Below are 72089 nucleotides of genomic sequence, written 5' to 3' on the forward strand. Positions count from 1 at the left end.
GGGTTGGGCAGAAATATTCTCGAAACTATTTGTAAACACAAATACTGGGAAACATGGCAAAAACACATGCAATACTGATACTGAAAATACATTTATAAAAATGTATCGAGATGCGTGTCAGAAATACATTTGAAAAATTGAACAATATTTGCAAATACAAATACAGGAATACAATTGGGTGGGGCTGGAATACAGAAACAGAAATACATTGTTATAAAAACATTATTTTGGATGTTTTGGTGCACTCTTCAATCAACACAAGGAACAAAAAAGAAGCACAATTTAGATTACGTGATATTGTCTTTAAACCAGCAAGCGATCGAGTACTTACTGCCACAGGGACATATAAATGAGTTTTCTGTCCTCCCGAATAACCTCGAGAAGTCACTACGATTTTATCCAGTCCGAACGCCTCTTTCAGCGGTGACCTTATGACGTCACCGCTGAATAAAGTTCAAGAAACCCGTATACTTTTATCTGCTAGTTGGGCGCGTCGACTGTGCCTTCAACTTTTGGAATCTGCTGGAATAGTCCACCGTCCCAAGTGTGGGAAAACGTGTGTTAACTTTTGCACAATAAAGAAGGGAGTCATGTGCGCTCAGAGGCACACACAACACGTCTCATACGAAACCTGGTCTCGAAATTTGTGGGAGGTCAAAAATCATTTTAAAATTGTAACAAAATGCATCGGACCCGATATGATAACTAACAATAGTGTAACGAAAAAAAGCTCATAAGCAAAGAATACTACATGTACACGGGGCGAGACAAACAGTGGGAGGATTTCTGGAGCACAAACGAGCACGTACCACGTGACACTAAGCGTCGTACCGCGTTCCACGCGGCGGCGTGTGTTTCCAGAACACCTCCGATTGGACACATTTCGTTTCTTGTGCATTAATAAGACAGGTAGGAAACGCCAGAAAGCTAAGGTGGAGTGTGTAGTGGTTAGCACACCCGACCGGACATTGCGTTCAAATCCTGGCTCCGCCAATTTTTGGCTTTCGGCGGGTTCCTGAAAACTTGGATTCTTTAATTCATTGGATTAAGTACGGTTCATTCATCTGCACATATTCGTTTATACGTATATATATATATAGTTGGACAGGTTTATCACAATACAGACATGTAAATACATCATGTATTTCTGGAATACTATCGCGACACATTTGTATCGCGATGCTGCCTCACCCTGCCGTCACGGGACCTACAGATGAACTCAGGTTCCCCGATAAATTTGGCAGATTTGGTGACGATATGACAATCGTCATCGTCTTATCGTCGAATCAGCAGCACAGCTACCGCCGTCCAAATGACCCCATGATCGTGCCCCAATTTTTCGCCAAGTGTCCAGACTAGAGTCCCAGACGTCACGGAGGGAGGCGGAGGGCAGTGCCAACATTTGTTACACTTCGTTTCAGCTCAAGTCCAGACGCAGCCAACGCTACAAGCGAATGGAACCAATCAGACACCGTCAAAAGGGCATCATCATGGTGGTCGTCATGTATCTTTCGGTATTATATAATTTCTGAACCAATCATAAAGGCTGTGTTCCATGTCTTACCCAAATGGATCCGAGTTACTCCGGCGGATCGTGTCACGTTACAGCACAAATTGAAAAACGCTGGACGCGGGTAGGTTTTAGAACGCCAAGGGTACAAAACCCTTACCCTGGAGTAAGATGGAGTAAATTTTGAAACACGGCCAAAGAAAAAGGCCCAGTGACTTGCACTTTAAAAACTGCTCGATTGATCCCATTAGCTCATAGCGTCGCCTGTGTCTGCACTAACGCTGAAACGTAGTTCAAAAACACTGTAGCCTCGCCTATATGCGATTTAGTGTGCTTCTTCCTTTTGGGTTGTTTCCAAGAAAACTGGTGTGGAGTATGATACAGGCATCTGACTTCTGCATAAAATTTGTGGACCATTTCATAAACGATATTTTCGAATGTTCTACTTGGTGTTCCTTGAAACGTGGGTAAAATCGTTCCCCCGAAAATTACGCGTCATACCCAAAAAAAAAAAATGTCGTATGGTGTCTTCCAAAGGACCTATTTGAGAGAATTAGTAACGTTCGGTGTAAGTTTATTATTAACTAGTTTAGCATAAATAGCTTCTTAATTATGAGACTTAAGGGTATGGTTTAAATTTCAAACTTTCAAGGCATGGTCAAAAATTATTAAATCATCTTAGAAAGATATAACGTGTGTAAAGCAATTTAAAATGTTCAAGGAAATACATAATCACGAAGCGTTTCTATACTGCATTGGCTCTTGAAGGGACACTAAAGCACTTTTCAAGAAATCTAAGTTAGGAGTGGATTTTTATAGCATTTTGTCCCGTGGATTCAGTTATCGCGCTCATCTTAGCCAGAGGTAAATGCGACCCGCATTTATTTTTTTGCAAGCTACGCGCAGGGATTGCCGTCGGGCATGCGACGATCCGATCTGCCCCCTGCTATCTTTCCAGGGTGTCGTGACGTCATTGACAGCCTACCCGATCCAGCTTAGTGGCGAGCAAGGGTCACCTGACCCTTGTGATGACGTCATTTTTGCTTGTTTTCTTCTCTTTCACCTCTCGAGCTTTCCTACTGCCGGCGCGCCGTAGCGAGTGGGTCTACGTCGAAATTTTAATTGACTTTGCGACGCTCCTACTAATAAGACCGAAAGAAAACTTAAGACACATAATCTTTAAGTTGTCTACATTGCAACTTTTACTGTTTGTTCGACTTCAAGAAACTCTTCAGCTTCCCTTTAAGCTGACAGTTCGGTGGAAGCAGCGTGCTTGTTAACCCAGTCGTCTAGCACATCTTCAGACATGCGATCCCGCTTCCGCCCATACCCACACACAGAGAGAGGGTTCGGGTGGTGAAACGGACGGGGTGGCTTGGTCCGGCAAGCGTGTAGCTACGATAGCACTGTCAGCGTAGGGACTCACGGAGTATAAGGGGTATTCACTGGACGCCATATTGAGTACACTGTACACTTGGCATTTTCGAAACGGGCGCACACTTATAGGTTGTTATGACCGTCAATCTTGGTGGTATGGAATGCACGTCGCAAAAGCGCAGTGGAAACCCGCCGTCAGCACGCGTTGAATGGCTATGCACTCAGCTACGCCTGACAGTGAATAACCCCTATAGGTTTCGGTTTGCTATCAGGACGCATCTTTGCGCCAGCGATCTTGTAAATGCAACACGCATTTACAAGGGCACGCAGCTACCGCTTCGTAAAAACAAAAAACTTCCCCGGTGAAAAAAAAAAAAAAACGATGTCTCGTTTGAATAACATTCCATGATTGAAGGGTAACTTCGAACGAAAGTTAAACCAAGACAAATTACTCGTATCGCATTAGTGACAAAAAATATCACAGCCCAAATATTACCTCGAAGTGAAGCCTCGCACCCCGCTAAACGCTACATGTGCATGAGTGGTATTTATCCAATCATTTAATGATCGATCCTAATAAAACCAACGTATTATCAATGTATAGAACACGGCAACCGATTTCTAACGACTAAGTTCTCGGTACCATTCCTATTTTACGCGTCACCACAGTTCGTGACCTTGGTTTATATTTCGATAGCCATCTTTCTTTTTCTTTTCATATATCCCAGATTGTTAACTCTATTTTTAAACTTTTGGGTATGACTTACCGTTTGACGAAGGATATTTACTAATCCCTCGTGTATTATTCGTCTTTATTGTAGCCTCATTTGTTCAAGGCACTGATCTCTATTGTAGTAGGCTGGATCGCGGACCGCAGCCTCGGCAGCTGGGGCCCAGTGTCGCCACCGGCGGCCATTGATTGACACCAGCCAATGCATGGGACTCTATGGGAAGAACGAGAAAAAGTGCCATTTCCCCCATTTCTAAGCTGTTGTCGGCACTGAAACTCTGTGGATGCTTATCAATAAGCCCGTCAAATAAATTTCGTACAAACATCAAAACTGACAGCCCTCACAGTTTTTATAAATAAATATTTTGTGGTCGAGAGTGACTCCGCTGTAGCGCAGCTCAATGAGGCGAGAGTTACCTAGAGCTACCGCGGAGTCGGTGGAGGTTTCGTGGAGTTGGGTTTAGCAGACGACAAGCTCGAAGGCCTTGCTACGCGGAATTCGCTCACTCCTGGAAAGCCGCTGTCGATATGGAACTTCTTTGTCATTCATCAACTTCTGGGCTTCCCCGAGGACGGTCTCATTGACAGCAAGTTCCTTTGTTTACTCCACTACGAAAGCAAGCTTGCCAGCTCAGCGGTAGGTGCTCGGTGTGTTTGGTTTTTTTAATCGGTGTTCCAACGTTTGACAAATACCGATTCGATCTCCAAACACCCGACGTAAGGATCGCAGTACATAAAATACTCGCCTTCGAGCACAGCGTACATGCTTCAATATTCTTACTTTTGTTCGTTTCTCCCATAGACTTTCGTGTGTTGCCTGGTGTCAAGCAATGGCCGCCGGTGGCGACACCGAAGGGCTCCTGATCCGCGATCCAGCGTACTACAATAGAGATCAGTGGTTCAAGCACTGATCTCTATTTTAGTAGGCTGGATCGCGGATCGGGAGCCCGTCGGTGTCGCCACCGGCGGCCATTGCTTGACACCAGGCAATACACGCGAGTCTATGGGAGAAACGCACAAAAGTAAGCATATTGAAGCATGTACGCTGTGCTCGGAGTCGAGTATTTTATTGTGCGCTGCGATCCTTATGTCGGGTGTTTGGAGATCGAATCGGTATTTGTCAAACGTCCGGTCGCCGAATAAAAAAATCAAACGTACCGGAGCACCTACGGCTGAGCAGGCAAGCTTGCTCTCTTAGTGGAGTAAACAAAGGAACTTGCCGTCAATAAGACCGTCCTCGGGAAAGCCCAGAAGTTGATGAATGACAAAGAAGTTCCATCTCGACAGCGGCTTTCCGGGAGTGAGCAAATTCCGCGTTGCAAAGCCTTGGAGCTTGTCGTCTGCTAAACCCAACTCAACGAAACCGCCACCGACTCCGCGGTAACTCTAGGTAACTCGCATCATTGAGCTGCACTACTGCGGAATCACTCTCAACCACAAAATATTTATTTATTAGAATTGAGAGGGCTGTCAAATTTAATGTTTGTAAGTAATCTATTTAACGGGCTTATCGAAAAGCATCCAAAAAGTTTCAGTGCCGAGAACAGCTTAGAAACAGGGGAAAACGGCACTTTTTCTCGTTCTTCCCATAGAGTCCCATGCATTGGCTGGTGTCAATCAATGGCCGCCGGTGGCGACACTCGGCCCCAGCTGCCGAGGCCGCGATCCGCGATCCAGCCTACTACAATAGAGATCAGTGGGTTCAAGGATTGAGCTCGCCAGTGTTGTTTGGAACCATCCTACGTTTTCCGAATCAGAACTAATCGAACATCTTCAGAAGAGGCTCATTCGTATGATTTATGATCAGAATTTCTATAGAAAGTATTTTTATGACTATGTGTACAATTTTAACAACTTCAACTTACAAACTTTATCAAGCGAAAGAGTCGTGCAAGACGTATTGCTCTTTAATAGAGTGATTCACGGTCAACTTGATTGTGCCACGTTATATTCTGTGAATTCCCACGGACCTATTCCTGGTAGTAGACGTGCCTTTCCATTTTATAATTCACATCGGAACAAGCAATGTCCCATTACTCGTAAGCAACTTATATTGAATGACATATTCACTGACTCCGCGTATATTTTTTTGTTAATTGGAAACATTTTAAACGTGAAGTTGAGTCACTCTTGCACATATAGCAACCATACTGTTTTGAAACCTTTTCTATGAGATTGAATGAGGGAATGTATGCATGTTAAGAATGTATAGCTGTTTCTGAGCATGTTGTATTTTGTACCTAAGTGTCTCATACAAAGACTTTGCTCGATTTGAGACACGAACAACCAAATAAATAAAGTCAATAAATAAATAAATTTGCGAGGAATTTATCATTAGCAGGGGGTTAGCGGGTTAGCTGCAGACTTGTACACGTTACTGAAAAAAGTAACCGATTACAATTACAATTACAGCCTCAAAAATTAATCGAAAAATTACTCTCAAATAATCGATTACTTCCCAACGCTACTTGTCATTCAACTTTTTTTTTATTACGGTAGCATAATCCTTGGTGTCTCGTGCTCAGTTGTTCCGGGAAAAAAAAAGCCTTGACTGTTATTGCTTAGAGCTGAGTGAGTGACGCCAACATACCCAAACCCTCTCATGAAAAAATAAAATGAAAAATGGGCGCCGTTTTTCAGCGCTTGATAACGTCATTTTTCAGCTGGATAACGTCATTTTTCAGCTGGATAACGTCATTTTTCAGCTGGATAACGTCATTTTTCAGCTGGATAACGTCATTTTTCATACCCGTACGTAGTCTCCGGTGTACAAAACAAAAAATGTACCCAGGAAACGAAGCATCGTGAAGTGCCATACTAATATTTGAGGTACCGTGCTTAGTGGTTTCGAAAAAGAAGAAATTGACTGCTGTCCAGAGCTGAGTGACTCAAGCATATCTACCCCCCCCCCCCCAAAAAAAAAAAAAGAGAAAAATTGTAACGCGTAATGTTATAATCGATTACAGCAATAAAGTAATTCAATTACAAGGATCGTTACTCCTTAAAGGAAGAAATTGAAGCGTTACGAAAGTACAGTAAAATGTAATCTTTACAAGTAATTCATTACTTGTAACGCGTTACTTACAAGTCGGCCTCTCACTGACTATAAATTTCTACCATAGATTTCAATTAACTTGCGAATATATATTTAAAAAATTGCCGTCCCTTCTGCCGTTTTTTTTTCGAAAACCTAATGCGTTCTTGTTCCAGTTCCACTGATGCAAGATAGAACGGCGGCGTTCATTTTTTCCTTCTAAAAGAAACGCGTTCCATGAAGGTTGTTCTTTGGAACGCCGTTTCGTCAACACGTTTGCAAAACAGAAGGGCTTGCAGGAGAAGACAGGACAATAAAGCATTCCTTTCTGGAGTGAATAAACAAAATGGAAAGTTTTTGGCGATTCATGCTCAACAAATATCAAAATCTCATTAAATTTGCCATTTCGTAAGCCACCAATATTTTCTTGTGTGCCGTGATCGTACCGAAAGCCAGCCGTAACAACGAGCTGACGAAACAGATCACAAGCACGGAGCAGACGTACTCGGCTTTGTGCCTCACGTAGCCGATCGAGCCGACCGAGCGGCGAGCAGACGGTGGGAACAGCGCCGGTGCGCAAGGCGGCCTGGGATTGCGTTATTTTTTAGGCGTCACTGCTTTACATAATGTTATGCCGGGTCCTAGGGTATTAAACATCCTTGCAAGCGGGGGGTTCCTTGCTGACAAAATGAAGAACAGACACACCTACCTAATCCGACAAAAAACAAAAGTTGGGAGAGTGTGACTTTTGTAACTGCACGCAAGTGAGTGCTTCTTTTCGCAACGTAAGAACAAAAATAAATTTCGATTTTTCAAAGAATGACGTAATCTATGGAACGCTATAAAGCGAACACGTCTGCCCATATTGCAACTACGTTTGAGAGGTCGTCAACGATGCTGGCCCTGAAACATTTGGTGCTCTGTCTAAGCGTTTCTGTGGTATACGCCGACGTAGAGTTTAGACGTTGGAAGAAACCGCCGGACAACAATCCTGACCTAAACAGGAAAGACCTTGGCGCGATGCAGGATGCATTGAAGGTATGATTTATTTTCACCGGGGATACAATTATTTTAGCAATATTGGTCATCTTGCCTGTCATGAAGCGATCGCTGTTTCAGTCCAGATCCTGTTTATATAAGTGGGGAGATGGCAGCCGAATGACCATACGAATACATGTACGCGAATAATGCCCCTGCTAAAAACAAACCCCATTGCTAACAGATTGCTGTTAATTTCCGTACAATTTTATATCCCGAGACCGTTAGTTAAAATTTTTTTCACTAACGTTTTGCGCTACGTTTGGGCGAAGTCTGAGCCTTCGGAAATGTGTAGTTCTTAAGTGTTAGAAAAAGTGGAAAGCGGTTTTGTTTTATTGTCAGCGGCTTGATGTATTGATTTCCCAGGTGGCACGAATTTCAAAGGGCGATAGAAGAAAATGTGATGACTATAATCATAAATAAAAACCGAGCTGAATGAAGGATTCTAAATAAAGGTAAAACAACGCTGCCGTTCTTCTTACTTAAGATCAATATTGATTGTTCGTTCGTTTTTTTTTCAACAATATTGTCCTCTAATGTCACTTTTACAAGCGGGCACATTCCTTTTTAAGCCTTTTCAGTATGCTCTTTAGTTCATGCACTTGTCACTTTTTTTTTCTGGAGAATTAATGTAGTGTTTTCACTCGTAGACGACATGGACGAAACTGGAACGTGTGTTTCGACGATGTTCATCACAATTTATGATCAACGCAAAGAAATTGTGTTTGATAGTCTTCTTACGTTTAGCTAAGCTTTCAGTAGAACCGTCTTCACACCACGGCCTCGTCAAAGCATTCAAAGTTAAACCAGAGGACAGCATTTAATATACGTACAAAGAATTTAAAAATATACATTGTTATATTTTCAGATAATCAAGTGTACGGCGAACCAGAGCTATTATCTCATTTATAGTAGCGGACTGGGGACCCAAGAACATAACAAAAATGTGAGATGCCTCCAAGTGCATTCAAGTGACCTTAATCGCATATTGAAGAGTGCCAATTACACATCAAAATGGTACGATACAAAATCTAAAAAAAGTGTAAGTATTTTTATTGTTTTATAATGTTCTCAACATAAACAGGTTTGATAAAATATTCAACAATTTATACATAATATTTTGGTGTTCACTGAAGTGGTTAGTTGTCATTTAGAAAACCGATAATTATTCACCTAGGAGTACTACTAAAGCACGGTCGGCGTGCTTGAGCAAGTTCATTTGTTAGTCAATAATTTGGTATATATATATATATAGTACTTCAAACTGTATACTGAGGCTTAAATATAGGACGCATACAAAAGTACAAAAAGGCTTTGATATCTAAGATAGGATTAATATTATGGCAGAATAGAGACATCGTCTGAGTCCCGCACACGAACTTGCGTGCAGCATATATAGGTGTGCCGTTGTAAATATACTCGGCGAAAATTCATTTCGACGATAATGTACAGGCTCCAAGAACGAGCAAATCTTTATTATACGTGGCCGGATTAAAAAAAAAATATATTAACAGACGACGATAAGAATTCCTGGAAAAAGGGAACAAAGGACAAACACAAATCTTCAAAACAGAAAACAACTGGTAAAACCCGCTCTCAGTCTCGCCCCAGCGTTCGATCCTGCTGCTACGCTGCCATCGACGCCCGCCACGCTCTATTGTTATCTTCTTTTCATTTTTTTTTTTTTTATTTTGGGCACAAGTTCGCCCCATTAAACGTTTATTTTGTTTCAGCTTTCTTTTTTTTCAGTTATATATATATATATATAGTCTGGCCTTCCTGAAGAAAGCCGGACTCCGGCCGAAACGTCGAAGAATAAACCGCCCGTTGCTGTTTTCACCTAGGGTTTTCTTTTCTTCTCAGTTAGTTAGTTAGTTATATATACTATATATATATATATATATATATATATATACGGGTCTGGCAGTTATAGGAGTGACGGTGCCCCGTCATTGGGAGCAAAGTCAACAAAACCAGTCCCCCTCCGATGCCACAATCCGCGCAAGCCCCTTGGTGAACCGCCTCTTGTCTCGATCACACGCCGCAACATTTGGCGACGCTAATCTGTAGAAATATAACAGCTCTGGGTTCTTAAACCAATGGGAGACAATGTAGTACTACTACAAGTGGCGTCACTCAAAAGTCGGATTGAAAGTTGAGGGGTACTGCGACATCCAGTTCTTTTTAATTCTTTTAAAATAAAAACTAGCGCGGAAGCAAAGATGGTTTTGTGTTCTCTAATGTACAGGTGACACGGACCAATGTTCGCAGTTAATTGTCCAAAACCAGAAAATTGTCGCAGCACCCCTTTAAAGTGTATAATCTCAACTCACTGAACGCACAAACGTGACCCATTGATCAAACCACGAAAGTAAACAAACATTAATTCCATTAGGGCAAGAAAATAAAAAAAAACACCATAACGACACACACCGCTTTGCGTGAAGAAACCAAAAAGGGCCGTTTACGGAAAACAGAAATAAATCGCCGGCTCCCACTGGGAGCTGGCTAGAATTGACAAAAGTGGGATATTAATGCACAAAACGACGAAGAAGGAAATAGCGCTCTTTCCTGTCTCCCTCGTATCACGTTACTGCCGTTTTGCGTTTCAATATCTCAATATGTACAAGCAACTAGCCCGCCAGATGATCTTAATGACAAAAAATGGTCTCACGAAATAAACTTCCAAATGGGAAACGGTCTCATTTATGCCTTCTTAAATATAACATGTTCGCAAACGTGGCACTTTCATTGAAGCAGACATATGCGGAGTTTCTAGGGCTAAGAATCTCATGGTTGTAACATAGTTTCCAAAAATTAGTCTAGTCGGTAACTTTCAGGTGCTTGCATCTATTATATTTTGGATGGTATTGCTCTTTCAAAGAAAACGTCCATTTTTGTTTATAACGAAGACCAAGAACTGGTAACTTTTTTTTTTAATTCTTGGAACGCGTTTTTTCACAGAAGCATTAAGTCTATAACATATGGTTGAAATAAGTTTAATTATTCTGAACGTAGGCAAACTGCTAAATGATAGCTTGGCGGCGACTTTTTGTTGCCCTTCATATTTTTGTATTTTAACTTTGAAAGAATATAAATACACGATGTCTTAAAATTATATCACTATGGATTTAAGAAAATGCGTGCAAGATTATGAATAGAAAAAATTCACCGACCTTATTATTTTCCCGTAAATTTACACCAACCGTCTTGTGTGTAAGCATGATTTCTACAAATAGCCATTTATCCCATTTTGTGCGACAGGAAATGGAGAACACAATATGTTCAAGCTCTAAAACAAAAGGGTTACAGCATTGAAAATATTATGCATCTGGGTACGTATCTTATATATTTTGTAGTAATAATTAACGCTAACATCGTCACCGCACAAATTCTGGCTAGCATTGAGCGCGAACGAGCTGTCACCGGGATACTCACAATAAGTGCAGCTGCAATTTATAAATTTATGAACCGCAGTTTTATTGAAAGCTGCTAACGGGCCATCCGCTGACTAACAATACTGTTCTTGCATGTTTCGTGTTCTCTTTATTTATATGGTTAACCCCTCACATGTGTTTGAGGCTGCGGCAGCGTGCAAGTAGTTTTTTTCTTTATTTGCCCGCAAAGTGGGTTTTGGTGTGGGGTCATGTTTGAATAACTTTTCTAGATGCATAGGAGTTAATATTAGTTTGAATAGACACCACTGAGCTATTTGGTATCCAGCTTTTGGCGGTACACATAAACTGGTATAACCTTGCTAGGAATACGAGGTCGCTGACAATATCCAAGTGCCTCACACCACTAAGATGTTGCCAATCAAACTATCACTCTTATTTGATACGCAACATTTTGTTCCTCGTGTGTAAGAGTAAACTGAAAAGATTCAACATATTTTTACTATATGTGTTGCTGTTTTCATTTTCAAAATGTACGCGTGTTCAGTTATAGACACTCGTGAAATAGTTACGCTCTTTCTCTATGATATTTTACTTCCACATGTTATTAAACTACTATTCTAGGCTTGAATATAGATGCATAGACAGGCAATGTCTAATGCATCTTTGACACTTTTCTCGCATTAACCTGAAGCCACTAAATGTTCTCAGATTACCTACACTTACAAGCTTCTTTTTTTTATAATAACGTCACAACGTAGCATTTGAGAGCAATAAAATGGCGGCTGTCTGTGTGAAGACTCTGGTTAGGAGCTGCACACACACCGTCGTCGGGGCCCGACGTTGAGGAGAGACAGTACCCAGCGCTTGCTTCGGCACATATAACTTTATCTAAATTCGGCTTGAGTTCGCGACACAGACAACTGCTACAACGTTCTCTGTCCGAAGGCTTGCGATGGCTAACCGTCCTTTTTTGCTGTCTTTCCTCTTTGTCCTCTTCCCTTCCCCTAGCCGCGAGGCGAGGATTCTTTGTAATCTGGCGCGAACGCCACGGTGGGACACACACTCACACACACGTGCCCGCACGCACAGCACCGAATGAGTCGGTAGTACACTCCGTCACACTCGCCCACACAAAAAAGGAATTTTCTCTTACACAAAATTCATCTGACAAAACTTAAAGGGATGTTCATGTTCAGGTTTATAAAGACACTTAATTATCGGACCGTAATGAACTCACTATAGGATACCTATAGAAACACTGGGTAAAGTGCACAGAATACACCATCACGTGGTCGCTAAGAACAGTGAACAGAATGGGACAACACATTGAACCCAGAACAATGACGAGCTCACTAAGGATGTTCCCGCAGATTACAGACCACCCGGTGGGCCCCGCAGGTTTCTCGTACGTGTGTCCCTTAAGGTCAATCAACTGGTCCGTATTTTCTCAAAGCATAGCGGTGTTCCTGCGCGGGTTCGCTTGCTCTAGGAGGAGCAGCAGCCGAGCTGTGAGACAACTCCTCCAAGAGTGCCAGCATGATGAAATCGTTTGACCTCTTCTCGTCAGAATCCACTCTGTTCTCATCTGCTGGACACGGGCCGTGGGGCTTTGGAACGGCGGGCATGGCAGTAGGAGTCCCAACATCATTCGGCATGCCCGGCCCCCGAAGAGGCCCAATGTCACCCCGGTCACCGCTTCCGGCACCATATCGCTTAAGGCGATTAGCATGAACTATTTTTTGCTCCCCTGTTCGAGTGTCTTTTACTCGGAAGGTGACCTCCGACAGTTTTTCGACCCGAAGCGCACCGCGCCATTTAGGCTGCAACTTTCTGGCGAGCCCACGGACGCCGGCCAAGTCGTTGATACACACGACGTCACCCACGGCGAAGTTCGAAGTTGCGGCCTCCCTATCGAATAGGTGTTTCCTTGTTTCGGCAGAGTCAGCCAGCATCAGGCGTGCAGACTCGTGGGCGGATGAGAGTCGCTGAAGCAGTTCATCTCTGTAGTTATCTAGAGTGCCGTAACTTCCCGTCGGTGACTGGTAAAGGGCTGATGGCATCTCAGGATGGCAGCCATGAAGAAGGAAAAAGGGGCTCTGTTTAGTACTCTCGTGGGTTGCCGAGTTGTACGCGAAGGTGATGTAAGGCACCCATACGTCCCAATCCCGTTGGTCACGGGCCACATAGTGACCCAGCATTCCGCTTATAGTCTGATTGAGGCGCTCCACCGCTCCATTACACTGGGGGTGATAAGGCGTTGTAAGAATCTTCTGGATTCCCAGGAGATTACATACCTCTCGCTGGAGCTTTGACGTGAAGTTTGCACCACGATCTCTTAAAAGTTGCTGAGGCGTCCCGTGGCGCATTACAACGCGCTCGACGAAGAGGCGGGCCACGGTCTCCGCCCGTTGGTCGGGCATGGGAATCATCTCGGCATACCGGGTGAGGTGTTCAACGAAAACGAGCAGATAGCGATTTCCCTGGGTTGATAGGGGCAGGGGTCCCATGATGTCCATCGACGTCCGTTGGAAGGGCTTTGAGATTTCCTCGAATATTTGTAGAGGTGCAGGCTTGCGGCCCTTAGGAGTTTTCCGCAGAGAGCAGGAGCCGCAGCGATCGCAATGAGCTTTGACGTCCTGCTTCATGTGCGGCCAGTAGTAGTCGCGGGAGAGCCTCTCCGCCGTCTTCCGTGCTCCCAGATGTCCGGCGTAAGGAGCATCGTGCGTTGTTCTCAGCAGCTCATCGCGAAGTGAAACCGGAACGACGACGTGGCCGCGCGATGTCTCCGGTGTCGTCCGCCTGTCTCCCTCTCGTCGGCAAAGTAGACCTTTGTTGTCTGAATAGTACTCGCTGTGCCGACCCGGAGCGTTCTCACAGTGTTTAATCAAGCTCACCAGCTCATCGTCGTTCCTCTGTTCTTGTCGAAAACGCTCTAGGTCCAGCATTGGTCTGAAGTCCGCCACGCCGCGAACGACCACCCGACTCAGCGCGTCTGCGTTCTGGTTCAACTTCCCCGCACGATGCACGATTTCGAAGCTATGTTCTTGAAGCAGCAAGTTCCACCTCGCAAGGCGCGAGTTTGGGTCACGGACGGACATCAGCCATTTGAGGGCGTTGCAATTCGTAATAACACGAAAATGCCGTCCGAATAGATAGCATCGAAAGTGGCGCACAGCCCACACTACGCCCAGACACTCTTGTTGAGTGGCACCATAGAGCTTCTCAGCTTCGTTCAGCTGGGGGCTCGCAAATGCGATCGGATGCTCCTGTCCATCAAAAACCTGGGCCAGCACTGCGCCCAAGCCTTGGCCGGATGCGTCAGTCATAACGATGAAATCCCTCAAAACGTCCGGGAATCTCAAAAGGGGGGCACTGGTTAGAGCATCCTTCATTAGCTCAAAAGCCGTCTGTGCTTCCTCGTCCCACACAAAGTCTACCTTTGGCGAGGTGAGCCGCGTCATGGGCCTGGCGTTTTCCGCGAAGTTTTTCACATGCCTGCGGTAATATCCAAGCAATCCCAAAAACTGTCGTACTTCCTTCGCATTCCGAGGGGTTGGGAAATTACGGACACAGCTCAGCTTGTCAGGATCAGGCCTAACACCCTGCCTCGAAAGGATATGTCCCAAGTACTTCACCTCCTCCCATAAGAACTGACAATTGGAGGGTCCCAACTTCAGACCCGCTGCCCGGAACCGCATCAGGACGGACACCACATCCGCTAGGTGCTGGTCAAAGTCATGGCTGTATATAATCACATCATCTAAGTACACATGGCACGACTTCCCCAAAATACCTGCAAGGATTACGTCGGCTGTGCGCTGCCATACCGCCGAGCTGTTAACCAGCCCCATGGGCATCCGTCGCCACTGATAGTGTCCAGACGGCGCATTGAAGGCCGTCTTTTCTCGGTCACTCTCGTCCATTTCTATTTGCCAGAACCCTGAGGCCATGTCGACCACGGTGAAGTACTTAGCAGTGCCCAGCTGAGCAATGGTCTCCTGAATATTTGGGAGAGGGTATGGGTCGATTCTTGTCACCTTGTTTAGTTCGCGATAATCGACCACAAACCTGAACGACCCGTCGGGCTTCTGAACCAGGAGAACGGGTGCACCCCAGGGAGAAACGAAGTGTTCTATAATACCCTTGTCTAACAAGGCCTGGACCTGTTGCTCCATCTCGTCTCTCTTAGCGAATGGTATCCGATACGCTCGGCGGTATACGGGTGCAGCGTCCGACGTGTTGATTCTGTGTTTGATTGTACATGCAGTGACCGAGGTCCAGCTTCGTTAAAGCAAATGCCGCCCGGTACTTCCACAGGAGCTGAGCGATCCTTCCTCTCTCCCCGGGGTGGACGTGGGACAGCTCGAACATTCCCAAGAAAGCCGCCTCCGACATGCCGTCGACCGTGTCGCAACTCAGTATCATCTCCTCAAGTTGTGGGTCAGATTCTACGTCAACGAAGACTCCGACCCGCTTGTTCTTGGGCAGGCGCATTTCAGACAACGTAAGATTTGCTATCCAGACCGGCACACGTCCCCTCTGATCTACACGTGCCAGAGCATCAACCCCCAGAAGCCCATGAGGCTCAATCTCTACCATCTCCACCACACCAAGTGCGCCGCGGGGTGGGTTCCCCCGGAGCTTACCAGCCACGATAATCTCTGTCCTTGGTGGAATGATGCACTCCGACACCAACATGTCAGGTGTCTCAGCAGAGCATACACCCCGCACAGGTTGCGATGGTGACCAGTTCAAGATCGGAACCTCTTTTCCGTCGAGCACAACCACCCCCTTCGTGGTCAGCAGGTCCAAGCCGTGAGCGCGCACAACATCCTGCCCCAGGATTCCGGACACGGGGATCATCGCACTGTCGTTACAGATAAAAAACGGATGGCAGAACGAGGTCTTCGCGATCCTAAGTGGTATGATATAGCAACCACGGGTTTCCAGCTCTTCTCCTGTTATGCCTGTCAACCGCGTGCGCGTGCCCCCGAGGTGCTCGCTGCACGTCCGACCACTCTGACTCAGTTCTCTGAAGACGGACTCTTTAAGGAGACTGACCTTCGACCCGGTGTCCACCAGAAAACGTAGCTCCATTTTTCCAATATTTGCCGCCACCACCGGACTGCTCTCCCCGCACAACCTAATGGCCACGTTTATTTCTCCCCCTCCGCCGGTGTCGCTCGGAAGGGGACCTGTTAGTTTCCCTGCCCGTGGGACCCTCCCGAAGCGGCCTTTCCTCTTTCTTCGCTCCTGTAGGGCTGCTGTACCCCTTGTTGTACGGAGTTCGAGAGTGAACCCCTTTCATTCTCGATTCTACTTCTGCACTCTCTTATTCTATGGCCGACCAGGTTACAGTACCAGCAACGCATTGGGAGACGCACTGACGTATTCCGAGGGAGACCCCTCTCCATCGGCGCCCGCTGAAGAGCGATGCTGTCAGCAAACATCTTCTCAAGCCTGTCGAGGCGCTGAGAGAGTAAGTCCGTCTCATTATTTTCCTCGCGCGCATCGACCGCACGTAATGCAGCCCCGGGTGCAACTAACTTCTCGTTGCGCTCTTCTGCAGCGGCAGCCTCCACGGCGTCGGCAAAGCTAGTTGGACCCTTTGATAACACGTAGCGTCTGACAGGATCTCGCAGTCCATTTACGTACAAGGAGAGAAGCTGTCGCTGCAGCACACTATCTGCAGCTGCTCGTGATTCAGCCGCGCCGGCCCCTTCGAACTTCGGGATAGTCTTCGCACCCAGCGCCCGCAGTCGACTTGCGAATTCTCGGACGTCCTCTTTAGTCTCTTGCTTGGCAGCCATGAACTTCTCAAGCCTCAGACTTTCCGGTTCATTGTCAAATCTCCTGAGCATTAGATCCCTGAACTCGGGATATTTCTTCACCGCTCTCATTTCTTCATCGTGCCAGGCAAAGTTGTAGGCCCTTCCGATCATCTTGCATTTAGCGATGCCAATCTGTTGTTCATCACTCCAACCTCCCATCTGAGCAACTTGGCTTAGCACCTGAAGAAAGTCTGGCGCAGTGGGGCCGCTGCCCTCACCCGAAAACGAGGGCACCATTGAGCCCAACGCGAGCACTCCGGCGCCGATCGAGTTTGCCATGATTTCGGCTACGGTGTTGATGGCCGCCGTACTTGCTTCTTCAGACGATATGGGCACTGTCTCGATTGCGGGGGTTTACTTTCCCGCGAAACCTTCAACGTAGAATCCCACCGCTGCCACCGATTGTGAAGACTCTGGTTAGAAGCTGCACACACACCGTCGTCGGGGCCCGACGTTGAGGAGAGACAGTACCCAGCGCTTGCTCCGGCACATAGAACTTTATCTAAACTCGGCTTGAGTTCGCGACACAGACAACTGCTACAACGTTCTCTGTCCGAAGGCTTGCGATGGCTAACCGTCCTTTTTTGCTGTCTTTCCTCTTTGTCCTCTTCCCTTCCCCTAGCCGCGAGGCGAGGATTCTTTGTAATCTGGCGCGAACGCCACGGTGGGACACACACTCACACACACGTGCCCGCACGCACAGCACCGAATGGTCGGTAGTACACTCCGTCACATCTGCATTTAAAGCGATCCGTGTTAGTGTCTAAACGTTTTTGTTCGCGCGCGCTTCATGTGCGCGCTGCGCTGCTGTTTTCTTTATTTTTTTTAATTACAGTTCCTTTTAATATTTCCAAGTTGTCGCAGGACCTACGTATTGTACTCGGTCTCTCTTTCGTGCTTTAAGACCCCTCGATTCAAAGCCAAGGCCTAGCGCATGAGGAGTAACTTTTGACAAACACGGGCAAGCTGGCGCTCAACCCTTAATTTGAGACATACATTCCTGCTGGAGTGCTTGTTCAGCGAGAGCATGTTCCGAAACCGCGATCTCGTGTTACACTGTAAGTTGAAGCGTAAGTGGGTGTGAGATTACTGTTTATTTCCTGAATTGTTCTTGTCTTCACTTAAATTCCTACGTAGTCTGTGTGTTGGGTATGGGGGACAAAACGTATAGAATATTAAAACGTGGAGTAAGCTATCAGAAATATACGGGAGGCAGGAGAAAAATGAGTGATAGTTGCTTAAAATGGCAACAACTTCCAATTCCGGGGTGTAAGCGAAATGCCCCTACAAGAAGTAGACGGGCCAACAGTTGCGTAGGAATGCGGTATGGAAAACCTTTTTCTTTCGTTTTTATTCGGGGCGTGAACATTGAAGATTTTCGCCACCAACATTATCGAACCAAAAGATTAATGGAATCTTCAACTCGGTACTTTGTGAGCATTCAATAAACAGTCTAAATGTTCTGTTAAACTCCGACATTGAGCGCAGCAAACGCAGCGTAGAGCAGAACGCGGGCTTTTCATTGGCCATCAAGCAGGAGATCGACATCTAAGACCAATCAGTGTCTGTGTGCGCTGCGCTACGCCGCGCTTGCTACGCTCGACGTCGGAGTATAACAGGGCCTTAAATAATCAACGCAATACACTATTTTCGAAAAGTTCATCACAGCAGCACTGGCCGTCCCCATTTTTTGGGCACGAAGCGTTGGATTTATTCCGAGACCTCGCCGAACGCTGACGCTGCACTTGTCTTTAATATTAGCTCACAGCACGTGCTCAAACGACGACGTACTCGGATAGTTGACCCAGCAGCTACTAGGTGTGCACATGTTTAGAAAGGTTGTATGAGCCGTTGGGACATACCCTTTTTTCTATGCTTGTTTTCGTCTAATTGCTGACGCCGTTCATTGTTGGCTGCAATTATAGCTGTTCGTGCCATTTTTTTTTTTACTTCTTTTGCACTGTATTACTTTGGGCGTTAATTCCACACGCCAGGTCCCGCCTAAAACACGATCAGTGCGTATGGTGTCGAGATCACAATCTACCCCTTAATTCAACAACAACAAAAAACGTTTCTCCCATCTTTTCCTTCCAAGGCCAGCCTCAGCGTAAGGCCACATCACCAAATGGAACCTGCTACAATCTCGATTTCAACTTCATCGGTGAATTAGGCGGCTGCCTTATATATCATCAAGAATGTTGGTAAAAACCGTTCACTCAACATTCCGAAAAATACGTGTTGTTTGAGAATTCTTTTTGTTATATATTGAGATCACTACAAGATGCTGAGGACTATGAATGTGAGTATAATGAAATGATTTCACAAACTGCGGCAACTTATAATGAACATTTTCTAGTCGCAAAAAGAAATTGATTGAATTTAAAATAATGCAAGATACTTAACATATTGGTTTAACACAGCGCAACAAAACAAGGACAAAGACGAGACAGACGACAGCACCGTCGTTTCTCTCGTCTCTACTGTACCTTAATTTGCCGCTCTGTTTTAAACCAAGATGCTCCATCAATCTACTAGCCCAAACATACCTTTCAGCAAGATATTCAAAGTCGTTTCATTCTTTCTACCAACTCAAACATTTTTTCCAGCGTTGTGCCAAATACCCAACAAGTTTTACTATCTTGAGTAGAGCACAACTACTTTGAAGGAGTAATTGAATTACATTCTAGGATACTTGGCAAGCTTTGCAATCTGGTAATTCAGGAATAAAAAGTCAGGAAGGGGTGCTCTACTTGGGATAACTTCTCTGAAAATCACATTTTTCTGTAATCTTTGTGACCTTCAAGCTGCTGATATGGATGTCTACTCTGAAATAATTCGGAATATGCCACATAATGCGTGCCGAAATATTTTAGAGACATACAGGACTCGGGTATTCTAGGTATGACACTTGCCATACTTTAGATTGGCGGCAGGCTCGGCTAATGAGGCATTCCGCAATAAGTTTGTAATATGCCCTGCCGTGATTCGGCGTACTTGACAGGTGGTACGGAATCGCATATCCATAGCCACCGAACTAGAAGTTGATCAGGCAGCCCGTCTTGTTGATGAGTAGGCGATTGAACGACACGCGTGTACGCTCAGGAGAGAGCGCTTTTGTCCCTCCGGTGAAAAGCGAGAACCTTCCAACAGTTCAGATTCCAGTATCAGGCCAAGCAGCACGTTGTGACTAGGCCATCGCTGGCAAGTGTACTACGGCCAACCAGATTTTTGACGGCCCAAGCTTGGCCAAAGTGCCCGGCAATAGCAGTGTTTTCGTCCTCGTCTGGTGACTTGCCATTCACTTTAAGCCAGTCGCTGGCCATTCACTTTAGGCAAGTGACTGGCCGATCACGTTTGGCCAGTGACTGGCCATTCACCTTTGGCCAGTGACTGGCCATTTACCTTTGGCCAGTAACTGGCCATTCTCTTTTGGCCAGTCACTGGCCATTCACCTCTGGCCAGTCACTTTTGACCAGCCACTGGCCATTCGATTTTGGCCAGCCATTGGCCAGTCACTTTTGGCCAGCCAGTGGCCGTTCACGTTTGACCAGCCCCTGGCCATTCCCGTTTGGCCAGCCACTGACCATTGACTTTCGGCCAGTCACTGGCAGAAAGTGGCTGTAGTTTTACACTTTATATATTATTTATCACAGACAGCCAGAAAATGTCGGTGTTCCTCAGACGATTGTCAACAATTTCGGCCGCTCAAGTTTGAGGACTCAACCCCAAAAACTTTTACATATTAATGACAACCGAAGCTGCTGGAAGGTTGCTCAATATTTATTGGACGTTTTGAGCACTACGTCTTACGACACCGGTTGCGACCACCATTTCAGTCGTCCGTGGTCCCACCATTAAGATCCCCCGGTAATGCAGCAGTAAAAAAAGAAAGAAAAAAGTAACTTTAGGTGAAGGGACAGTGCAAAGATATTCAGTTACAATATTTTTCACTTTACACAAGCTTACTGGCACTAATGGGAAAGCGAAGACTTCAGTACACAGTAAAAGTTTTGACACACTTAAGGGTGTAAATCAGCCTGTACCAGGGCCAACACCCTCATAATGTTCAGGCAAGCACCCTTCATAATGGGTGCTTGATAACACCCTTGGGAAAGGGTGCTTGGCATGGATGGGCGCCCGCTGGGGTGACCCAGTGGATGCTGGGTCACCCCAGCCAATCCGGCGCCGAGAGAGTATCACGCGAAGTTTTGGTTATGTGCAGTCCAAGGTCATATGACGCTCTCTCGACGCTGGATTGGCTGGTAGTGTCCGCCACGCTCGGACGAAGGGTGAAATGAAGTATAGGCCTCAGTGAAAATAGTATAGGAATGTGTCCAATACACGTATCAGAATGTGTAAATTGTACAAAAATCATATATGGTATTGCATATTCTTATATTATTATTATGATATGATTTGCAACTTATCATGTTTACTGAACACATTTACACTTTTTTCACTTAGGGGGATAGCCACACCACCACATACGAGGCACGTAATAAAGAAATAATGTGTCACACTGAACGCAACTTGTGAAGTAATACAAAACAGCTCCTTAGCCAGATCATAACCCCGAGGGCAATTGGGAAGTGCTACGGCGCCCCCCTTTCTCGAACTCTAAGCGAGCAAGCAGTGGCCCCAAGCATCGCACTGCATGGCTGAACCATTGTAAGCATCATGGGTTGCCACAAACGAGGCAAAGAGAGCTTTCCTGTTAGAAGATCCGGTGACATGTTTTGTTCGTTTCAGAGGATTGCAGGCAACACGCTTCACTTATCACTTGTCTCTTTATGCGCATCTGATTACTAATTGGAAACAGGGTAGAGGGGGGTGGTCTAGCCCTTGACGTAACCACAGCAGTTATTCAGTAAGGGAAGCTCATTACGACATCAATTAGAATGTGTTAAATTGAACATTTATTGAACCCTAAGAGACAAATGAAAAATACAATGTATGCCATTCCATGACTAAGAATGCTATCTCCAAACATGCAATGAAAAATATCACATAATGAACTTGCCCTCTATGGCAAAAAAGCGAATGTTTCGGTAGAAGACGCTATCCTCTTGCTCACGTACAAAGAAAATTATAAAGTTCTGGAAGACGACTATGTATGAGGAACTCGTACAGCTAAATTCTAAGCATGCCTCGCCTTCAGGAGGTTAGCATAAGTTATCACAGAAAGTGCTCAACATTTAAAGAAAGAAAAATAAAACATGCCTCCATAAAACTTTCTATCATTCGTTCTGAATGCAAACTAAAAATGAACCTGATAATACTGGCGAGAAAAGTGCATTATAAACTTTTAAAACGGCTCAAAAAACATCTCTTCTTGACTTAAACAGCGCAAAAAAGTTACGTAAGGAACTGTTTAAGTCAAGATGTCTATCCAACTCGCCCAGCAACTCATTTTGAAACATCTCTTCGACCCCATACCTATAAGCAAACTTTGTTTAAAATTTTGATTACGATTGTCCTTGGAGTTATGTCGCTCAAGCCAAGGAAAAGCCTCCCCAGAGCAACCAGCGTGTTGGAGGCCTTGCATTCGTACTGGATGATGAGCAGCCAATATGCTGCCAACAACATGCACAGCCCCTCTTCTGCATTAAAAACGGGGAACAAGCGCTCACAATCCTCAACAAGGTGAAGAAAGTCTGCATCGTCCAGCTCCTGCTTGGTGTAGAGGACACATGGTGTCGGTGGGATGTTCTCGCCCTGCGTTAGGTAAAAGGATAAAGCACAATATATTTTAATTTAAAAGGCCATAGACATGTTTGCTCTTGTCAGCTGCTATTATTCGCTGCCATTAAGGCCATCAGCATCAGCCTCCACACAGACATACAGTGCTTATGTTCAAACAAGTAACCGGCGTCTGCAGCAATGTAAAACGAATAAGGAATTAAAATCGGGGCAACATCACGACATGAAAGTATTGCTATATAATCTTAGCGACACTTTTGAGTATCTATATTTCTCTATCAAGATACATTTGCGAAATCTACTTGTGTTTCAGTAGTGAAATACTTTCGCGATGCATTATGATACGCTGCTAGACATATGTATCTTGTTACATTAATTGTTGGAAATGAACTGACAGGTTTGGAGATAAAAACAAAATAGAAGCCACGCCAAAAATCCGACGCATCACTGGTTCGTTTTCGCAATGAGAGTGGTTTTTTGCTTTGCTCTCACATTTCGCTTTTACAGCGGCCCGGTTTTCTTTCTCAGACAGCAGCCTTTCTGTGTACATTTGAGGTTACTGTTTGGGTAAGAGGATGCACAGCTGAGAAACAATATGTCCAAAAGAGTCAGAAGACAAAAAGCAGGGACGTTTGGGTAGACACACTTTGCCAGGCGGTGTCATCGGTCGCCGGCGTTGATTGGGTGCGATAATGGGTTCTTAACGGTATCAGCGAACATAGCCAAGGGAAGGCAAGTTTTAAAAAAAGGGACAAACAGACAGAAGGTGGGGAGCTCAGGTGCTACAATCTATGTCTGCCACGGACGCACCCTTCTCACCACGCCACTCTGCATTATGAACCGTATAGGGCCGCCGACTGACCATAACGGTACATGCTAATATTTGTCCCTTGGCCAATGTTAATTTTTTGCCTCCTCTTCTACACTGAAAAACCCAAAGATGAAGGTTACCGAAAACAGCAAACATAATGTCTCTCATATAGCTGTGGAAATTAACTTTCACGAGCTACATTTTATGTCTAGTCGTTGGCCATATGAGCTCCCCCGTCGAACACCAACCGGAGCAGCGGAAATTTAGCACGCAGCGCGTCGAGCCTGGCGAGGTTGACGGTAGTGGCTATCAACGGTAGAGGGGGGGGGGGGGGGGGTGCACATAAAAAGGTGCTCGTGATATATTTCTACAGCTATCTATGAGACATTGTTGAGTTTGAACCTCGCTGCACCCTTAGAATTCGTGACAGACAAAAAGTGTTCTGACAAAATATAAAACGAGCTGTCTAGGTCAAGAGAAGAGCAATCTCGGAGGCCCTAAAGGTAACCTGCGGCGGCTGGATGACTTGCTGTAAACGGACCCAGAATTCTCGAGCCTAGAGAGAGGTGCAGAAGCTATGTGATATTCAACTGAAAAGTTAATAAGCTCAAATCATTACTCAATTTAAGCCCAAGATCTATGATTCGTAAATTCCTATTATTTCAAGTATGAAGCCAAAGGCAAACAAAGTAGTAGTCTGTTGATTTATTGCCGAATAGAATACATTTTGAGTACCAGACTGGATAGTTTGCTTATTTCTTAAAGGTTGCGATAAAAAATGCAATACTTAATTGGTTGAAAAGCAAACCATTGTAACAATTATGTGCATGATTATATTCTACAAGTCGTTTTACATGCATACACAGCACTCTATTTGAAAGCTAATAGAATTTTTAAAAAAGGCCGTGAGAGTTACGCTGATGCCTTTTTCACTGCGTGTTCGTGGGACTCGGCGGACAATAAAAAGGGGAATGATTGTCACAGTATGTTGACTAATTGACCATAATCTGTTAGCTTTGTAATTAATGGATTTATGGACCATGTTGCAACTGCAGTGTTAAAAGCCAGTCAATTTGAAAGGCTATACCGATTTAAACCAATCACGAAAAGCCAAGCGGCCTCAAGGTATTCATTGTCAAACTTTTGCACTTTTAATGTCGGGTGCAAAAACCGCGCTCAGCTTGAGCTCAAGAGTTCGTGCCGTTAATGGTGGTTAGAAGAGTGACATAGTCGTACCGGGTACGTCGTCACTATCTCGAGAGTGTGTCCTTAGTGGAAGCATCGGCGTGATACTTCCAGGATAGTGAAGGTGCGTCCGAAGCAACCACGTCCGCACGACATCCTGAGGCCTTCTGAGCGCAAGATTTTGTTATTGGGCGACAAAAATGCAGATGTTTAAGATTGAATATCTCAAAATTGTTGCCATTCGCAAATTTTGTCAATCGGGTTAGTCTTTAATATTCACTGCCTTTGAAACTAGAGTTGAAAAATATCCCACAAAAACAATTATTAAAGATATTATTAAAATTTTGGTTAAATAGTTTTGAATAACATACTGCGAGGGTTTTCCCCTTATGTAATGTCCTCAGAGCCCCACAAACATACGGTGAAGGCGGCATCCAAATAACACTAACGCCGTTTTTTTTTTTTTTTTGTTCTTTTTTTAATTTTGTTTGAATTGAAGTAGAAAGCTTTGCGTATATGTATATAAAAATATATATAGTTCCGGGTGCATGTGCATGAAGCCGTGCACCATCCAACTATAGAGGTCCACTTTTTCGTTAAGAAACACTGGATCAAAGTGGACAAGGCCAGTTTTACATAAACCCCCAGCAAAGCATGTGCCATAGACCGCTAGAAATGATTGCTCACCTCATAGAACACTCTGCATGGCTTGAAGAGAGCGGCTTGCAGTGTTGGACGGTGGGTCTACCCGCTTGGTGCAGCTGGGACCTACAAGAAAGTTAATGCAGCTTGCCATATACCAGAAAGTAACAAAGACAAGGCCAGTATTACATAAACCCCCAGCACGGCATGTACCAAGGACCGCCAGGAATGACTGCTCACCTCTTAGAACACTCTGTGCGGCTTGAAGAGAGCGGCTAGCGGTCTTGGACGATGAGTCTACCCGCTTCGTGCAGCTGGGACCTGCAATAGATTTAATACAGCTTGCCATTTACCACAAAGTAACAAAGAAAATCCAGTAATGCATAAGCCACAGCATGACATGTCCCAAGGACCGGCAGAAAGTCTCGCTCGACTCATAGAACATTTCATGCGACGAAATCCCGCATTGAGGACTGATAATTGTGTGGCCTTATAGAACACTTCTGAAAACATTTTGACTAACGAGAGTGACCACAAGTGTATACTGAAACAATCAAAAACAATGATGAAACCCAGAAATTAGTTGAATGCCTTCCCTGTGTTTTGCCATCGAGTGGAAGAAGTTTCTTGGCCTATATTTTTCATTAGAAACAGGTGTGATGTCCGTCTGTGTTTTGAAATCTTGATGTTGTGCATATTTTTTATTTCCTGTTGAAAGCTCAAGAGCATTCCCTGTTGTTTGTTTAATCAGATTTACCCAGATGTTAGTAGGTTGCTTCTTTACGTTTACTCTTTTTGGGTATATTAGGAGTTGGGAACAGTATTACGCTGTAAGATCCAGGAAGGAATTCCCCCCGTAAAGTGGTGGTAAGCAGACGAGAAATTGTAAAGAGTGACTTCATGTCTTCCCCTATGTTTCCTCTTTTTGGTCACCTATTCATTTTTTGTCCATTAAAGCTCAGCTGTGATGGACACTTCTCTGCGTTTGTATTATCTTCCTGAGAACCCGTCTTGAATAAGTTATTCGTGTTTAGCTTGTATAGCTAGCTTGTACCCTCGTTTTTATTTTTGTTTATTAATGAATGACTAGGATTTAACTACAAGCACAGTGTTAATGCATACTAATAAATAGCAGCATACTTGTATTGAAGATAGTCAATAAAAGCATGCTGCTATTGGCTACCAACAAAATCAAGCATCAGCACTATAGTGCTGATGATTGAACCAGTTGGTAGCCAATCATTAAAAATAAATCATGAAGAATATGGGAACAGAGGATACCAACACAACACAGCGCTGTGTTGATCTCCTCCTTCTTGTCCGTGCCCTTCACACTTCATGTTCTTAATAATACATTTTTCAACAACTTTCTGCTTGGCATCATCTGTATAGGGGTTCACTGGAACGACCCACCTGCCATTGCATTCACTTTAGGGCAGCTCCCCCTTCCTCGTGGTGCCATCGTTGGGAATGTGCAAGGCGGGTGTCACTCTCACTCTTGCGGTTCAGTTCCCCAGGTTCCCATAGGTTGCAAGCTGCTACCCAAATTGAGTCAGGCCTTCCAGCCCTGCAGGAAAAGTCAATTCCACTCGTTTAGACCTATATAGGCACCCACATTTTGTGTATACCTGAAAGAAGCTCTAACAAAAAAGAAACAAAATGATTGGCGCTTTTTGAATGCATCCTTTTCTTTTGCCGAGAACATACATACAAGTCACATGCTATTGTACATTCAGTGGTGCAGCTTAATTTATGAAGAACACTTTTTTTTATATAACTTCGAGCTCTTAGAGAAAAGATTCAATATAATGGGTCGGACATAAATGGTTGCTATGAACTGTCCTATACATTTGCACCTTATCTGATATCATAAAAAGAGTAGAGCAGGGTAGGGCTGTACTGCATCATTTACGATTTTTGTAACCAATTAACAGTTGGCATTTATTTATTTCTTACTATTGGCTATTATTCTTTCACAGAAAGATTAACCGGGCGAGTTGGTACGGTGGTAGTCTTCCAACTCCATGCAGTAATCAGATCGGACATTAGGCGTTTAAGTTCATTTTTTTCTATCTTATCTCAAAGCTATATGCACTCCGGAGTGCACTTCAGACGGAAATGGCTATACGCACTCCGCTAATCTCGTATAAAATAAATGGTCACAACGAGTTTTCTGAGCGATGGCATAGCATAGGGGTTAAGGTGTCCGCTTTATACGCAAGTAGACGCAGGTCGATCCGCGGTGGGCCTACTTTGGTTTTTCTCGAACATTTTGTTTTTTCGAGGCATTTGGCGATATTTATGACATTTTATTTTTATAATAAACACTAAAAAAACAAAACAAATGTTGTCGACAAAGCTTTGCAGAACTAAATGGAATGAGACTCCCCTTTCGGAGGTGCGATCGGGGACAGCGGGGCTAGGGTTGCCGGCTGGACGCCGCGAAGCGGCGTGTACTGGTTAAGTTTTGTAATTAGCAGCCGCATACTGTCGCCGCGAAGCGTCGTGAACGCAGGCGGGGGGCTGTGTTAACGAGCTCCCCAGTGATACACGCGCCGTTCGAAAAGGGTGGCCCGAGCGGCATGAGCTCTCCGCAGAGTGCGTATAGCCATTTCCGTCCGAAGTGCACTCCGTAGTGCGTATAGCTTTACTCTTTTGCTTTTTCTAGCTGCTCTATTTTTTTTAGGGATTTCGCCACCACTAAAAAACGTGACATCTAAACTCTTCTTTTTTTTACATCACACAATCGCAAACTTGGAAAGTGTGCCGGTTCGGCAAACGCGAAGAGACCGCGCGTCTCTACGGCACAGGCATTAATTAGCTTGGGCAAAAAATCATGCTGTTCGCTCTTGTAACGTATTTCTCGCTCCCGCTTTATGAAACAAATCGGTGGCGAGCTGCTGTTGGGACAAGACGTCAGAACTAGCATGACCTGTGATTAACACTTGGGACGGCGACTGAATGCTTGAACTGCCGTCAGACGGTACTTGAACGCTCCACAAAAGCGTCGTTGGAGGAGCGTCGGAGGACGGCGCCCAGAACATGCCCACAGTTCCGCCGCACGACAATCTTTCTCGCACTGCGGAGAGAGCCACAGGTTTTGAAGAAGATACGCTCTTTTCAAATAACGAAATAACACAGGGAAGAAGCATAGTTAGAATCAAGCATAGCTTAGCAAGCACACGGTACACGACAAAGTTTGAAACAGCACCCCACTTCGCAGAAACAAAAGAGTGTTGCTTACCGGCGTTTGTGCGAGTAGTCCATGCTGTCCTAAACTTACGGGCGTTGGCACGACGCAGCGTCTCAGAACTCTCAGTCATCGCTTGCTATTCTTGAACACGGTCCTCGTAAGGAAGATAACTAAAATATCCGCTAAAATGGCTAAAACTTAAAAAGAAAGGAGATTTCTGAACCCACTGCACCTACAACGGCCATTCAACGTCAGCCGCAACCGAAACTGGTTGCAATAGCGATGGACTTGCGCAGTTTTCAAGATACTTTTTTTTTTCTTTTTTAGAACGAAAGGAAGCAAACCATTATTATATTAGTAACAATAAGAATTTCACTACAAAATAATGTTTAATGTAATACTTAACAAAAATTTACTAAATCTTAGGTTTTATTTAAACTTTAGGTTTCGTTTTTTGTGCAAAACCGAAACTAACTCAAGCAACGTTTACTTCGTCGTATTTGTTTGCGTGCATGTGCGTGCGCGCGCTCGTGGATGCGTCCGCGTGCATGCGTGTGTACGTCTGTGCTTGTGCATGCGTGTGCGTCTGCACGCGGGCGTACGTTTGCGCGCGTGTATGCCTGTGTACGTGCCTGCGCGCGTGCGTGTGTGTGCCTGCGCGCGCGCAGGCGTCTGTTTGCGCGTTCTATTGAACTGCGCCAGCAAGACGACCAATTGAATATCCCTGGCCACTGTTAAAAACGCACTTATTTATTAGTATTATTATTATGATTATGATTATTGTCGTTGTGATTGAAGCATGGCCCTGAGTTTTTAGACTCAGGACCATAGAATTGTCTATAGGCGGGTAAAGAAAATGTATTGGTTTCCTGGCTTTAGGGAGAGGGCTCTAGACTTTTCTATAACTGGCTGTGGCTGTATTTATAGATTTCTAAGGCCCGACCATACAAGGTTATAGGAGGTGACAGCCTGCCATATAATTTTCCATAGACGACCATAGACCATTTTTATGGGATGTCTCGGACTGGCTTATTATGGGTTCTGCCTCTTTATGTCTGTGAGTTATTGTGCATGTAATCATATTCTCAAATGAATATTTTACCTAGGTTCACATGGTCATGTGACAGGTTCTAGCAGCACGTCATGAATATTTCTCGAACATATTTACTTTATTTTTATTTCATGTTGTGTTGTCAGATATAAACTCGAGACTAACTGAATATCTTACTGTAATCTTCCATCAATAAATATTTGTAAAAAAAGCAAGTATTGAGCATTTCTCCATGGTTTCAAATTTCTGAGTGCGGAGTAATTTGTACGAAAATTAAATATGAACTCATATATAAAATTTTGTTGGCAAACATAAAAATTGTATGCATACGAGGCACTTCATTATCAGCTATTTGCAAGAATTACAACTGACATAATAAAAAAGAACACTGCTAACAAGCGTTGGTGTTCAAGCAGAAATCTAACCTGTACATTATGAAGAGAGCCATATATCAGCTTCCCAAAACCTTTTCGTGTTATTTATTTATCACCCTCTTCTACACCCTTCACTAAATGGAAAGTGTAACAGGAAACAGCGCGCCTTTTGGTAAAATTATGAGGGTGTATTACTAGATTTAAAGGTGATAAAAAAGTGTAGCCCAGGGTGCAAGTTGCTACAACACCCCTTTTATATCCTTAAAGGTGTGAAAACTTGTACTGTGTACCTCCGGTACGGAGTCTGATACTCCCGGAATGTAGTGGAAGCGTGTGCGTTAAAATAAAACCAAATAGAAGAATCGCGACAAATTTTCAACCTCAATATTTTCATTCGATGCTTGTCAATCTGAGCAGCTTGCAAGCACTGCATGTGCTCCCTTTAAATAATGAAACGAATACATGTGCATTGACTTCTTTGTACTAATCAAAAATAAAACAAGAAAAAAACTTCGATCAAGGAAGGGTTCACGTCATTCTTAACGAAGTCAAAGGAGCTTGATTTTTTTAACTGATACTGTTGATATTTTTTATGATTGTAACTCAAGTGGTACAGCTTGCAGCAAGAGGAACTGGTACAGGGCAATACATGCAATTACAGTAAAAATGGCATTATTGGAGCCCCTAGCGCATTAATAAGTTAAAAGTAATGTTGGAATGAACGGCAGGTTTCCCTTTATTGAATAAAGTTGAAGCAAAACAAAAATGAACGCAATTGCTCAAATAATTATCAGTATTTCAAAATCACTTACCCAAGGTCTCGTTTACCTATTAAAAGTATCCGCGTGCGGGTTGTCATCGAAAAGATATGCCCGCATACACACACACATACCGCTCTTTCTCGAGCATTGTTTGTGATCCAACTCTATCGACGGCTCCAGTTTTCTTCCGCATAAGTTGACGATGCCTAAGGCTCTACATAAGTTCACTCGTTTGTCTATCATCGAGATGTTCTCAAGATCTTGGCTCACAATAGGCTAGAAGGTTTTCCGTAACGTCAACCAAGTCGTCGTGACGTCAAGGATGACTGGCCACCATCAGCTCTTTCTGAACTATGCAGCTGAATATATGACGCACAAGCAAATGAACAGACGCGAACAAGCCACGAAAGGCAGGGTTGGCTCACTTGCTCTAGCAGAAGCATAGCCGCGGCATTCCCTTCGCTGACCAATGCTTGTTGAAATAAATTGCTCTCAAGCTAGAATTTGGCACCCAGGCTAATTATTCGTTAGCCCTAAATGGGCACCATCTGGAAGGTTGGATATCTCAAACTTATTAAAGATGTCCCGAACTAAATTAACCTACTTAAAACATGAAGGAAACCCGTAAAAAAAATTACTCGCGCAGGTGTTTGTAGACGGGCAGGAAGACAGACACAAAAGTTTGTTTTCAAATCTCCTTGAAGTTTATTACGCACAGCATGTCCCGTAGATAAGTACAAACGTGGAAGCGCTCTGCGAAATGTAAAAAGGTGCTTCTAAGCTTTTATACAGCTGAGAAGATTGCAAAGCATACAGGAACAGGGGTAATTCTAAGGTATACATTGCCTATTCTTCCGGCAGCTGGGAAAATAATTTCCCCGAAATTCTACCTGCAAACGCCTCTCATTGGCGGTAACAATCAGTTCGTCGAAGGATGTCTCATCGACAGATTGTTTTATAAACAACTACTATGAGTAGCTTTTTTTTTTTTGTAAGTCACCCCAGATTGTCGCCGCAAATTTCTTGTACGGTGGGCCACGTGGGATAACGTTTCTGTAATGAGCCGTTGCAGAATGTCGGCGGCGAAGCTGCGTGGACGGGACTGCCGGCCAATGATCGACACACGCGCGAAAAAATGTCCCCGCAGTGTGAAATTCGCGTAACGAGTGTATGTGATATGTTAGTGTCGACAAAACGTGTCCATCAAACGTGCATTCACGAAAAGTCTCCTATGGCATGTTTTCACGAAATGCCGAGAGAACAAGAAAATAAGTATTGTCCGGGATAATTGTCGCATGATTTCAGCCAGCTATTTGGAGGCGACTGCGGGCAGACTTTCGGGGAAATTATTGTCCCGTCTGCCGGGAGAATAGACAGTGCCTGATTCTATAAATAATCTTGAAGAGTACCCGTAGAACAGCGGTCACTCGTTTCCAACAAGTCGGGTTCAGTGCACTTACCATAAACTTAGCGGACTTGAAAGATGTATTGCGAGATATACGTCGATACGGGCACTGCAGAACAACCTCACAAAAACGGGAAGAAAGGGGTCCGTTAAGATTCATTTAGCACAATGTGGCAGAAGCAGTCATTTGCCGAACGCGCTCTAAACGCGTCACAAGTATTTCTTAGGCTTCCTTGAAGAAATCGCTTGTTGCCGTTATACGCAAAGGACTTTTCAAACACTGATTGCCTTGGATACGTTGTCACGGACGAAATCTACAGCAGCCCCGCAGGTCGCAGCATAGCACAAAAAAAAAAAAACAGACAAGGAAGCAGGCATTCCGGGATTGAAAAAAGCTACTGCGTCATCCGGGATACCTTTACAACGTGATCACGCTCCTGAAGTTACCCGCGCCCAGAGAGGGGAGTCAGGTGATAAAAAAGTCTCCTACTGATTGGTTCGGCGAGTTCGCACATTTTTCTACCCTTTCAGCTTTGAAAGATGAAGAGAGAGGAAAAAAGAAAAGGGGTAGGAAAGTAACAGCTCCTTCAAGGTCAAAAGGGGGTTGCGCTCACAAAGGCTTATCTTCAGGGGTATCTCAACAATGAACACAACGAGAGGGTTTGTGACTTATGTCTTCTTAAAAGTTCGACCCAAAGTTGATAGTGCAGTGGATGTTATCCGTGGCCTTTGCCTTCGGGAGGTGCCGTGCTCTTTCTTATCTCTTTCCCTTGGAGACAGTAGTCACGTGATCCTACCCGAAGACACGATTGGCCTTAAACAAGCATAGCATCTACCCTGCTGTCAATACCAAAGGAACTCCGCAGCCCGAAAATGGCCCCCAAAACGGGAAGCTTGAAGATCCTAATATAAAATGAAGAATCAACTGCGACCACGTTTACCGCGACTACGTTGACTGACCGCGTTCGCTCTGCGAAAATTTGAGCGTGGGACTCTCGAGCAGCGTTAGCTTGCTGTTGATGCAGTACGCTGCTTTATCGTTGAAAATCCTTTGCCGTGCGAACGTGAAAACGTTCTCGTGCCGGGCGTACCCTACGCAGCAGTGCCTGTCAGCAACGGCCCGCACAGCATTGCTACCTTTTTGTATACTCAATATATGAGAGACGTCATGTTTAGGCTCAACCAAAACACGAAGCCCGAAAGATCGAATCTTATCCGATCCAAACACAAGTTCATCGGGGCGCGTGGCTAGCCTGGCGGTGTACTAAGCTGAATGCATTGATACACCTATAGAATTTTAAGGTGGAGGAGGGGGCTCATGGTCGGTGTACAAGCACACTGGTTGGGTAACGGAGGCTGCAACTTCCTGCAAAGGGGTGCATGTGCGCCCGATGCACCCGACTACAACTTCTTTTTCTTAGAGTGCAGTTGGGAAGTAAATATGTCGAGCACTAACCAAAAAAACGCGGATGTGGTATTCGCGTTAAGAGTGCCGCGCAGCGAAAGAGAAATATTGTTAGCGCGAAGACGACATCGGCGCTGTTTTCGTATTTTATTTTCAAAGAACGACGGGCAAAATATTTTTTCACTTCTGGTAATGTTACAACGAACATATCACACGACAGTGCTAGTTAAGACAATAGCCTTTCAAGTTTAACGGAAAAAAACTGAGTAAAACGGTGATCGTTTGCTTGCGCTAACAGTGTTCGCGCGATGCACACACTACAATCCTGCCAACCACTCGCTTATGATGCTTCTGTCGCTGCCCGTCGTCATGCCAAAGTTTCGTCAGCGTGATCAAAGTTAAGAATATGAGTGTCCCTTCGGCGAAACTGAAAATCAACACTTCTGGCCAAGCACTTGCCAACCGCATTTATGTCTCCCGCGGCCAAGCTGAAAATCAGCACTTCTGACCAAACACTTGCCGGCCGTGTTTATATCTACGGCGGCCAAGCTGAAATCAGCGCTTCTGGCCAAACACTTGCCGGGCGTGTTTATGTCCCCGGCAGCCAAGCTGAAAATCAGCACTGCTGGCCAAACACTTGCCGGCCGTGTTTATATCCACGGCGGCCAAGCTGAAATCAGCGCTTCTGGCCAAACACTTGCCGGCCGTGTTTATGTCCCCGGCGGCCAAGCTGAAATCAGCGCTTCTGGCCAAACACTTGCCGGCCGTGTTTATGTCCCCGGCAGCCAAGCTGAAAATCAGCACTGCTGGCCAAACACTTGCCGGCCGTGTTTATGTCCCCGGCGGCCAAGCTGAAATCAGCGCTTCTGGCCAAACACTTGCCGGCCGTGTTTATGTCCCCGGCAGCCAAGCTGAAAATCAGCACTTCTGACCAAACACTTGCCGGCCGTGTTTATTCAATTCAAGCTTTATTTTCCAGATATACACTGGAGGGACCTCCAGACAAAAAGCTGCTATGTGAGCAGCTTGACGGGGTCTGGGGTCCTGTAACAAATGACAGCAGCAACTTCGGGAAAATATCCTATGTACATTCTGTAAAGTATATAATATCACAAATTAATACATTTCTCACGCCACAACGTCAGACCAGCATGTAAAAAAAAAAGAAAAAAAAAGAAACATTTCTTATGATTTTAAGCAAAGTATGTGCGAAGTTTATTTTTAGGAAGAGTAAAAGCATTGCTACTATGAAGATGCCATTTATTTAAGAATGTTGGAATGTTGTAGTGAAGAGACTGAAGATTGTAGTTTGTGCGATTTCGAGGAACCAACCATTTCTCTGGAAAACGTGTATTCATTGTGCTTTCATGTAAAGTTAGTTCGGAAGTGCAATATAAAAAATTCATGAACGTAGAAGATGAGAAGCGGATTGAATGAAGTAGGCGGTACTCATAGAAATGTTCTACACGAATTACTTTGTATTTATGAAATAAGGATTCAGTATGATAGTTATACGGAACATCCGCAATAAAACGCAATATCTTTTTTTGAAGTAATAGAATGCTATTTAAGTTTGTCTTCGTAGTTGTTCCCCATACCAAGTGACAGTAATTCAAAAGAGAACTGAATAAGGCGCAGTATATTTTTAGCTTAATGTTTACCGGCAAAAAACTACAGCACCTAGCGACTGCCCCAACTACTTGAGAAAGTTTTTTCGTTAAATATTCAATGTGGTAATTCCACATCATATGTTCAGAGAAGTACACGCCAAGAGTTTTGTGTTGATGTACTATTTCGATTGACGCGTTTCCAATCACTAGCGGATTTGTAATATTTACTAATTTATTAACGGGTCTAAATAGAATTGCTTTTGACTTTAATGTGTTAATTTTTAAACCATTGACATCTGACCAAAAGAAAAAAATTTCTAATACGCAATTTGCCCTTCTTATAAGCTCATCAACATCATTACCGGAAAAAAGAAGACTCGTATCATCTGCATAAATTATAAATTGAGCTTGATCAGTAATGTTTACAACATCGTTTATATAAGCATTAAATAATAAAGGTCAAAGGATACTGCCTTGTGGAACACCACAAACAATGTTCGAGAACGGTGAGCGTTGACCGTCAATAGATACACTTTGCTGGCGATGCTCAAGGTATGATTTAAGCAATTCGAAGGATATGCCGCGAACCCCATATTTATAAAGCTTAGAAAGTAGCGTTGTGTGATTGAGGCAATCAAAAGCTTTACTATAATCGATGAAAAGAGCAAGTGTGAGCAGTCGTTTTTCAATATTTTCAAGTATAATTTCTTTCTGTAGTAACAATGCCGATTCAGTAGATTTACCTTTTTGAAAGCCAAATTGAAACTCTGTTTGTATAGAATGTTTTACGAAAAAATGTTCAATACGTTTAAATATAATTTTTTCTAGTCCCTTAGAGAAAATAGGAAGAATAGAAATCGGTCTATAATTACTCAACATGTTTTTATCCCCTCCTTTAAAAATAACTGAGATTTTAGCTAGTTTCATATTTTCAGGAAACTTGCCAGAAGTTAAAGACAAATTGAATATATATGTTAAGCATGGCGAGATTATATCTATAATAAATTTTATAGCTTTTATCTGTAAATCATCGATATCACAGCTCTTACTATTTCTTAACCCAATAAAAGTATTAAATATTTCTGTTTCATCTGTAGATTTTAGGAACAAACTGTCATTGATTTCGTGAACAAACGATACAGCATTGTCACTATGCGGTCTGGGTGTTATATTTACGAAATAGTCGTTAAAAAGTTTTGCCAAAGAGTCTCCAGACACAGTTTGGCCATCTACAATTAAGTCACCTATTTGTTTTGAGATTGTCCCGCGGTTCAGAGCTTCATTAACTTTTTTCCACATAATATCAGGTCGCTGTTTGTCAACGTCATTAAACATTTCTTTATAGTACATATATTTTGCTTTTCGCAATTCAGCGGTTAACTTGTTTCGAAATTTCTTAAAGATGACTAGTTTGTTTAAATCCCGTGACCTTAAAAACGCTTTATACAGACGGTCTTTTTTTTGCATCATTTTGATATGGACTGGAGTAACCCAAGGTTTCCTAATTTTCTTTGATACAGTAACTGTTACTTTCGGAAAGTGCAAATCGTAAAGCATCTTTAATGTTTGAATAAATTTATTGTATGCATTGTTTACATCTAGGAGAGAATAAACAAAGTCCCAATCTTGGCTTATTACGGCATTACGAAATGCGAGAATATTAGAATTTTAAATGTTCTGAAAGGTTATTGTATTTTTATTTACCTGTTTCTTGAAATCGTGATTATAAAATGACAGAAATATTGGATTGTGGTCACTGATGTCAGAACTTACTGTGCCAGCAACTTTAACGTCTGTATTAGCATTAGTGATAAAAAGGTCGATGGAATTAGAAGTAGATAGAGTTACTCTAGTCGGAGATGTGATGACATTTGTAAATCCGGCGGAGTTTAGTGTAGTCGTTAGTCGTAAAGATTGAACCGAATTTTCAAGTATATTGACGTTAAAGTCACCCCCCAGAATTAAATTATACTTATTTACTGACACAAATTCTAAGAATTGCTGTCCCCGGCGGCCAAGCTGAAATCAGCGCTTCTGGCCAAACACTTGCCGGCCGTGTTTATGTCCCCGGCAGCCAAGCTGAAAATCAGCACTGCTGGCCAAACACTTGCCGGCCGTGTTTATATCCACGGCGGCCAAGCTGAAATCAGCGCTTCTGGCCAAACACTTGCCGGCCGTGTTTATATCCACGGCGGCCAAGCTGAAAATCAGCACTTCTGACCAAACACTTGCCGGCCGTGTTTATATCCACGGCGGCCAAGCTGAAATCAGCGCTTCTGGCCAAACACTTGCCGGCCGTGTTTATATCCACGGCGGCCAAGCTAAAAATCAGCACTTCTGACCAAACACTTGCCGGCCGTGTTTATATCCACGGCGGCCAAGCTGAAAATCAGCACTTCTGACCAAACACTTGCCGGCCGTGTTTATGTCCCCGGCGGCCAAGCTGAAATCAGCGCTTCTGGCCAAACACTTGCCGGCCGTGTTTATGTCCCCGGCAGCCAAGCTGAAAATCAGCACTGCTGGCCAAACACTTGCCGGCCGTGTTTATATCCACGGCGGCCAAGCTGAAATCAGCGCTTCTGGCCAAACACTTGCCGGCCGTGTTTATATCTACGGCGGCCAAGCTGAAAATCAGCACTTCTGACCAAACACTTGCCGGCCGTGTTTATATCCACGGCGGCCAAGCTGAAAATCAGCACTTCTGACCAAACACTTGCCGGCCGTGTTTATATCCACGGCGGCCAAGCTGAAATCAGCGCTTCTGGCCAAACACTTGCCGGCCGTGTTTATGTCCCCGGCGGCCAAGCTGAAATCAGCACTGCTGGCCAAACACTTGCCGGCCGTGTTTATGTCCCCGGCAGCCAAGCTGAAAATCAGCACTGCTGGCCAAACACTTGCCGGCCGTGTTTATATCCACGGCGGCCAAGCTGAAATCAGCGCTTCTGGCCAAACACTTGCCGGCCGTGTTTATATCCATGGCGGCCAAGCTGAAATCAGCGCTTCTGGCCAAACACTTGCCGGCCGTGTTTATGTCCCCGGCAGCCAAGCTGAAAATCAGCACTGCTGGCCAAACATTTGCCGGCCGTGTTTATGTCCCCGGCAGCCAAGTTGAAAATCAGCGGAAAATTGGTTTTGGGGGTTTTGAGGAAGAAACGAGGCCCGGATTTGAAAGAAGATGAAAGAAACGCTTTTGAACGAGCTTCGGAGCAAAACAATTAAGCCACAATAGGCACACAAGAGGCTTTGGGGAAGCTAAATCTCGGTCACTGCAGCGCAATAAAACCAGCAGGGTCTGACGAGGGAGTCCCTGTGCCCGCATGAAAGCGTCTTCGCTTATTTTCACACTGAAACGCCCAGAACCGGTGATTTCCGAAAATGGTCCACTGCGATTTTTCCGAGTGTTGGCATCACAATCCTCCGCTGACGGAACAACTCCAGTTCCAGACAAGAGGTGGGGTCTGAGTGTGAATTCCGGATGACGTCACCAGCACTTTGCTAGCTCCAAGCATGACGTTCCGTTGAAGAACCGCTCTTGTTGGCATTTGGAGATTATGTTTTGCTCGTGCATTGTTTCCTGGTGTGTGTTTGGTCACTTGGCTCAAAGTTTGAAATGGATCAGCTTTGCCGTGGAGTCTGACGATCCTTAGTTCCATAGATTGCTCTGGCGAAAATCGTTTCCTAGAGTTGCGATATGTATTTGAGATACTAAGTACAAGAGTAGTGACAAATGTAATTAAGATAGAGTAACAAATGCTCTATACTAAATGTATCTTCAAGATACCCAAATACTACCAAAAGTATTTTAAATACAGCATCTTGAGTAGAGTACTTAAGATAGGTAAAAGTCTGCATATTTCAAGTCACGTGGCGTCCGGGATCACACAACTAAGCGTTCATTGAGGACAAAAATGTCCCAAAGGCCGGGATAATTCTTCAGAGCAAAGGACGATAAGTGTAAAGAGTTTACTCCGACTTAACACAACAAAGCTATAACTGAACGATAAACGTTTCGCTATCAATGCAGGTGGCATCTTCAGAATAACAGACACAAATGCGACGAGAGCCCTCTTCCGTACAAGCAAAAGGCAATAGACCTTTCCAGCGCTTATCGCCCAGGCTAAAATGCCCACTCATTGGGATGTAGGTGCATGTGCGCCGTCTGATACTCCGCAGAAGTAAGCAACTGCGCATGCTCAAAACGCGTTCCGCAGCCCAGTAGACAAAGAAGGCAGCGTTTAGAAGGGGATTATTGGAAGGATCTATAGGACGGGTTGTTGTCGGGGGTCGCAGGCAGGATTGCACACTACCGCGAAGCTTACCTATGCGGAAACTTATAGGCAACCTGCAATGCTGTTTCGTTTGGCGCTATCTGGCGACTGAAGCAAGAAACAATGGGTATGCCTGGGAGTGTAGGCCGCATCGTTCAAACGTGACCTATTACCCTCTTGGCGCCTCTTAACCTGGTGTCTGAAACAAAAAATACCGGGTAGGCCGGGAAGCCGTGGTCGCATATCATGCCAGTACGGCGGAAGCTAAGGCGCTGGCATACCAGTAGGAACGGGACTACGTGACACCGGAGTACGCTTCTCCTACGAAATATCTGACTTTTCGCTCCCATACAAAAAATAGTCTATGGCCGTCCATGGAAAATTATATGGCAGGCTATCGCCCCCTATGGCCCTCTATGGTCGGCCATAGAAATCTGCAAAAACAGCTACAGCCAGCTATAGAAAAATCTATGGCCCTATGTCTAAAGACTAGGAACCAATACATTTTTTTTACCCGCCAATAGAAAATTCTATGGCGGCCGGTCTAAAGTCTGGGAACCTAAAAATTGCCCAAGGATCATGTGACGGGCTAGTTGGTTATACATTACGAAATCAAAATTGTCTATAACCGTCTATAGAAAATTGTATGGCCCTGAGTCTAAAGGCTGGGAATTAATAAAATTCCTTTAGACGCCTATAAAAAATTATATGGCCCTATGTCTAAAAACAGTGAACCAATAAATGTTCTTGACCCGCCCGTACAAAATTCTTTGGCCCCGTGTTTAAAGACATAACACCAATAAATTGTCTTTACCCATCTATAGAAAAATGTATGGCCCCGGGTCTAAAGACTAAGAACCAATAAATTTTCTTTCCACGCCTATTCGCGTCTCCAGCTCGACGCTCGCCCTCCCGCGGCGGAAACGGGAAGCGCTCTAGTGAGGGTCCCCCGACTCTCCTGGTCAGCGGGCATGGCGGAACTGCTCGCGATCATGGCTCGCGAAATGTCGTTTCCGAATGTAAACAAGACTCTTCACTGTCCCAACGTAGTGCTGCAGCCGGTATGGGATTGTACCTTACTGGAGAGATTTAGTATTGCGCATAGAAGCAAATGCAAGCGGTATGCGTTTGCGTTAGAGTTCCGTGCCCCACGTTGTGCGTGCGCTCCATCGCCATGCGCCATCCAAGACCGCAGTTTCGGGCTCCGCGCACGCGCAGTGTAGAACACGTAAAGCTAACGCAAACACACAGGGCTTGAGTTCGCTCGTATACGCAATATTAAAACTCACAACTGTTTCACCGGCTTCCAACGCCAACGAAACGCGCTGCAGTGACCAGACGTGCAAGCAGGTAGGCGTTCCTTCGAACTGGAAAGGTTGAGATTGGCAAAACAACGGCGAGCAAATACAAAAGTAAATAAATGTTATGAAAAAACTAATAATTAAAAAAAAAAGCTTTTTTATTTTTTTATTTTTTATTTTTGGGCATTTGGTTTGGAAGGTTATTGGCGGCGACTTTGGGCGTTGCGCGGGTTGTCAAAAGTCGCGACTTTGAGCAGAATATACTTTATTCACAATTAATGTAATTTTACATGGATTTCTCACATTCGCTAAAATGTTTTGATTGATTTTAGACTATTTTTTTTATTGGTAATTAAAATGCAGCAACTGAAACCAGTGATGATAATTAGCACAGTTTTTATTGTCATATCTCTTCGCGCGTTTAAAATTAGATCATAAGCAACAAATTATATTAGAACTTGAAGAATTACTTATTCAAATATGTGACTTTTAATACTATTATTATTAATACAAATCGCGGCAAAGTATGCCTCTAATTAACGCCAAGATCGCGAGAATACGCTATTTAACAATAATAGTCTTTCGAGAAAGGTATAATTCTGTTTTCTTTTTAGCATATGAAAAACTCGGACATAGTTATCAAGATAGACAAACAGTCAAACAATGGATGTAATATTAAGTCCTACACGTCACGTGGTGCTATAAACACACACACACACACTTCAGCTCTCTGACTCGGATTCCGTCTTTGGGTTGTTGCAGTGAGAGCAGCGTTTATTAGTTTATACGTTTCGTGGACATATTATAAAAATTAAAATTATTTTCTTATTCTTGTGCTGGAATAATTGTCCTTATTTCCCATGACAATTATCTGAGCGAGAGAAAGGCTGCGAGAACGCACAGATATCAGCACTGATTTTTTCAGCATCTACAAATATCACCCTGGATCGAACAATATGTCACAAAATAAAGTTTCCGCGAACAACTTTTCTAAGTAAATAATTACGATGTGAGACACATCTTGAGTCGTGAAATAATTCAAAATTAAGGCCTATATCAAGAAATTAAATCCAAAATAGAGGTAAGTTTCGGTTTCACTCCAGAATTAAAACGCGCATCCTTCCGTAAAAAATACGCTAAACACCGTTCTTGTTTTCAGGTTAAAGGGGTAACCTGCGCTCATAAAACATTCGCTTCCTTGTATTACCAGAAATAATTTATGTCGCTCAGTGAAGCCAGCACACTACACGGGCTCAACAGCGGCACGCATCTCTGACCCTCACTAAACCCGCCATCTTGGAAAATCAGTGGCGCCACCTATAGTTAGTTGGAGTCGCGGATAGAAAATAACTACCGACGCTTACTTGTTTAGTAAAAAAACACTCCAAGTTAGAAAATTAAACCAATACTCAATTTCTGTAATGCCGGTGACAAACCCTGTTCTTTGCTGTTGCAACGAGTCGTGAAAACCAGTGATATTGTTTGTTTGAAAAATCCATTAAAATACTTGTGCAACAATTAAAATTAATTATTACCCCCAAAAGTGAAAATAAATTACACTGGCGCTGAACACTGCAATCAAGCCATAGCTTGATTGCAATCTTCAGCACTAGTGTACTGCATGTCATCACTGCATTGTCAACGTGATTCATCAACCTATTAAAAAGATAATTAAGACATTTTAGTTAATTAGCCTAATGATCTACATTTGCTTTTTTCTGGGTGTTGAATTAAGAGATGGGGGCTATTCCACGAGACAATCCAAATAATGTAATAAGTATGAGTAATATTTGCTCCGCCTCTCCGTGTGTTTGCAACAAATGATGGGTCACCGGAAAAATCGGATTCAAAAATTAGACTGCCATATATACAGCTAGTGCGAACATAGTGCATGTTCGCACCGGTGGCGGTGCTCTGTTGCCTGTTAAAAAGAAGAAAAAAAAAGCGCTGCGTTGTTGCTGTCGTGTGGGGAAGTGTTCTGCTTGTGTTCTGTATATTCAGAGATGTATTAATATCTACCATATAGCGTTCACAAGTCAGGGGAACTTGAAGTAAAATTTTTTTAGAGTTCGCTGGCTAAAGAGAGCCATAGGGTAAGCCATAGAAAAGTCTTTAGCCAACCATTACACAAGCTAAAGAGCGATATGGCTGGATAGCGATAGGGCCATAGACAAAGCTAAAGAGGCCCATAAGGGCGACCATAAAAAATGCTAAGGACAGCCATACGAGAATCTATAGCTAATTGGGCCAAATAGCTAAAGCCGACCATACAAAGAATTTTCTATAGCCGACCATAGGACATTTTTGTATGGGCTGCGTCATGCTCTAATATCTGTGCGTGTCTAGCGACTGAAGCAAGAACCAATGAGTATGCCTGAGTATGTAGGTTGCATCGTTCAAACATGAGCTATTTCTCTCTTGGCGCCTCTTAGCCTGGAGTCTGAAGCAAAAAATACTGAGTAGGCCGGGAAGCCGTGGTCGCATAACATGCCAGTACGGCGGAAGCTACGGCGCTCAGCAGACGAGTAGGAACGCGACTACGTATCACCGGAGTACGCTTCTACTACGAAGTATCTGACTTTTCGCTGCGTCATGCCCTAATATCTGTGTGTGTCGCTCGAATAAAAGTAGCGCATATCCCAGCCGTCGGGCACGCAATCTGAAACTTATCGTTCACCTTTTGCCAAGTTAAACGAGACACGGTATTACCGTGGGCTCTCACTCTGCTGGCGCAACCTAACTGTTGCCGGATGGGTATATTACTCATTATATACTCACATCAAAGCCTAGAGCGGTCCTTGTGAGATCTACGGTTCGTGAATACACTAAATTATTCCACCGGGTGAAGTAAAGTGTAAAAAAGTGCTTGTGTAGCTACCATGTTCGTCCAATGCTAATATTAAGATATATTCCCATTCTTGTTTTTTTATCACTAAAGCAGAAAAAATAAAGATATAAATGAAGTAGGCAATCAAGGTAGCAATGGGCCAGAAAACACAATAGTTTATGAAATATCCAAATATAAATCTCCAGGTCTGAATTTTATGGGGTATGATGCTTGGAGATCTGAATTTTGTGCCACCCGGCTGCAGCGGATATTCGAAGCTTCTGTTAAAAAAACAATGTAAAAATAAAACAGTCGATTGGCATAATGTAGTGCAACGTCCCTAATACAAAGGTAGAAACAGTCTTACTAGCGGCGACCAGCGGTCAAGTCGTGTGTAATATTGTGTATTCTTATTTTAGTATTTTATATTTTCTTAGACAAAAAGCGTCGGATAAACCATTAGGTTTTCGTTTTTCTGACATGATGTCCAGCTCATTATCTTCACTCTACTTGTAGAAAACCTCACGACGTTGAAGCCCCTTCCCCAGCAGCACACTTCCCCGGCTAATACTGGGACCGTTTGGCGAAACTTGGGCCAGGCTTGAGCCAAGCTGGCTCTTTGTCGCGCCAATCTGGCTTTAGCCTGGGCCGAAGAAGTGTGCTATTTTTGTTATTTCATGCAGATCGGGGAAACAGTCGGCAGCCATCGTGCTAAATTTTTGTTTTAATTTCAATAAACAGCCCAATATTGAAAGTGCTCCTGAATATACTCGATAGGATTATATTAACCACGACACCGGTGATATAGTGCTGCATTACATGTCGCAAAAGCTCACAGGGGAAGCTAAACTGACTGACATAAAGGTTAAACTCGCAGAAAAATCAATTGTAGTGCAGAGGGACATACGTTTGAAAGCCAATTAAAACGATTGCACTGTGTTTATGAAAATTGAATCTCATTTTTATTTTATTGCTGTGCGAAGTTCAAAAGGAGTCTTTTCGGTCTTTCTTTATTCAACGTTGGGAAGTTAGAAAAACTCGTAATTTTATTTTCGCTGTTAAAACGCTTGTTTTTAATTATTTTGTCCTAAGCAACTTTTATATACTAAAATGCCCGTCATGCCCTTTGTCTCAAGATATCGATCTTTTTTGCAGCTTGTGAGTTCTGGCTGAGGGAAGATTGGTTAAAGAAAAATGGGTCGATTCCCAGAGGCGTTACAAAACAGAGTACGAAGAAAGTGAGAAAAACGAGGACGAGTCTGGGATTGCAGATAAAACAACGTATACGTACGATTCATTATTTAAGAAACTTCCGTCCAGCTCTTGATACGCATTTCTTCTCATCTGCGGATATCCTAAATACAAAATTTATGACAAGGAAGTCTGCGACAAAATAAATCAAGCAGAAAATCCTGTATCAGGAGACGCCAACGGAAGTAACTAGCATAAACATTTCAGCAAATACGCCTCCCGGGTCTGCACCGGACCTCGCTCTCCAACCATCTGCCATCTTTCGAGGTAGTCATTGGTTGCTCCGTCAATGTGAACCAGGGCAGTATCCAAGGGAGTCATGTAAACACTGTGGAAGACATTTGACTAGAGCAGGAAGCAGCGCGACTCTTTCCTGTATGATATCTTGGGTAGAAATAGTACTTTCTGCATAGTGAAAAACAAGAACTAGTGAATAAAAAGCATATTTTAGCAATGAATACCTCTGAAAGAATTGATGTCTGTGCAATAACAAGAAAAGTGTATAAAAATCTTGAAACTTTTTTTTTTTTTTTAAGTTACCATATGTGGCTTAAAAATGGTTGCTGTGAATAAAACAAAGGGGTCTGCGTTTCTGCGGTGCTTGGTGGCAGATTACGTCGAATCACGATAGCATTGCTTTTCCTCTATGAAGGCAACATGCCGCTGATTAATAACGAACTCTACTGGCAGATTGAAAGCGCTTTCCCGAAACCGCGAGGGAGGCCACATTCCACTCTATAGGACCCGCTCCGGATCGACGAGCGGAAGATGGACGCGCATTTTTGGAGAGACCCACCGATTCTCTCGAGACGGTCGGCCATTCAAAATGGCCGCTGCTCGGACTTGACAATGCGACCGACGCCTCAGCTGACTGAGCTTTCCGGCGACCAGTCACAGCTGTCACTGATTAGCTGCAGAAATAACACGCGACACAGGCCGGGCGAAAGGGTCCGTACCGTGGAACCCGTGTCACAAATAACGAGGAATACGTCCGCGTTCACCACCGTCACATACCTTTCGGACGCCTCGAAGCGGCGGGGTACGCACAGCGATCGCGGAGCTCAGATTGCTGGTAAGACTTGAATAAACACAAATAGGTAGCAAACCATAACGTGCACGGTCGTTGCCTTATCTGTTCTTGGTTTATTGCACGAGGAAACGTAGGCAGCATGCGGTGTAAAATCGTAGGCAATCATTGGCTGCAGAATGAACAGCGTCTGTTTCCGGATTTTCTGTCGTTTTCTTTTTTTTTTTTTTCTCGTTCTTCCTCTCACGATCACAGACGTCAGCGCTTACGATTTGCCAGACTCCAGTCCGGCTTTGTATCCCTGATCTACGCGAGGTATAGACGCTTTACACACGCGCCAAATTTCAGCCGCCATTGCTGACCTTCTCTTGTCTTACCGAGATGCCGAGCAACTGAAACGGTAGTTGACGATCTTCTACAAAGGCCGATGCTTTAGAAAAGGACACAGTTGATTCTAATATGGCCATAACCTGGCCTGCTATGGTAATGATGAAGTGGAACAAACGAAATAAGAGGAAACAAAAACTGAAGGTCAGTTATGGCGGCGTCCATTCACAGCTGCTGCAAAGCGTCTATAGGGGGGATCGGTGGCCGAGTGGGCTGAAGCGCACACCCAGCTCGACGCGCGTGGAGCGAAAAGCTCGCGCTGCAGAACCCAGGGATCCTGGGCTCGAGCCCCATCCCTGCCCGTTTCGATCTGGATGAGCATCGTACCGGCGTGCGGTCGTGTATCACTACTGCGTGGTGCACGTTAAAGACCCCAGGCTAGCGGTTGTACTGCACTGGCTAAATTGCTCATCTACAGCGTGTGACTCGTCGCAACTTTCATGGCAGACCAACTACACGCCGTATAAATATCCCTACAACCCCAATTATTATTACGCGAGGTATAAGCGTTCGAGCCGTCATAATCCCGCGTAAACAACCGACGCATCCGAACAGATCCAACTCGACGGCACGGCTGGCCCGGCATAGACGGCCCGGCGACCTCGCCGCGCATGCGCACCGCCGAGTTAAAAGGAAATGACGTAGTGTGCTCTGTCAACTTCCGCAAATATCTTGGAAACCCCGCGGAGCAAGTTCGGCGCTTTGTTCTGTAGCACTGAAAAATTGTGTAGAAGAAAATGGTTAAGAACCACTGGTCCCAAGTGCAAGGTATAAAAAACGATACCACGATCGCAGTCAAAATAAATTACAGCAGTGGAAATTCATTGAATGAAAATATAAGCTCTCTCAAGTAAAAAAAACAAGATGAAACTCTAGATTGCTTTTTTTCCCCCCTATTAACGATTCCACGCTGAGCCTTTTTTTGTGAAATGCTCAGTTGGCATATTTAGAATTTATAAAAAATGCAAAAAGGTGTAACAGAAAATAATCCAAATTCACTTACATATCCTCTTCAGTTTGTCAAAAATAAACACGGCAGTGACCCAAAAATTATTTGTTGTAGTCGAATGATAGAAAATGTAGAATTTTGTTCCTATGCTCCTTTGGTAAGTGAACAAATCATTATATACTTTTACTTAACAAATTCACCACCTTATTATACCTGTGAACCTATTGACACCGAAATTTGTTTAAAAAGTGGATTTAGTACTAAATTTAAGAGTCTGGCCGCCTTCAGATTCTCTCTGTATACTTCATGTGCTTCATTTTTCTTCAATAGATGCTTATCTAATAAATAAACGTTTGAGACCTGCTAATCTGGAATAAGTGAGTGAGGTTTCTCAAGCGTTATTTTAAGAAGAATTGCGGGGACCAATTAGCAGGTGCTAATTCTTCCTTTCATTTAGCAATTTAAAGCATATTTTAGATGGAAGTTCTTACTCAATAAGAAGTCTCGTAAATTCCTAGGTTTCAAACATCTGATAAAGGTCAACTGTCATCTCCGGTCTTATTTTTCGTCGGGAGCCATCTACAGTTGTCATGTGTTCCTCATTCACCTTCCCTTCCTTAAACATGACAGGCAATAAACAAAATGCACAAAACAGGCACGCAGACATGCTGTGTTCTACCGCTTGAGCACATATACAGGGTGTTTTGTTTAAGCTTTACAGATTTGTTTAAAAAAAGCCGTACAAGTTACACTTAAGCGGTTTGTGCAGGTGCGTTATACGGCCTGCACATATTTTAGCCTATGTTGTTGATTTCGTTAGAGACATGGAGGAGCACCAAATGTGCATGAAAACCTAATACGCCTACAAAGGCGTCAAGCTTCGCTCTTTACGTGTGCTACCACCACACGCCATGACGAGATGCAAACAATTCCCTTTCATGGCTTCAACAGTATGACTAGGGGTACTAATTTTTCCTTTCAAAATAGCCTGCTGATATCAATAATATTCTAAAGCCCCTCATTTGAAAATAGTAAAAACTTCATAATATCGTGTAAGGTCCCTAAATTAGCAGTATGAACATAACTGTTGGACAGTATTCATTTCGAAAATATTTTGACGATTTTGAATAAAATTAAGTTCAATACCCGACCACTTTCTTCGAAGTAACCGGCCGCAAAATATAGACGAGATCCTTCCTTCCACCTTGAAATCACAAAGTGCATAACGGATGAAGTACATTGCATAATATATCTTAGTTGCAAAACGATATATATTACGGGACCATTTTTTCCTACCTTGGACTTGGGACCAGTACTTCCGGGACGATTTGTTCCGAGACGATTTTGTTTTATGCTTCCGTGGCAGCTGAAGTCGACCGCCCTGCTCCAGTACCGGTGAAGAACAACCTTTTTCTTCGATCCTCTTCTTCTTCAGACTACAAATGCAACAGTGGCGCCGCCACAACAGTTCCCCCCTTCAAGAATAAAAAGGAAATGCTATGTACAACATTAGAAACAAGAACACTAATATAAAACAAAATCCCGCAATCTTTGTGATCTGGAGGTTTGTCTGGCGGATCGTGTTGGTTCCATGGCCACTGAACTGGGCGAACTGATAAGGGGACATCCCGGTGTCGGCGAGGTCGATAGAGATGCCGGCAACGCAGTCTCCCACAATGTCGCGGGAGGTGATTGGGGTTGCGCGACCATAGAAGGTGAAGATGCGGTTGATGACTGATGGTGTCGAGAACCATGGCATGTGGCCCAGGTCAGCTTGAGGAGGTGGCTTCGTGCTTGGTGGTATGACGACCCGCCGCTTCCTGTTCCACACTTTCCCGTCTTCTAGACGGTAAGCATTTTTCCCCAGGTATTTCACCACCTTGAGGGGCGCAGAATAGCTAAGGTTCCCTTTTGGAATGTGTCCTGGCAGCTTCACCCGTACTCTATCTCCAGGTTTCAGCACGGTGACTCTGGCTCCCCGGCGAGCATCCGTATACTTCTTGAACTTCTGCTGGTACTGAGTCACTCGTTGTCGCAGCTCTCCCAGACTCTTTGTCGGTTCATCGAAGAAATCCTTGGACGGGCCCCCCACGATGTCCAGCCTCGTCCTTGGATGGCGTCCATGCAAGATGAACGCCGGCTTCTCACCTGTGGCAGCGTGAGGAGTACAATGGTAGACTCTTAGGTACTGTCGCGGGGTTAGACTACTTCCTTCCAGCAGTAGACGCTCTCGTAACTGCTGGCTCGTAGTCTTCGCCACCAGCTGATCTCGGATGAACTCGCCAGGAGTCCAACTCGCAGTCCGCCGACAGGTCTCGCAGCTCGGCAACGAATACTTCGACAGATTCCCCGGTAGCTGCGCTCGCTGCCTGAAGCGGTGTCGTGCAACGACCACGTTCGAAGTCGCCGCGAAATAGGTCTCCAGGGCCGCCAAAGCGACATTGTACTCGTCCGGCGCAGTCGGTTTCTTCGTGCCGGCAGTTATTTCCTGCAGTGGTACCGGAGGATGCGTCTCCGGAAGTGTGTAGAAGACTTTGTCCTTCAACACCGAGGCAATGTAGAAGTAAGGCCTTCCGCCGAGCAGGTCCATGGGTGTCGCCCCCCGAGGCGAGCAAGTAATTTTGAAACACCCGCCGCCACTGTTTCCACGGGATAGCAGGTCTCCCAGGAGTGGGAAGGAAAGGAGGCGGCACGGCTAGGCTCATGCTTGTCGGTACATCCTCGTCGCCAATCTGTTGTATGCTGCCGTGGCAGCTGAAGTCGACCGCCCTGCTCTAGCACCGGTGAAGAACAACCTTTTTCTTCGATCCTCTTCTTCTTCAGACTACAAATGCAACAGTAGCGCCGCCACAACAGATTTGTTCCGGAACGATTTGTTCCGGTGCCATTAGTTCCGGGACAATTTGTCGCACCCAGGTAAACCAGCTCCTAATAGGCAACATGCAGCAAATATAGAAAAACCATATCTTCGGGGGAATCGTGTTTTGAAGCTCGCCGATTAATTCGAATATGGTGCGTGCCTCCTCCACCCAAGTGCATTCGTCGCATGTTCATAAGATTTAGTTCTGTACCGGTTAGGTTAGAGAGCACAAGACTCGTTTAGCTTGAGCACCTGTTTAAGCCCTTTAAAACCTTATAGATTCGTTCCCCTAAAATTATGAACATAAAAGGATGCGTAGATAATACTGAATGTGTTGTATTCTTGTTTTAATTATGATGGGGCCCAAAATTTCCCCCTCAAACACGCAGTGCATAGTGTGTCTTTTTCGAGTTTCATTGGAGTTACCCAAACATAATTGAATAAAGTAACGAAGTAGTTAACCCATTGCTTTTTAGAGCAAGTAATTTGTAACGGTAATCCATTACTTTTTAGGCCAAGTAATTGTAACTTAATTAATTACTTTTTGAAGTAACGGGTGCAAGACTGGCACGCTTATGTGCGAATTCACACTGGAAGCGGATCCGCGTTCGCAAAGCGGTTGCGAACGCGGTTGCATAGAGATCGAGTACAATTTCACGCGCATTTGACATCATCAAATGCGCGTGAAATTGTGCTGGATCTTTATACAACCGCGTTCGCAACCGCTTTGCGAACGCGGATCCGCCTCCAGTGTGAACGCGCCATAAGGCCCATTCTATTTTCGTCATGGCGGTTCGCTTGCCACTGCTACACATGTTCACTACACTACTCGGTAGTCATGGGCGTAAAGAACCGGGGGGAAAGGGGGGGGGGGGGGGGCTCTCCGACACCCTATTTCCTAAGTGGCGAAAGCAAGGTTTGTATTTTGCACCCCCCCCCCCTCTTTTTCTAAAAAAAAAACCTGCCTGTTTTTGTTTGTCTTTTTTTTTTTTTTTCGTTTGCGTTGGGAAGGGGGCCGTGACAAAGACAAAATTTTATCTAGAGCTCTGCACGGGCCCGGTAACAACACGGAAGGCTGAACCCGACCCGGCCTGGGTTGGGCAGCAGCATGGCGCATTTTCTAAATATTTTACAACAAAATACTAACGCCTTCATCGTTCAGCTTTCATGGAAATAGAAAAAAAAGGTACAATCTCACTACGATGCCACTAAAAAAAAAAGAGAAAAGTAAAGTAGTTCTGTGCTTGGAAACCCGACATCGCGAACACCTCATGAAATCTTGAAAAACACGAACATACGTTAAAAACGAGGGTGCCGACACTAGAATGGACACAAAACGCTCGCGTGAAAAAAGAAAAAAAGGGCCTGAGTTGTAGCCGGGGGGTCCTGGGCCACCCCGTCAGTGTTTCGAGACCTCTCCTTCATTTGCTTACACTCCCGCCTCTTTTGGTAGCAGATCTCGGTTTTTACTCCGTTTCACCTTGCGTTGGACCGCAGCGGACTCTGCATTTCATTCCAGCCAACCCAGGGCAGCGAATGCATCACGTGATTTCGTTTGCCGCGCGTTACTGCTGCGCCTCTCCGGAAAGTCACGTGACATTGAATGGCTCGTAGCGTCCGCTACAGTCCATCGTAAGGTGAAACGAAGTGTCTTTCAGATCTTGCCTTCCATCCTAGGCTGGTTTCTGAAAAAGGGGATATCCTTTTGTCCTAACCCCGGCGCCTGGGGCACGCGACGACACGGCCCGTTTAGGAAAGTCAAAAAAGGCTCTCGCAGACTATGATCTGCGCTCCCCTTTTTGCATTAACAGTGTCCCTCCTATAAGCTTTGTCTGGACAGCATACCGAAGGAAATAGACACCGATTGTGGCAGCCTGCCTTCAAGGTCGTGGCGCAGTTGTGGGAGCGCGTAAGAGAATGCTATTGTCGGCTCCTTTGCTTGATGTCATTTTCTAGCTGTTTCTGTATAGTCATCTCCCTCTCTCCCCCTGCAAGAAAAAAAGAAAACTAGACTGGGTTTGAATTTAAGGGGTCTTGTTGTCCCACAACCGGTTCATGACCAGACACCGGTGCAAGGGGACATGTTCGGCTCCGTTGCTAAGACGGCGCATTTGTTGTCTGAATGCCGCACACGCGACTAATCTGGAGGACAACGACGACGCCGTACGGCGGCGTTGAATCATAAACCCCGCTGCCAGAGAGTAGTGACCCCTGCGGACCTGCACGTGCGGCAGAGATGGACGGTGGGCTCCGGCGGCAGACCGCCCACGGTGCCAGAATGCGAACGAGGGTAGAACAAAGAGGGGTTCCCCTTTGTGCGTGACAAGAAGCCTCTAGATGCGCTCAGATATTGTTGACTTTCTTATTTCCATATCTATCTTTTTTTCTTATCGCTATCTCGTTCTCTATCTCCCTCTCTGCATCTCTCTCTGTTTTTTCTTTTGTTCTCTTTCTTATTAATCGCTTTTTTTTATACTCACAATTGTTCTTTTAGCCCCATCGAAGCTCCGCAATTTGTTGTGCACCGATGCCGTTCACTCGCTGCCACTTTTTTTCGAGCGTGATTTCTGCTGCGGAAATCCAAGAGTCCCGGATGAGTTACGTCATTAAAACCTGCCTGAAGCGACAGTCTATTATGAGGCCTACCTGCTTCTCAAAAAAAAGTCTAGATTTGTACTCAACGGGCTTTCCGTCAACACCGGAATGTGAAATTCTAAGAATTCGAGAACAGGTGATTTAGCAGACGCTATCGACTTCAGCACAATCATCTGATCAATTTGTCAGTGCCGAGCTTTCTTCAATCCCTATAAAAGACACTGACCCCCCCCCCCCCCCCCCTTCAAAAAATAATATATATATATATGGGTGGTTTCATCTCAAATCGTGCAGGCAAAAAGGGTCGAATTTTTAATTTCGATGAAAAAAATATATGTTATGGCGCCGTTTCTAAAACCGCAGTCGACACAAACCGCAAGTTCGTCGGATTTTTTGTTCTCGACTTATGAATTTTTAAAGAGGCCGCGGCGAAAAGCAGTGTTTTTCACACCCGTCGTGGGTCGGATGTTTCGCTTGATCTCCCGCCATGGATTTTCCGTCCACATTATATTATCTTTTTTGAAGCACTCTGTAGACACATTTAAAAGGCTCCAATACCATGAAATGATTTTAGGTTTTTTGCTTTTTTCCTGTAAAAATGTCAAAAACGCCTCCTCGGTCAATTGTTGACGAACTTTGACAATTAATTACTGGCGATCTCCTTGGGTTACACCGATATTTTTTATGTCCACGGAGAGCCCAAAACACGCTCTTTACATTTATTATAAAATGCCTTGGCTGTATGAAATATCCTTTGCGGTACGTTTACGTTAATATTATGAAAAAAACAAAAAGTGCCATTTTTGAAATTGATTTTCTCAAAAAACCCATTTTTTATTTTTTTTATTTTTTGTTTAAATGTAGATATGATAGTTGTCTACACGAAAATTAAGCCTAGAAAGTGTATATTTTGTTTGTATGTTCTACATTTAAGCATCAATATCGTACAAAAAAGTTTTTACGGCTCGAAATGGACTTGCGAATTGCGCGTCTTCACAAGCTTGGAAATAGTTTTTTTCTTTTTTTCAACGTTCCCACATAAAAATGAAATACGGTATTTCCACCCTGATATATTTATTAATTATTTAAATTTTATTATAGGCGGCAAGCTACATCGGAGGAGTTCCAAAAAGAGAAAGCAACACTTCTTAACAGACCAGCAGGTGTCGTAAATTTTTAACGTGTAGGAGTCGGCAGGCGTCTTATTGATTCGGGGCCCTCATTGACCTGCATGAACGTCCCGCCCTTTCGGAGCCAGCGGATGACCACGACCTTTCGCGCTCGTTGTGTTAGATGGGACGGCCCGTGACAGTAAAGCGAGCAGCGCACCCTGTGTCACGAGGAGTGAAATGGTACGATTGTGTCGTTGACGCGGCGAACAGTGACAGCCACCCAGGAGGAGTCTGTCAGAGGCACAAGGGAAAGCAAAGGAATCGTCGCCTGAAAGGATGAGAACACCATGGCCTTACAATGTCGACGGTCAACAACTGTTCTGCCAGCCAAAACAACGCCGCGTGCGCGCTAAAACCGGCGGCGCGGGACAGAAATCCCGCAGACGCACACATGAAGATGGGCCGGTTTCGTTAGGGACGTGGGGAAATTTGAAACCAGCCATCCGTGCATGCGTGAAACGATACCGCCTGTTTGCCCTAGCTTCGAGCGCCCTATCCTTACCTTGAAACGGCCGTGCTCTCTCTCTCTCTCCGGGGAGATCCGATAGCACCGAAGGGTTATCTATTAAACTTGAGGAAGAAAACGAGAAGGGAGTGTTTAAGTTTAATTATCCCCACCAACCCGCTCGTTCTGTCTTTATAAAGGGTTATCTCTTTTGGAAACAGCAAAGCCCGGAGACTGACATTAAAACGAGCGTGTTGGTAAATATACTTGTGTTTGTATTCTGCACGGAGACTAGTTGGGTCGAAGTCAGCCCCCTTGTCAACTATAACCGTTTGTGAAGAGTGGGCTTCTCCCGAGATGAAACGTTAGCGCCGGCTGACGTGTTCTTTTGAAAAAGAGAAGGGGAAAGAGAAAGTTTGAGTAACTGCAGAAACTACCTCGAAAGCTCCTCTCCCGATATGAAGCTTGAAGCATAGTCTCGGTTACCTTCTCGCGCATCGTTTGCTCGAATCTATTCTTCACTTTCTTTCGTACAGCCACTGTTCCGCACAGCCGTCGTGAATGTGCGTAATAGCGGGAGGAACAGATTCGAGCATCATCTGGACGCCGTCATCCTTCAATGTCGTGGGGCCGACTCGTGTGTGTTTCTTCGCCCCGCTGAACTTTGTTTCTCGGGTGCGGTTTTTTCTGAATTTTTTTTTTATTTTCAATGTTTTCTTACTAACTGTTTGTTAGCACTGTTCAGTTGTTGGGTTTATTTTGTCATGGCGTAGCGGCCTGGCGGTGATGTAGAGAGCGTGTTCGCACGCATTTGGTTGCGTCCCGTTTAGGGAATGCCCGGGGGAGTTGGTGTTTGTTCTTGCCATGTGCGGCTGAGTTTTCCCGTCTTTATTAAATTATTGATTTTTTTTTTGTTTTACCTTTACGTGCCGTAAATTTCTTTGTCTGACTCTCCACCAGGCGTGGACCTATTGCCTTGCCACCGCTCGAACCTAAATACTTTATTTTTTTTAACGCAATTTTCGTTAAGATCGGAGTTGGGCAATTTAATTCCTATTTATTTATTTTTATTTCCTACCCCTCTCCATGACACACTCTCTGTGTGTTTCGGACCGTTTCTGTGTCACCACTTTTGTGTATTACGGAAGTGAAAGGACATTCCCGGGTGGCCTGTGCGATGTGCGGTGACATACAATTCGTAAAGAATTGTATGTAATATATCGACGATCTGGTGACTTTCTTTGTCTTAGTAATATGACAGCTAATAGCTAGTCGTGCTAGTTTACTTTGAAAGGTTTATAAATCGAAACAATACAACGTCTGTGCCTTTTGGTTATTGAAAGTCTACTAGGCCTGCTGATTTGGTTAGATATGTATCTCATGGTTCCCGCTCTTATCAAAACATACATAAATAATCAATACCACAAAATCCGTTTATAATTGATTACAATATGCAGAAGAAAATTCAAGAAAACTTTTTCACAATTCATAGAGACGCATGGGTCGCTATGTCTGACTTAGGTCTTGCAAAACAAAGACGTCTTTTTTCCGATATTGAGGCCTAAATATGAAACATGCAAACAAAATATACACTTTCTAGGCTTTATTTTCGTGTAGACAACTATCATATCTACATTTGAACAAAAAATAAAAAAAATAAAAAATGGGGTTTTTGAGAAAATCAATTTCAAAAATGGTACTTTTTGGTTTTTGCATAATATTAACGTAAACGTACCGCAAAGAATGTTTCATACAGCCAAGGAATTTTATAATAACTATAAAGAGCGTGTTTTGGGCTCTCAGTGGACATAAAAAATATCAGTGTAACCCAAGTAGATCGCCAGTAATTAATTGTCAAAGTTCGTCAACAATTGACCGAGGAGGCGTTTTTGACATTTTTACAGAAAAAAAGCAAAAGGCCTAAAATTATTTCATGGTATTGGAGCCTTTTAAATGTGTCTACAGAGTGCTTCAAAAAAGATAATATAATGTGGACTGAAAATCCGTGGCGGGAGATCAAGCGAAACATCCGGCCCACGACGGGTGTGAAAAACACTGCTTTTCGCCGCGGCCTCTTTAAAAATTCATAAGTCGAGAACAAAAAATTCGACGAACTTGCGGTTTGTGTCGACTCCGGTTTTAGAAACGCCGCCATAACATATATTTTTTTGATCGAAATTAAAAATTCGACCCTTTTTGCCTGCACGATTTGAGATGAAACTACCCATATATATATATATATATATATATATATATATATATATATATATATATATATATCAGGCGATTAGTTTAGGCGTCACTAGACACCCCGAGCAATATTTTGCTTCAGCGTCACGTATATTTTTAATCAAGTAAAAAAAAACGCAACTGCTCAAAACCGAAACTGGAGGTGGGGAGGAAGACAAAATATGGTGCAGGAGAAAGTTACCAAAAGTCACGTGGCTGTGCAAATTTTCTTTTTTTTTATTAGCTTATTTGGACTTTTTTAAAAGCCACAAAAAATGGGTATCATATTTTTCGTCTATTTTTAGTATTGAGTGTCTGCCTTCAATGACCCATGACTTTCATTACCCTCGGTGGTTTTGTCTAAATCATAGAAAACGGCGCGTGACCACGGAGAAGAGAGTGAGCGCAACTCATACCGACCAGTTCTCGATCGCCGGTTTTCGGGCCGAAAGAAAACGAACTTTGAGCCGCGAATTGTGTTCTCGGTGGTTGGGCTCTCATGTGTTATGTTAAAATAAGGAACATTGTCGAGCATAAATAGCCTGTCAGTGTCCCTTTAAGCCATTCATCCGAATGACCTCGGGATACACGCCTGCAAGTCGGTAAGTTGGACTATTTCGAGATCGTTACCCTTCTGTTGCCCAAACTTGTGTGCTCAATTCATCAGGTTAGATTACAATTTAAGTTATTTAGGTGTAATTTTTAAATATTTTCCTCGTCCTTCTCTTTAGGTGTTTAGGTCGATGATTTTAATAATTTTGAAGTAATGACATTGCTGTATATTTTTTTTTAAATAGCTCGGAAAATAATTATTAAAAATTGCATAGCATCCCGCCCCCTTCGCCCCCCCCCCTCCACCAAAGAAAAAAAAACAGCTGAGTTTTTAAAATTTGAAGACCCCCCCCCCCCCCCCGCCCCCCTCCAGATGAAAATCCTGGGTGCACCGATGTAGAGGGTAACTGTCTTCGTCCTCTTTTGTCATTTTCGTTTCATACTTTCTCTTCTGTAGTAGAGATTACAACGATCAGTCGTGTCAGTCGCGCTTGTTTGTAGTCGTTTTATTGCGGCCCTCCAGACACCACATTCTTTCTGGCGACGAGGATGGGATCAAAAATCTTCAAAACGCTTCCTGAAAATAGCGTTGCTTTTATTCTTTTTTGAAGATGATTCCAAGCTCAATATCCCAAACGAATGGAATGCCTTTCCGCAAGAACCTGCGAAGGGGCTCGACCTCTGTGGCTAAAGGAGGGGCATATGGCTGTGGTATACTCTTCCATCCCAAGTAATGATAGGAATTGCGAAATGTCCGTCGGGATGGGAGCTGTGTTGATGACGTCTACCTTTTGTTTAAGTGGTAAGATTCCTCTCCGCTGATGTTAAAGACGCCATGAAACTATATTTCAACTTTCGCTAAATACAACTTAGAATCACACCCAAACGTTAATAGCTGAATGCGCTTGCCTTAATTTTTGCTTCCTGGGCAATGGCAGTAGCCAAATTCTAGAAACATGAACATCGTTCATCCCCTCAACTCGGTTCCGGTACAAGCGGCCGTGTGGCCTGGTGCATATCCTATGCTGCCAACGTTAATTATACCCCCGCGCTGGGGTTGACAAAGTAGAAAACGCGAGCTGAGCTCCAGGAATCGTTAGAGTTCAGCTATTCTCATCACTACAGAGAATCGACACGAGCCACTACCCGAGTGTCTGCCATATGCATTGGTAGTTACGAGCCGAAATCGAGTGCTTACGCTGTTCTCGTGTCCAATCCATGAGCCGCGCTCGGATGTCGTCAGGTGGGTGGTTTTGATCGCGCCCATAATCACGTCATCAACCTTTGCGAAGGCAAGACTGAACGAAATAGTCTCCTTCTATCCTCGCAATTTCACCTTGACATAGAAGCTTCTGAATCAGTTGCGGTCTGTGCGAGTATACTTGGGCCAAGCTAGGACCAGTACGGTTCCGCAAAGTCATGAACATCCAACCGGATATCGTTTCATGGCACCTTTAAGCTTGAGTAGTTTCAGCAATTCGCTGGATGACAGGGCGCAATCACTCCAGGTCTACTTCTCTCGTTCTTGCAAAGACTATGACGTCGTCTAGGTAAAACAAGGAACCTTCGCGTCCTTCTAGGATTGTTGCCACAAAATGCTGGAATGTTGCTGTAGCAGACGGGATGCTATAAAACAAACTTTATCGCAAAATTCTGGAACCTGTTGATCATCCTGCTCTTCAGTCTGACCTCGATAACATTTCATTTTGGTGTGACACCTGGCTAATGAAACCTAACCCTGCCGAATGTAGGTCAATTAGAATTTCACGTCATTCAAATCACATCCTGCCGTGTGACTACTTAACGGTGTTCGCCTAACGCAAGTTTCTTACTACAAATATATTGGCATTATCATATCTGCTAACCTTTCATGGCAAGATCACGTCGACTACATCACGACTAATGCTAATCGCGCACTCGGTTATCTACGGCGTAATTTTTCTTTAGCCCCAACTAACTTGAAACTCATACTTTTTAAAACTTTAGTGAGGTCAAAGCTTGAATAGGCATCATCAATCTGGGACTCTCATATTAACTCCCTTATTCTTCAAACATAAGCCATTCAAAACCGTTCCGCGCGTTTCATCTTCTCAAATTACTTTTGAACTGCCAGTGTCACTTCTATGAAATATATTCTTAACTTACCCGATCTTTCATTGCGTCGTAAACTATCTCGTCTTTGTCTCTTTCATAAGGTTTATCATTTCAATTCTCTAGTCAGTGACTCTCTCTTTCTGCCACCATCGTACATTTCTTCCCGCAGCGACCATCAGTTCAAAGTTGGCGTCCCAAGCAGCCGAAACAATTTGCACTTCCATTCATTCATTCCCAAAACCTGCACCGACTGGAACCACCTCCCCGCCTCCATCGCTTCAATCACTGTCACCGACCGTTTCAAAAGTGCCATTTGCAACCATTTTTTGTAATCCCCTGGTGTGTTTCTGTTCATGTTGTTTTTTTTGTGCCAAAACCAGCCTTGGCGAATAATTATTGTGTACGCTTACGACGACGTTGCGCAAAGGGAAAGCCTCTTCTGTCAGGCTAGAATTTACGCCGACACTAGGTTTAATATCATCCCATTAGGAGACTTCAACTGCGTTCTAAACAAAAAGGATAGGTTTAGATCAACAACCAATGTAGATCCAAGCGCAGAAGTTTTAAAATCACTGGTACGAACTGCGACTTGGTAGACTCATCAGCAACATCAAACCAAGCGATCGGCTTTACTCACTTCCAAGGGTCCTCTCAATTCCCAATGGATACAATCGTACTTGCTGGCGACTTCAACTACCCGGACATCGAGTGGCCTACAGTACCTGCATACGGAACACCTTTTTACGGGTCGTCTTCGTCCACTTCAAGCCGGGAATTCGTTAATATAACCACCGCCCTTTCCTTATCACAAGTGGTAAATCAACCAACACGAGGCACAGCTGTCCTTGATCTCTTTTTTACTACTCCCCCTGAACTTGTAAGCGCAATTACATATTTAGAGCCGCTTAGTGACCACATCCCAATTAACGTTGTACTTTCAATTCCAATATTACGACGGCTGCCCTTTAAGAAAACGTTTTTTAGCTACCCGCGTGCAAACATAGATTCCATTCACCAATATATGTCTAATTTCGCCACTACGTTTTTTCGAGGGTTTCAAAGTCGAACTGTCGAAGAGAACTGGAGACTGGTTAAAGGGGCTCTTATTGAGTCGTTAAACAGATTTGTGCCCAGGGTCTGCATTGCATCCAGTTCCCAGCAGCCCTGGTTTTCTGCTAAGCACACAAAGCTCCTAAGGAAAAAGAAACGCGTCTTCAGACTCGCCAAATCAACGGGGTCACCAGATACTTGGATCAGATATCGCGAGAGTGCCTCACAATATAAGTACCAGATAAAAAACTCCAAGCATAAGTATTTTGATTGCGATCTCCAAAATCTACTCATAACAAACCCTCAAAAGTTCTGGTTAGCGATTCGGCCCCCCCAAGACAGATTACCTTCCGAGTTTATTGATCCCGACGGGAATGGTCGAACCGAATTAGAAGCATGTGAAGCCATGAACCTAGCTTTCTGTAGTGTTTTCACAGAGGAAGAATGCCCATTACCTATGCCCATTTCACCCCATGAAGTTGTTCATGAAATGGCCAAATTCGACGTTTCACCAGCCGGCATTGAAAAACTAATAAATGATCTTCCATTCAATTCCGCCCCTGGGCTCGATGGTATTTCAACTAAACTACTTAAGCTAACCAAAAAAGTGTCATGTGTTTTATTATCCAGTTTATTCAATCAGTCGTTGTACTCCTGTAACATACCAGTCGACTGGAGACATGCTAAAGTAACCCCAGTTTTCAAAAACGCTTCTAAAATGTGTATAACAAATTACAGACCTATTTCGTTAACGAGTGTACCTAGTAAACTGATGGAACATGTCATATATTCACAAATAATGAATCACTTATCTTCCAATAATCTATTGTTTGCAAACCAGCACGGTTTTCGACGGTCTCTCTCATGTGAATTGCAACTTTTTGAATTAACTACAGATATTCATGAAAGCCTATATGCCAAGACAGATATTCATGCCATCTTCATTGATTTTTCAAAAGCCTTAGATAAAGTTCCTCACTGTCGATTGCTTCAAAAACTTCACTCTTTTCATATCGACAGAGGCGTAATAAATTGGATCGAATCATTTCTAACATCTAGAACACAGTATGTTTCTCTTCATGAACAGTCTTCTACGACTATGCAAGTAAGATCAGGTGTACCGCAGGGAACCGTGCTGGGACCGTTATTTTTTCTGATTTCTGTTATTGATTTGACTCTCTGTATTAACTCGACTCTAAGATTGTTCGCAGATGATTGTGTGATGTACTCTAGAATTCATAATGTAAATGACTGTAGCACTTTGCAAAATGACCTTGTCAAGATCGAGTCTTGGTGTGGAAAATGGCAGATGGAGATTAATGTTCAAAAAACTAAGTTAATGGTCTTTAGTACTAAACGTGTTCCGACAAAATCTAATTATACTCTTTTCAACAACCACATAGAGCAAGTGATGCACTATAAGTACCTCGGAGTTTTCCTAAGCAGTAATCTTTCTTGGGAATATCATGTTAACCGTATATCAGCCAAAGCTAACAAATCACTCGGTTTTCTCCGACATTCCCTCTATCTCGCATCTCAAAAAACTAAACTAACAGCTTATACCGCTCTAATACGACCCATTCTGGAATATGCTTCAGCCATCTGGAACCCTCACCAAGTCTTCTTAAAAAAAGAATTAGAGTCAATTCAAAATAAAGCAGCTCGTTTCATTTTGCGAAACTACAACTTCCCAGTAAGTGTAACCTCTCTAAAATCATCTCTACAGCTTCCTCTTTTGAAAGACCGTAGAACGTTAAACAGACTGAAATCGCTTCACAAACTTTTTTATCACTCTCCATCTCTTAAGTCGATCTATTGTAAACCTGCCCCTTTTACCTCACGCCGACTTGACCACCCCTGCAAATTACACCTTGACATTCCCAGAACTAACCTTCACAAGTTGTCGCCTCTTCAGCTTGCTATTAGTGACTGGAACCAACTACCCGAAGCCATTGTCACAATAATAGACCCACAGAAATTCGTCGATAATGTTGCCGTTCATCTCCATCTGTGATAATTTTCTTGTTTTATATTACTAGCGTTCTTTTGTTTTGACACTCTCCTGCCAAATGTCCCCCCCCCTTTGTAATACCCCTTGTGGGTCTTAAGGGGAACCAATAAATGAAATGAAATGCACGATTGGATAGAATCTACATCTCTGGAGAAGTCTCCGGTGCAATCAGTAGCTACAACGTGATTCCTGCCTTCTTTTCTGATCATTGTATGGTTCAAGTGACAATAGGCACGAAAACATCTCAGAAGACAGGGAACCCACAGGCCTGGTCCCTTTGGAGAATAAATGAGAGCCTACTTGAAAACGAAGAATTCAAGAAGGGAGTAGAATCAGCTCTTAAAAATATCGAGGGTACCAAACATGGGTGGGGACAGAAATGGGAAATGTTTAAACAAGAAATAAGGAAGATGAGCATCGAACTGTCATCAATCGTGACATACCGACAAAAATGGAAGAAAGGCGACTTAATGAAGACATTCTTTACCTGTATCGCCTTAAATGCCAGGAACCAGGGAAATACAAAGATGACATAAAGAACCTTAGACAACAAATTGAAGAACATGATAAACTGCACTACGGAGGAGCCGCAGTAAGAACACGTACCTTGCAAGTCATAGAGGGAGAGCAACCGACGAAGAGGTACCTTAATGCCGAGAGAGAATATGTGAAAAAGAAGCGAATTGACACATTACAAGGAAATGGTTGTATTTTGACTGATGAAAGGAAATTCGCGAAACATTTGAAGCCTATTACGAAAGCATATTTACGTCCAAGTCACTTACCGCACCCATGCAAATGCGGGAATCCTTATTATCTGGGCTACCAACACTACCAAAAGAGACAACCGAAAACCGGAACACCCCCATCGATGTAAGCGAAGTTTAATTAAATATAAAAGAGAAGGAAAACTGAAAGGCCCCACGTCCAGATGGTTTACCAGCCAGTTTCTACAAGAAATGGAGCAAGAGACTTGCACCTGTACTCTTAAATGTTTTCAAGGAATCGTACTGCAACGAATGTCTACTTCCATCATTTCGGAAGGCACACACAGTGTTAAGACCTAAATCAAAGGACTTAGACAAGCTTCAGAGAGCAGAAGGTTATCGGACTATAAGTTCAGTCAATAGCGACTACAAAATTTTTGCACGCGTGCTAGCAGGTCGATTCCAAAGCGTAATATCTTTGATTGTTGGTGACCACCAGACTTGCTCCATCAAGGGAAGGAATATACAAACCAACCTTCACATAGTTCGATCTATAATAGAGATTTGCCAACAAACACATGAAGCCGCGGCAATTTTACAACTCGATCTTGCAAAGGCCCTTTGATAAATTTCAACACTCCTTTCTGTTCTCTCTTCTGAGGCACATACAAGTAGGAGAAAATGTCGAGCGTGGGATAAAACTTTGTTATACTGACATATCAACTAAATTAATAGTCAACGGAGCTCTTACATGATCAATAGAAGTTCAGCGTTCGGTCAGACAAGGATGACCCTTGTCACTCCTTTTTGATCTCTACCTTGAACCACTCTGCAGAAGCATCCTGAACGACAACAAAGTTCAAGGCTTTAGTCTCCACAGCTGCGAAGTCAAGCTTCTGGCCTACGCCGACCACGTTGTGCTTGTGTGCCCCAACAAGCCAAGCATAGAAAACGCAATGTCGCGAGTTTCGCATTTTTGTGCCGTGTCTGGTGCGGCAGTAAACAATGACAAAAGTTGCGGTTCGTGGTGTGGGGAGTGGGGTACGACTCCACCCCTATTTGTGAACGTATAATGGTCCACCGAGAAACCACAACTGTTGGGAGTACCGCTGAAGGCAGTGGACAATCCAAAGGCAATGTGGGACAACGTTGAAAAAAATGTAAAATCAGCTGCACGCATGTGGAACCTCAGATATATATCGACCTTCGGTATAGTCACCGTTTGCAACATTCACTTTTTGTCAAAACTAACATAGCTTCTGCAGGTTATGCATTGTTCCAGAATAACAGTCAATTGGTTCAACAGGATATTTGCGACATTCATCTGGAGGTCACCGTATGAGCCAATGAGAAGAACAAACTTATTTCGGAAAATTGAAGACGGGGTGCTTGGTCTAGGTCACATCTTTGTGAGACAGCTAATTGCCAGATGGAATTTTTTTAGACACGAACAGCATTCTTTCTAAGAGATGTGCAAAAAGTTCTTTTTGTCAAAATACTTGGTACCACCGGCTGATGATTGACTAACCACAAGGAAAATATCGTTACGAGGATATTATAAAGAAGTAGCAGACACGTTGGATTCCCTAAGAGCGAGGTTTGACCTAAACTTTTTAACATCGTGCTCAAAAAAATCACTGTTAAGGAAACTTCTGCTTTCGCTGTTTCCGGACACAGTGTTTCGATGTACCCTTACGACCCTCCACAGAGTTGCAGAACGGATGTTCTAAAAAGAGTCATGAAAATGCAAATTCCCCCTAAGTGCAAGACTTTCTTTTACAAATTTCATTCATGTACCATACCAGTAAAAGAGTGGCTCGACTCCCGCGGCATTGGAGTATATGGAACCATTAATTGCCGTTTTTGCCAAACAACTGAAACGTTCACGCACGCTTTCGTTTTATGTGTAGACGCTGTCTTTTTTGGGGATGTTTTCAAAAGGACACTGAAAAGGGACTTTGAAGTGGTTGAAACAAATTTTTGGTACTTACATTTTGACGAAAACCTGGATACAATCCAAGATGTTTTAGTTGTAATAGGACTTTATAGCTTATGGAAGACGCGAAAAGTAGATACCGAAGCGGGAGCTGCACCCTCCTGGGTAAATTTTAAACACATAGCAATTCAAGTTGGCCACAGCATACTTGCATGCCAAGAGAACGATGAATGGAAAGACACAGTTAAAAACCTCAGTCAGTCGCCAGATATTATATAACAACCAGCTATTCGTGGAGAACATATTACCGTAGCAAGATGTCTCCCTTGCTAAGGTCACGTAGGTGCCCTACCACCCTACCAAATTTACGTATCGCTTGCTTAAAAGGTTTTGCGTCATTGACACCTGTATATATTGTACATAATTTGTACAAAATTGAACACTGTTAATATTGTGTAAATAAATGTAAATAAATGTTTTAAAAGAAGAGAAAAAATGAAAGCAGTTTATAACTCCCTGTAACGACGGATTAGAGCGCAGCTTTTGAGGAGGAGGATGGAAGGGTACTGAGGGATCGGATAGAAGGGTACTGAAGAATAGGTGACTCCCTGAGGTCACGTGACCTCAGCAGGGTCACGTGACCTGAGGTGGATCACGTGACCTGAGGGGGTCACGTGACATCAGGGAGGGTCACGTCACATCAGTGGTCAAGTGACATCAGAGGTAACGTGAGCTCGGGGGTCACGTGGCATGAGGGGGTCACGTGACCTCAGGGGGTAACCCTCATGACCCTCGTGAGGGTAACCCTCGTGACCGTCGCGAGGTTAACCCACGTGACCCTCGTGAGGGTAACCATCGTGACCCTCGTGAGGGTAACCCTCGTAAGGGTAACCCTCACGATTGTTACCCTCCTAAGGTTCACCATCGTGACCCTCCCCGAAGGAAAAATCCATCAATGTAACCCTGTTTGGCATTCAATGTTTTCTAGTGGACCGCTGACTGTGCCTGACTGTACGTCAAGCAGGTCTGATTGGCGAACAAGTTACTCTAACCGACAGTCAAACTCCAGTAAGACTCCACTTGTCGGCTTTCTGATGGTTTCCTGGTGGCAGTCGGCCGCCGCGAAATGCCATCAAGATGTCTTGATAGCGATTCTGATTGTACATCGATTGCCTCTGACTGTACGTCAAAAAGCTTTGACGTGAAGACAGACGTACGGTCAAAGGACGTAAAGTTCGTTCGGATACCACTATTTCGTCAAATCTATGAATACGAAAAATAATCTATGCACAAGAAAACGATTTCGGGACGTGAGCCCATAAAACCGCTAATGTTAGAGATATGACACGCAGCCGACCGACAACCTTGATCAGAAGCCCGCCGAACACGCCACTTCGCTGACTTCGCTTCGCCCATAGAGGCTTCGCCGAGCTTTCATGAACGATCGCTCTCGACTCGTTTTGTTCGCCCGTTTGCTCCAACCTGTCAATCCTGCCCGGGCTCTACTCGCCCGGGCTCTACTGCCCGGGCTCTACTCGACAAGACCCAGCCTGTTGTGAGTTCCAACGATGTAAGGGACTTTAGTGGTTTAGTTGAAGAAGACGACAAGGTGTACCAGGTCTACTGGGCCGGAGACGCGCGAACAAAAGGATCGTTCTACGGCGCGAAAGTACTCTACATGGCAGGTGAGTAGAACTGAAGTACGGCGAGTGATGTGCGAGCGCTTTGCATAACGTGCTGAAGGCTTAACTGCATTTGCCCCCCGCAGGGGGCACCTGTGAAAGCAGGTGTTTGGAGAGTGGCGTCTCCACGTACCCCGAGCCCCACAGGGGGCGCCTGCACTTTTGGTGTTAGGTGCTTGGTGAGTAGCGTCACCACGGACCCCAGCCACGTGGGCCACCATACCCGCACGCAGAGGGCACCTACTTTAGTAGGTGCTTTGGTGAGTGGCGTCATTACGAACCCCGAGCCATGTGGGTTCGCCCACCCACACCTGGCTGTGCGTGGCGTACCCGAAAAGGGGACCCTGGTGGTTGAGCTGAGCGGGGGGTATGTTTGGACCCTTCGGGGCCCCCCGGGCAAGGCAATACACCGCTTTGGCCTCTGCTTCTCGTAGACGGGTGTCCTGGCTTGGCCCGACCAGGATGATTCAGTCAGTCGCCTCTTCTACCCTCTTCTTCCTTCTTTCACTTTTCCTCCCACCTCTTTCTCTTTTCTTCTACACTCTCTTCCTTCCTTTTTCACCTTCTTAGGCGGCAGGGGCCAACCTTAAAGGGCAACTCCGGCCAAAACTCAAAATGAATTAAATTACTGGTATCGCTTTAGTGACACAAAATGCGACCCCAGCCGAAATTTCACGTCCGTGGGACGCCGCATTCTCAACTAATGCCGATAACAAAAACGCGACCCGCCGCGAGCCGCTGCTCCTTAGCGGGCGGCCAGCGGGTTGCCGATCGCTAAAGCAACATTGGGCCGTGATGTCAACATCGTTCTCTTTTTTTCCTCCGTTTTGGACGGGCGCACGGAGCAGCCGTCGCGCGCGCTTCTTTGTGCCGCTACCACCGCTACTTCGGCTTGTAATTGCGTGTTTAGCCGTTGCTTTTGCCTGTAGCCCATGCAGCTTCGGTATAGCCTTTTGTTTATTTGCTTGTGAGGACTCCTAGACTCGTTTTAGCGAGCAACTCGGTGCGCCCAAGACTGCCCAGCTGTTCCTCGAAAGATGCTGAGTACAACTTAAAGCGCTGTGGGCTGCTCAAACAAGCCGCTGCGCAACCCGGAGGTGCTTTTTTACAAGTTTCCAACGGATCGGAAATTGGAAAAGGTGTGGGTGAACGCTGTTCGACGAGTGGACTTTGGAAAGCCTTGGACGTCGACCCCCAGATCGAAGCTCTGCTCCGATCATTTTTCGCCGGAGAGTTACGAACGAAACCTACGGGTGTTGGTTGCTTGTGGCTTGTCAGCGAAGGTGTCGAGGCTTAAAAAGGATGCCGTGCCGTCGCTCTTTGCCCATCGTACATGTACAGAAAAGGTAAACATGATAAAAGTATCCTGATCAGTAAATAAAACAGTCATTGTCAAGTGCAGTGTTGAAGATTGAGCATTCACGCTCCATTGAATGTCTGTTGAATGGGGAATGGTGGGCATGTAGAGTACAACCACTAACAAGCTCCAAACACGGAAATTTGTAATGAAAACGAAAACAATGTTCTGCTTTGCGTCACTGCTTGTTTACTACGCAATCTCGTGCGTAGTATTCAGGTCCGTAACGACTACTAGCGAACAGCCGGCGCGTGAAGCTCATGCGATATAAACATTCGCCTCCCATTCGTTCGAACCCGTTACGCAGCAGTATTAATTAACATTGCGCTTGTGAATACCACAAGGGACTTTAAAGAAATCGCGAAAGTTCGGATTTGTAAGTTACAACTCTCTAGTTTGCCCGAGTTCGGCTGGAGGTAAATATAATATTTAAAAATGTAAAAAAAAACAAAAAAAAAAAACTTGCTTTAGTCAAAAGTTACGAAGGAAAACTTAACATCCTATGTATTCTAATAAAAAAAAATTGTTGTGGGTGGGGGTAGGAATGCGGAAGAGAAAGAAAGTGTTCTCGCCTTGCTAACGTTCTCTATTTTCCTTTATCACCCATAAAAACTTTTGCTAGCTTTGAGAAGAAAATGACTGCCCAAAGAACTTTTTTTGTTTTTTTAGTGCGGCAAGTTTTTTTTTATTTGTACAAAGATTCACTACCTGGACGAACTTATGTGGTGAATTAGTGTCGTAGCTTACAAATTCGGCTTTTACGCGCCTGAGGAAAAAATAACGAAAAAACAGACGTCTACAGGTTGACACACGTCTGTTCGGTTGTCGCGGAACGTGCCGGAGAGCCTCAAAGCTTCGTGTTTGGGACTGACCCGCCGCGCGAAAGCGCCAGCACTGTACGTGACTAGCAGCGCGGCGTAGAGCAACGCCGCCCCATCCATGGAGCCCCGATGACAATTTAGGCCTAGCGACGAGTGCGGGAGACCGCACGCACGCCGACAGCTGCCGAGTGCGGCACCGAACGAGTTCACTCGTTTTCCAGTCGCTAGCTTTTGGGTATACAAGCAACGAGTACGGCACGGAATAGAGCACGCGCGGCAGCGGCCGCCGAGTACGCCACCGAACGAGTTGACGGGTTTTCCAGTCGCTAGCTTTTGGGTATACGCACTAACTCTTGCTACATATGCTGGATAACTACCACGTATACAGAATTAAAACAAAATCAGCTTACCTTCTATCTTTAGACAGCTAGCGCAACAGAGGTAGGTGCCGCTTGGACTGCGTACTCGCTAAACGAGAACGATCATGGCGTCACGTCCACATAGCGGCTGATTTCCAGTGTTGCCGGAACCTCGAGCGGCTAGTTTCGGTTTTGTCGGCCGCGCCCCAAACAAAACTTTGAGACGTCGATATCTTTAAAACTACGCACAATAACGAGAAAAAAATTACATCTTGCAATTCAGGGGCGCTAACTGCACTAAAAACAGCCATAATCCCAAAATCGAAAGTATGGACCGGAGTTGCCCTTTAAGTGGAAACATGTCCTGTCCCTGCAACCACACTAGGGTATAGCGCCCGGGCAGCACTGGTAGAGTAATTGTGTCAGCCAAGCCTTTCTTGCTCTGGCACATTACCTACCCCCTGTTGGGCTCCGTAGTTGGCGGTGCACCCGGGCACTGAACTTTCCTTCCCATCTTTATGGGTCTGCAAAACAAAATCTTTCTCGATCCGGCTCCAAAAAGAGTCCGCACCGAAGCACGCACACTTGATGTTCCAGTAGTAGTTACTCCGCAGTATCAAAAGTTTTTGGTGATGCACTCAGAAACTGAGAAGCCACTAAGTAAGCTGTCCCCTTTTCTTGTCGCGAAAACTCTAGAGGGCGTTGTGGGAAAGACTTTTCAGGCTAAGAATATGACATCAGGTGACCTCCTCGTAGAGGTTCACACAAAGATCCAGAGTGATGCTCTAGTAGCATTGAACTCAGTCTCTGGTTACAAAGTCACCGTAACCCCCCACCGCACACTAAATACAGTACAAGGCGTAATTTCTGAAGACGACTTGTTAGAAACTCCAGAAACGGAAATCGTAGAGGGCCTCTCCAGCCACTTCGACGCACGGAGTGGAACACAAAACAAAACACATCGTACTGACCTTTGCAATGACCACCCTTCCACAAGCTGTCAAGGCAGGTTATCTGCATTGCCGCGTTCGGCCATACGTACCGAACCCGCTGCGCTGCTTCAAGTGCCAGCGGTTCGGCCATGGCTCACGGAGCTGCCGCGGATCTGTCACGTGTGCAAGGTGCTCTAGCAAAGAGCATCTCGCAGATCACTGTGAGAACGAACCAAGGTGCACCAATTGCGAAGGGAAGCACGCTGCATATTCTCGGTCTTGTTCTCTCTGGAAGCAAGAAAAAGAAATACTTACATTGAAGGTCCAAGAGAACATTTCATACCATGAGGCAAAGAAGCGTGTCTCGTATGGCTCACGTGGTTCATGTGCAGAGGCTGTGCACAGGGGACCTGCACGGCCGATGGTGTCCACGGGAACGCAGACATCTTCGGATGACCTGCGTGTCCCTTCGGGGTCCCCCTCCACCTCGGGAGTGGTGCGGCAAACACCGCCTCCGAGCGCTAGGAAAGATGTGGGCGTGCCCACACCCAGTAAGGAGCAGGGCTTGGCGACCCTTGCTCCTCGCACTGCTCTGCCCCCCAAAGGACGGGGTATGGCACCCCACCCTTCTGGTACCCAGAGGATCCCTGGCCTGCCAACCAAGCCAGCGACATCCAAAGGTCATCCATTGGCGACAACCGCCGACGAGCCAATGGACCAAAGTGGGCTCAAGTCCGACGAGGACAGGTTCATGTCAGGGTCGGAGTGTTCCCTTCCCGGCACCGGTGGATCCACCAGTGAGCAGAAGGGTGCCACTAAAAAGAAAAACACACCTCGTATAAATATTGAGTTTAAGACCTGAAAATATATTCCTTGTCTGTATTTAATCTTTTCTTCATTTTTACGTTTCTAGCTTTTTAGATTTCACTCTTTTAAATTATGGCCTGCATTATGCAATGGAACTGCAGAGGTCTTTTTTGTAATTTAGATGATGTGAAGCTCTTGTTGCAGAGGCATGAACCCTCTGCATTTTGCCTGCAAGAGACTTACCTCAAACCACCCAACAGCAACTTTCTTAGATCATATCAAGTCTACAGGAAGGACCGCGTGACTACCTCTGGCGCTGCCGGTGGGGTTGCTATTGTCGTAGACAGTGGCACTCCTGCCTATGAGGTCCCCCTAGACACGCCTCTGGAGGCCGTTGCGGTGAGGTTACTACAGCAACGCCTTATTACAATTTGCTCCATTTTCGTCCCCCCTTCATTTGCCCTGGAACTCGCCCAACTTGAAACTTTAGTCGATCAGCTCCCTGAACATTTTATTTTAATGGGCGACTTTAAAGGGATACTTCAACGAAATTTGAAATATTCCCGTCGTGTTCAAAAATAGGTTGAATATGATCCACAATATCCGTAAATGACAATCGCACGTTTGTATTTTGATCCTGGTGGCTGTATTTTTCGTTATAAACGGCCAACTCTGGCAAGCGCTCGGAGAAGGCCTAGCTTAGAGCACGTGACATCCAACGCAATCGTGACGTAGGTCGTCTCAAGACGAGCAAAGCTACGGCGAGGCTGACGTCGAGAGGATGGCCTAGTCGTTCCAGCCACCGAAGCGGCTGCTTTTGTACGAATTTTGGGTGACGGGTTAATCTTCTATAATCTTCTAGGGGGACAATAGCGACTTCTGCGACACACAAAAGGGATTCTCGGGAAGAGGGGATTTCCTCCTTCCCCCCTTCTCTCGTCGTGGCCGGAGACGAGACAACCTCCGTCACTAGCTGTCAAGGTTCCTAGACGAGCATTACAAACGAGGCGTTAGCGACATCCACCAGGTGCTCTTTGCTAATCGTTTAATTCGTTTTAAAATTCCTTTTCGAGACTTTTTTAACAAGATATTAATGTGATACTGCTCTTTTGAACACATATAGACCAAAAAATGAGCGCCGAAATTTCGTTGTAGTATCCCTTTAATGCACACAATCCCCTCTGGGGCAGTGTCCGAACTGACACTCGAGGTGCTGTTGTGGCGCGGTTTTTATCTCTCAGAGAAGTATGTGTATTAAATACAGGCGAGCCAACTTTTTTCAGTTCTGCTAATCACTCCTTTTCTTGCATTGACCTCACTATTTGTTCCGCTGCACTTTTTACAGATTCTATTTGGAATGTATTGGATAACTTTTATGGAAGCGACCATTTTCCGGTGTATCTTACTCCCTTGGA

At 44.5% G+C, this 72089-nt stretch overlaps 1 pseudogene; it reads left to right on the plus strand.

Annotated features, from left to right (window-relative positions):
- The first annotated feature begins 7545 nt into the window (after positions 1-7545).
- On the plus strand, positions 7546-44895 carry LOC120847036 (annotated as a pseudogene).
- The last annotated feature ends 27194 nt before the right edge of the window (positions 44896-72089 follow it).

Source organism: Ixodes scapularis, unplaced genomic scaffold, assembly GCF_016920785.2.
Source record: "Ixodes scapularis isolate PalLabHiFi unplaced genomic scaffold, ASM1692078v2 ptg001158l_1___fragment_3__unscaffolded, whole genome shotgun sequence".
NCBI classification, from domain to species: Eukaryota; Metazoa; Arthropoda; class Arachnida; order Ixodida; family Ixodidae; genus Ixodes; species Ixodes scapularis.